Raw genomic sequence first — 59,506 nt, forward strand, 5'->3', positions numbered from 1 at the left:
GCACTCTAGTCCCACCCCCTCAGTCCTGAAAGCAGAGTGAAATATTGTGTCATTTTAAAGGGACATACCCAAGTTTGTAAACACTAAAGCATATTTTTTATAACTGCTATCTCATGGTCCATTCCTTGACATGGTGAGGTAAAGTAAAGTTTGGTTTATTTAACGACACCACAAGAGCACATTGATTTTTTATCTTATCATCAGCTATTGGACGTCAAACATATGGTCATTCTGACACTGTTATTTAGAGGAACACTGCTGTCGCCACATAAGCTACTCTTTTACGACAGGCAGCAAGGGATCTTTTATTTGCGATTCCCACAGGCAGGATAGCACAAACCATGGCCTTTGTTGAACCAGTTAATGGATCACTGGTCGGTGCAAGTGGTTTACACCTACCCACTGAGCCTTGCAGATCACTCGCTCAGGGTTTGGAGTCGGTATCTGGATTAAAAATCCCATGCCTCGACTGGGATCCGAACCCAGTACCTACCAGCCTGTAGACTGATGGCCTAACCACGCCGCCACCGAGGCCGGTGACGTGGTGAGGTAGCTTGCATGTCTCAATGACTTGGAGAGCTATGCCAGCTGGAGCATCAGCTCCTAGTAGGGTCACCCAAGCTGGACTGGTCAAAGGGTAAAGACTAAACTAATATGGACCGGACAGACAGAGGATGCGAGTCATGAAAGACAACTGTCTAGGAGAAGCAAACTCCAAAATCAAAATTGGGCTGGAGAGACTCAGAATCCTAGTCAGGAAACTCAAAACTCAAACCAAGTCCACTGAAGTCAAAGTACATAAAGCTATGCATAAGCGTTAAGTGTGGAAACCAAAGGAACTGTCTGTACATGCACCAAGCTCTATGATCATCATGATAACTGATAACATATTTTACTTAGATTTTATTGTTTAAATTATCCATTTTCGTACATCCGAAGTGTTTCTGGTCATCCTGGTTTTTCTATTATCACAAAATGAATTTCTCATATTTTTAAACACACATGGGTTGGACAAGTAACAGTTATGGTTTTAGTCTATTTTTAGAGGGCATTTCACCATTTCAGTCACACTCGTGTTTCACTCAGTTGTAACTTTATCCAAATGTGTTACAGGTTTGTAGATTAACTAAACTTAAGTGTGCATTTTCATGGGCTGAAACTAGGGTCTGTCCCTTTAAGACATAGATCTAGTCGCTTTTGTCATTTGGCTAAAAGAACCTTTGAATATGCATGGCTACAAATTTTACAATTTCATTTAGTTATTTTCATTCTTTTGTCCAATTAGGTTCTAGCATGGTGTTCTGGGCAGACAGTTCAGCTATCTGGACAGTCGGTCCAGGACAGTGTGTTAATGGTTAGAGAAAGAGATGTTTGTGTAGTGGTCTTACACCTACACACTGAAATGCTAAACTCGTTCCGGGTGGGAGCCGGTGTCAGGATGCAAACCTGGTACCTACCAGCCTTCTGTCCGATGGCTTAACCACTACACCATAAAGGTTAGTTTGCTTGGATTAGAAATTTCAAGATTTTTCATTTCCCATCTCAAAATTACATGAATTTCTAGGCCTGGAAAATTACATTTATAAATCCCACGACTTTCTATGACCTGTACAAACCCTGATGATGTTAACAAGGGAAAATGTGACAGCAAAGTAATAAACAAGTAAAAACAATCAAATTAGATTTTAAATTTATTAACAGAACATTACAGTGGCTATACGCAGCATTCTGCAACCATAAATTTATCACAAAAGCTTCAGTATGTTTATTGCACAAATATTGCTCAAGCTTGTTCCCTTTAATCCATAATATACTTGAATACATCCCACATTCCAAATACTATACAGGATAGTTATTGAGCAGTGTTGTATGTTAGATATGTCATTCACACTGTTACAAATATATTTCCATTAACACATAATACACTTGCTAAATACTTTTATATTGTTGCATAGGTTTTCTAGAATTATCTTCATTCCAAATACCATATACATAGAGAATACACGAGTGGCCGCTAGATACCATTTATCTACCAGAGTTGTTTTAAAGTGTAATTAATGAGCGAAAGCATATCCTCAAAAACCAGGTTTTAAGCACATTTTAACATCTTTATGGACTAAATGATATTTACAACCCTTTGCACTTGTAGCTGACTTATGTGTCACAGACACATGATTGCCAAGTTAACTATATGTTACAGTGTAATTGATTTTCGACGTACTGGTCACAGTGTAATTGCTTTCAGCTGTGCTGGGGTTTTTTATTGGACGTATGGGCATTGGTGACCTGGTCATCACCTAGGAGCAGCCAGTCATATGTCTTGAAGTTGTTAACACATGTATGTATGTAAACAACTATGTGTTATCAAAAATAAAGCGTGGTGTTCTCACTAACGGGTGTGTAAGAAATGTATTTCTTGAATAAGGTCATGCTATTCAAACTGTTCTCACATATTCCTGTTTAACATATTATACTTTACTACAGTAACTATAAATTGACTGATTTCGCAAGTCTGGGTGATCCCAGGAAATATGAGACAACAGAATTCAAGTGTTGAAGTATTGACCATATTAAACAAGTGTCGTAAAATTATTTAGCAAGTTTACTTGACTGAACTGAATTGAGCGGAATCCTATCACGTCAGACATCAGTGTGAAGGGGTAAGACCTGAATGTAGAGGGGTCTGTCAAAGCTTCTTCTTTCCCGTAGAAAGCATGGCAACTCAGTGGCTGGAATAAGCAGCACAGTGAAACTCCTCTAAACCGGACACCCCATGAACCAAAGAAAGAAAGAAATGTTTTATTTAAAGACACTCAACACATTTTATTTACGATTAACTGGCGTCAGAGATATGGTTAAGGACCACACAGATATTGAGAGAGGAAACCCGCCGTTGCCACTTCATAGGCTACTCTTTTTCAATAGCAGCAAGAGTTCTTTTATATGCACTATCCCACAGACAGGGTAGTCCCTATGGACCAAGTAAAATGTCCAGTTTTATGAGGTATCCAGTTTAGAGAAGTTAAGTTCTGTACAGATTTTAAAAAAATGTCTGGGTTTTTTTAAAGGGTTTTCTGGTTTACAGAGGGTCTGGTTTACAGAGGTTTGACTGAAATTGTAATCTCACGAACTGTGTTTATGAAACTTTACTCTCGACTAAATCCTTAATGACATTACATACAGGTAATTTATGACATTGTTAAACTCTGTTAAAAGTTTAAAGGTCTACATTTATCAAAAACGTGATTCACCATTGTTTGGTATCTACGTTTACCTTTTACAATATATATGAAGTATCAATAAAATAAATTAAATTTTTTAAAACTATTTTTAATATATTCACAATAAAAAGTCGCTTCCCCCCCCACCCCCACCCCATCGCTTGCCAAAAAGCCTATGCACTCCAAGAGTTAAGTCACGTGACCCCATGATGTGCTAACCAGCATAACATGAAAGCATGATTTGCAGCCTTTCAGACATTTTATATGCAAGTGGAACACGTGTATTTTTATAACGCGAAAATGTTATTCTATTGAATTGAATTGTATGTGTGGAATATTATTTTGAAGATATCTTTCAAATGGGAAACATGGTGAACCATTATTTGGTGTATGGATGTACAAAAGCTGCAGTTAAAGGCAAAAGAAGTTTGCATATTTTTCCAAAAGACAAACTGACATTATCTGCTTGGAAACCGAACATGTATGTATTGGAAAGGACCATCAAGATGGAATACGATTTGCAGTGACCACTTCACACCTGGGGATTACGATAATTATCTAAGATGGTCGATGGGAATGGCACCAAAACTTTTGTTAAAGAACTTGTCTGTTCCAAGTCTGTATCCCCCCGGTTCAGCAAATTTGTAGCTCGGAGCCCGAACACCAAAACAAAGCCCGAATGTTAATGTCGAGGTGTACATTGTTCATATTTGGCACAAAAATACACCTCAACAAGATGCATTTATATATGTTTAAAAAATAAATGTAGGAAAAATATTGTTTAGAAAAAATCCTGAACATCGCCCAAAGACAAAAACAGATACGCCTACCGAATGTTAATGCGATGTTTTCTAAAAAATACGTTTGGCTCGCCGGATCATTATCAGTGTACTCTGGTTCAAACTGATAGGGAAGTACCCCTAACGGATTTTCTCCTTCATCCTCACCAATCGAGATAGCATTAGAATAAACAGACAAATGCGACAAGTCCAAAATGTCCAAACTAACGTCCGATAAGAATGAGCTATTTTCCGAAGAATCATTACATGCTGTCGCCATGCTAACCTACTAATAAATGAGAGGTCAGATGCGGGTCAAATCGACTGTATCAGCGTTTCCCCCCCCCTCCCCCCGAGCGTTTTACAAAAAGTTGCTTTATTAATAATTGGGGTGGTATTTTTGTTTTTTTATGTTTAATAATGTAATCTTTATGTATTTTTTATATATACTGTGTATTAATGTACCATGATTGTGGACCTTTAATAAAAGACTAATGTAATGGTCATACAGAAGTTACATCAGATGTGTCTTTAACTGAATACAGAATGAGATAGTTATTGCTGGTAATATTAAAAAGTAATCATAGAGTAGATCTTAATCATACAGTTCTACCAGGGACCTAATTAACTAAACTCTCGCAACTTTGCGATCTCGCACTGCAATGCAAAAAGACTTGCAAAGAGGATACTTTGTTGTCTAGCAGAGCCTAAGAGACCTTTGTGAATTAGGCCCCAGGTATCTGTGTTTTTCTGAAGAAGTGATTCCTGGCCTAGGTGGTGTTTAACAAAAAACATTTACTGTCTAAACTCAAGACTTATAGAATCTGAGACTTTAACGTCATCTCAAACACATAATAACTGAATGCCTGTCATGAAATAAAAAGTTTAAGTCTCGACTCTAAAGTTTTAGAAACATGGGCTCTGGTAATGTAGAATGTGGTTATATCATCAGATCTCTATCATACAGAAATGTGGCATCTACGTGTTTTTAAAATGTTTTATATAGTAATTATAAAAAGGAGAAATTTAGGATCAGATTTATAGGATATTAAATGAGCTTCCATTTCTCATAATTTTTATGTCCAGAGTGAAATATTTTTCAACTGTCACAAGCTTTAGCGAGTGACAATGAAAATTATTTCATGAGGACATAAACATGATATGAAATGGTAGGGAGTTTAATATCCTATGTATTACCCATAATCAATCTTTATATCACTCAATTCATTTGGTTAACACTCCTGTAAGGTTGTAGTACGCCAATCGATGACACAGAAATGTTACGTCCCACTTGGCGTTCTAGTGGTACGTATCACTTTAATATGTACCAAGATATTTTTAATCATATCGGTAATAAAACTGGTTATTGGACTATGTTGATGCACTCAATAATATATCTTAATTGACTATAATCTAGGAGATAAAATAAAAGTATATACATGTAATAATCATGTAAAAGATGCAGATTATTGTCATAAAATGTCTTTCGTGGAAAAATGTATACAACTATAATAAAGAATGCCATGTTGCAATACTCGCCGATATGAACAAAAATACTATTTTACAAAATACGCAAATTAGATATTCCAATAAGCTATTATCGATAATTCTATGCCATGTAAACATGATAATGGCTACAACTAAGATGTTTTCTAATGTTCACTGAATTTAAATTTAAATTGATTGAAATTACCATCTTCTATACCACTAAATGACTCCAAAAAAGAAAAAGAAAAAAAGATCAGAAAAAAGAAAGAAAAGGTATATACATGTTCATATACAATGCCAATATAATTTTTAGGATACGTCAATACATTATAATACATACAAAATGTGTTGCAGAAAACAACATGCGAAATTGTCCCCCAACAATTCGGTCCTTATGTATTCATTCAGGGAACGTTTTCTTCAGCATCATGTTACAACTCGTTATGCAAGTTTTACAGATTGCTATTCAATTCTACCACATTAAATTGTAGTTCTTAATAAATTTTCAAATTGATTACAATGGTTATTAATCAATACAGAATATTTTGTTTTTGTCTATTATCAACTCATTAATTCATAAATAGTCAACAATATTCTAATTTTGAAAAGTTCTGCATGTAATATTTAATGTATTCCTTGAATATGGAAGTTTGGAAAAGGAATTTCAAAGCAATATTTGTTTAAACAACATCCCAGACTATTTTAAATTACTACTGTTTGCAATATCATTAGACACTGTACTATGTACAAACAACTTTTTATAAATGATGTAATTACATAGTTCATACACTTCATTTATCTAATTCCATGTTTGTCCTAACCTTTTTGAAAAGTTAAACTTTGTTTAACATCATCACTAAGCCACATTGATTTAATAATAATCAACTATTTGATGTTAAACATTTGGTCGTTCTGGCACATAAACAAAACACCTAAACTCTTCCATTAGCATCAAGGGATCTTTTAAAAGCATGCTACCAGACTGAATAGCACATACCAGCCTTTAATACGCCAGTTGTGAGACAGGAGAAAACCCAATCAGAGCTCAGCACAGGTCCACCAATTTCTTGTAGTGAAACTTTAGGTCTATATTCTATATCCAAGAATAATTGTTTATTTTATTTCGGTGCAGGAATGTCATTATTCAGATAATTGCAGGTCAAAAGCAATAAATACATTGTTCAAAGCATTCTACGTGGCATCCGTGTTAATGACCGTCGGTAAATATTTTCTCAATAAACATCAAATACATTTTTACTTTAACAGGACAATATTATTATTAATTTTTCCATAAACAGCAAAATGCTGTGAACAGAATGTGTTCATAAAGTCATTCCAATAAAACAAGAACTTTTTTTTTTACATGAAATATCCATGGCTGGATCCAGGCCAGGAGATGAGGGTGACCTGTACCCTGTAAAAAAACTAATTAAAGTGCTCCTTTTCATGAACAATTTGGTTACAATTTTTATTGAAATGTACTTTTCAGGGTCCATGTGTCCTTTTGTCTTTGGTCCCCTCCCTAAAATACATCTTGTCAGCTCATTTGGAATTTCTATACTGTTACCTGAACCAGTTGGTTATACGACTTACAAATTCAAGCTTAAATAAGTGTCGCCAACATTAAATATTGCTATGGTTAACACATTTTAAGCCTGTACACATGAGCAGTAAAGCTCAATGCATATAAAAACCCTGAACATACTGATTTTATTAAATACTGATATGTCAAACTGATAGAAATGAATAATTACTACATTGTGGTATGAGCTAGCACTAACGTTTCTTTTTCAGGACTCACACTGAATTCTTTTTGTTTGAGCCAATGTTCAGATATGTAGCTTATTTTCTTGAAAATCAGACACTTTCATAAGACTAACGCTAAATGTTGAGGCCAATTATTTAACGTAGAAATTAACAACTGGCTAATTTGGCTATAGGCAGTGCGAGCCCTGTGTTAACACAATTTACTGGTTGATTTGTAAAAACAGTTTTTGAATAAATTGCTGATCTAGTTAACTGGTTAACTGTAGACTTTTCATCAACCAGTTTCTGCATAGATTGTTGATCTAGTTAACTGTAGACTTTTCATCAACCAGTTTCTGCATAAATTGCTGATCTAGTTAACTGTAGACTTTTCATCAACCAGTTTCTACATAAATTGCTGATCTAGTTAACTGGTTGACTGTAGACTTTTCATCAACTGTTGATACAGTTTACAGGTCAATCTCTGAAACTACCAAGTGCTGCATATTCATCCGTGCTGTGAAAGACACACAAAGAGGCAAAATATAAGAATTAAATTATAAAAGTACCAGACTTTAAAAGACTGCAGAGAACATTTTGTTCAGTATTGCGACATGTAAGTTTTAGAGGTTGCTATACATTTGTTATAAAACGTTAAAAAGTAGTTGCTTATTAATTTTTAAACTGATTTTAACTTGTTTTTCTTTTCGTGCTTACATCAAAATTTGGAAGTATTTAGGAAGTGTCTCTAATCGAAATTTAAAACACAAAGTGTTACCTCGACTTACCTGAAACCAAAATCAGCGTTTGTACCTTTTAGGTTAAGTAATAACTGACAAAAATTATTGTTTGGTTAATACAAGTATGAATCAAAAACAGAAAAAAAAAAAAAAAACAAAAAAACAAAACAAAAAAGTGCACATTGTATCATTTCACCAAATTTACTTTGGATTCAATTTGATTAAACAAGTATATAAAGTTCGCATGAAGCTGTTCCAAACATACGTGTGTAGAGGTTCTGTGGTTTATACCGTGATACACGTTGAAACATCTCACGTTCAAGTTTCAGAATTCCATGTGTATGTCATCATTGATTCAACATAACAAATCAATTTGTTTTTAAGCACTGCCAAAAAGTAGAGCAAAATGAAGCTCTTGTAGTTATGAATGTCAGTTTCATAAATCAAATATCGTTTGGACCAATCCAAGCATCTATATCAAAAAGTGTTTTTACATATTGGAATTACAGTATATTGCTGTGTATTAGCCGAATTTTGAAGTCTAGAAATACTTTCCAAAAGAAGAGAGTCGGCTTATACACGGAGGCAACAAATTAGTTCATAAAATTGCGATCGAAAACACCCCTGACTGCGACTTACAAATTTGATCAGACCCTTACAGCCTTTCACAGCTTATGTAACAATAATTTGTGCACAGTATAAATAAAACACCCCATCATGCAATATTATGTAGTGTTTGTTCTTGAATGCATTATAACATTGATAAATAATAATAAAAATTACTTGCTTTATTATCATTTCAATGGTAAAAACATGCTCTTTCCAACCGTCCACCATCTTTGTTTGACACCTCTGTCTATATAATTTTGTAAGCTCTTATTTAATTGGATCACACGATTTTGCAACCTGCACCAGTGTAAACAACAGCCTAGGACCACAGAATTGTTTTTCTGTGTGCAGGGCTAAAAATTCGCGCAAGCATAAAACATACTTTTGAATCTGTGCATGTTCGAAACAGTGCTTTATCGAGACTTAGTGAGTTTATTATTTGCAGTGAATAATTTAATTACTTATGTGCAGTGATATGTTGTTACAGCTTCAATTGTTTATTGTTATGATTTATCTGTGCTAAATTATTTTTGCACGGCATGAAGACTTTAGCATTGTGATAATGATTACCGTGTTTGTAATAATTAAAGGTGAAAAAATATAATGAAAAAGAAAAGCACAAGTCTATTTGTTGACAGTATTATTGAAATCAATACAATGTACAACTGGACAAAAGATGACTTTGGCTTATACACGAGGCCGATAAGTTTGTACTTGATATTTAGGGTCAAACTAAGAGGTCTGCTAATACACGGCAATATGCGGCATATAATGATAATCAAGTGATACCTTCAAAGTAACTGGTGTCTGTATCATCGTCGGGCTGGGGCACAAATGGGGCTTCCATCTTCAGAAGATTATCCCAGTCGGTGTCACAAAACAACGACAGACCTTTCACAACTGTAATACAAAATGTCAGGTTTTTTGTATTTGGTATAGTAGACCAAATTTTAGTCACTATTAGTGTCATAATATATACTGAACAAAAAAAGAAACTTCCGATTTGTACATATAGTATTTGTTGTGTTAAAGCATTCATTGTGTAATGAAATTATATAGGTAGTATTAAGCTTGAGCTGTATTATCAGGATTCATGAATTTTATCGATTATTTTTGCACAGTTAATCATGAAATTCAATTTGCACGTGCATGCATGGTTCGACATGTCCGTGTAGTATTCGGTCAATTTGTTTTACTTGTCTTACTGACATTGTTGTCAAGTGAACGAAAACGCTTCAAATTTGTAAAAAAATTAAAGTTTTTTTTTTTTACATTGTAGCATTTTTAGTGGGTGTTTTTATTTTTAACCCCTACCACACTTGGTCAAAATTTCTCCCAGTTTCTCTTAACCTATGGCCATAATTTTTGCACCAAACGATGCATCATGGAACACTCTTTAAACGCATATATACTGAACAAAAAAAGAAACTTCCGATTTGTACATATAGTATTTGTTGTGTTAAAGAATTCATTGTGTAATGAAATTATATAGGTAGTATTAGCCGTGAGCTGTATTATCAGGATTCATGAATTTTATCGATTATTTTTGCACTGTTAATCGTCGACAACGTGAAATTCAATTTGTACGTGCATGCATGGTTCGACATGTCCCATGTAGTATTCGGTCAATTTGTTTTACTTGTCTTACTGACATTGTTGTCAAGTGAACGAAAACGATTCAAAATTTGTAAAAAAATTAATTGTTTTTTACATTGTAGCATTTTTAGTATGCCAAGAATACCCAATAATTTACGCGAACAGGCGATTGGCATGCTTGATGCTGGCATGTCGACAGAAGACATTGCAAGGCATGTTGGGAGTTCTAGTTGAGCGATACGAAATCTTCGCGTAAGATTTCGAACGACAGGAAGCACCGACTTGCCACGTCGTGGACGTCCGCGTGTTACAACGCGTGGTCAAGACCGCTATATCATGAACACGCATTTGCGCAATCGATTCCAAACTGTCACTGCTACTGCTGCTAACACACCTGGGCTTCATAATAACCGAATCAGTGGGCAAACTGTTCGTAATCGTCTGCGGGAGAACGGTTTACACGCACGACGTCCTTACGTCGGATGTGTTTTAACGCAACGTCATCGTCTAAATCGTCTTAATTGGGCACGTGTACACATTCGTTGGATACGGCGACACTGGAATACCGTTCTTTTTTCGGATGAATCCAGATTTTTTTTACGTTGTGATGGCAGGGTGTGAGTCTAACGTAGGAGAAATGAACGCTATGCTGACTGTTGTGTTCTTGAATGAGATCGTTTTGGGGGTGGGGGTTCTGTCATGGTCTGGGCAGCCATTGCCCATGGTTATCGTTCACCATTAGTCGCCATTGATGGCAATTTAAATGCTCAACGTTACCGCGATGACATTCTCCTCATCACGTCATTCCTCTGTTCCACAACAATGCCAACATCTCGATTTTTCAGCATGATAATGCCACCTCTCATACAGCTAGAGACACTATAAATTTTCTTAGGACAAATAACACTGATTTCATTGATGACTGGCCCATTAAAAGTCCTGATCTCAACCCCATCGAGCATGTCTGGGATAGTCTGGACAGACGATTGAGGCGTCGTCCCAACCCACCCGCTAACGTCAACGAACTTCGTCAAGCGCTCATTCAGGAATGGAACAATATTCGACAGGCAGAAATCAACACTTTAGTCAATTCTATGCGCTTGCGATGCACTGCAGTGGTCAATTCAAGAGGTGGTCATACCCGTTATTAAGTGGGTGGTTTTTTTTTTAACCCCTACCACACTTGGTCACAATTTCTCCCAGTTTCTGTTAACCTATGGTCATGATTTTTGCACAAAACGATGCATCATGGAACACTCTTTAAAAGCATATATAACAATTATTCCCCTGGTTTGTTTTCATCAAGTTATGTTCAAGCAAAGTTAGCGGAAGTTTCTTATTTTGTTCAGTATATGTATAAAGTACATAGCTGTAATGTGTTTGTTTTGTTTAACGACACCACTGGAGCACATTGATTACTTAATCATTGGATACTGCATGTCAAACATTTGGTAATTCTGACATGTAGTCATCAGAGGAAACCCGGTATATTTTTCCTAATGCAGTAAGGAATGTTTTATATGCACTTTCCCACAGACAGCAAATCATATACCACGGCCTTTGACCAGTTGTGGTGCACTGGTTGGAAAGAGAAAACCCCCAATCAGCTGAATGGATCCACCGAGGTGATTCGATCCTGTGACGCAAGCACCTCAAGCAAGCACTCAACCGACTGAGCTGTATGCCTCTCCTTAGATGTAATGTGAGATTGAATGTCAGTAATGTGAGATTGAATGTCAGTAATATGAGATTGAATGTCAGTAATATGAGACTGAATGTCAGTAATATGAGATTGAACGTCAGTAATGTAAGATTGAATGTCAGTAATATGAGATTAAATGTCACAAATGAGAGACTGAATGTAAGTAATGTGAGATTGAATGTCAGTAATATGAGATTAAATGTCACAAATGTGAGATTGAATGTCACAAATGAGAGACTGAATGTAAGTAATGTGAGATTGAATGTAGGTAATGTGAGACTGAATGTCGGCAACATGGTTAACACCAGACACCATGGTTGAGGTTTTGGTTGCAGTGCCTCTTTCCTATGGAGTGTTCGTGTGATCCTGCATGTACTTATTTAACCAAGTATAAAACCCCACAATTGTTGTTGGCAACAACACAGCCTACCTATGCATATGCACCCCCCCCCCCACCCCCATGCCAAATCGGAATATTTGTTCTGTTTCTACATATGACATCTACATATCAGAGCTTTTGTACTATTTTAATGTGTGTTTTGTTTCACATGATCCATTAAGCTGATGTAAAAGATTGTTAGCCATATCATATGATACATATAATTATGAATGACTGGTAAAATATGTAATGATTTACCTTCAGCATTTGGCCTGTCGCGAGGATCCATTGTCAGCAGAACATCTATAGCATGACGCGCTGGATCACTTAATACCTCGTCATTCTCAGGCCATGGAATATCTGAAATATGTCATATTAGCATAAGAAAGATACAAGTTCCATATTTCCGCTACAATTAAAGCCCAACGTTCCAGCAGTAGACAAGCTGCCTTCCTCATTAGAATGTGATTCTTGTATAATTTGTGTCATATTCATCTTTCTAATCATGAATAGCCATTTAATATACAACACATTAATTTTAATACTTTTCTTAAAATGCTGCCATAATGATTTACAGAAAGAAATCACATCAAAAACATTTTTATTGAACTTTCTAGAAATGCAATTTAATCTAACTTACTTTTCTTAACTGATTAATGTCAAGATTTGTTTTAAATGTTAGCCTTCACCCAATTAATGACCGAAATCAATGTTTGCAAATGACTTCATTCACTAAAGTCTCACAACTTTGCAATCTTGCAGTGCAATACAAAATGACTTGTAAAGTTGATGCAATGTTGAGTAAGAAAGCTTTGTGAAGTAGGACCCTTGAACACCAAGATGATGCAATGTTGAGTAAGAAAGCTTTGTGAAGAAGGCCCCTTGAATACCAAGATGATGCAATATTGAGTAAGAAAGCTTTGTGAAGAAGGCTCCTTGAATACCAAGATGATGCAATGTTGAGTAAGAAAGCTTTGTGAAGAAGGCCCCTTGAATACCAAGTTGATGCAATGTTGAGTAAGAAAGCTTTGTGAAGAAGGCCCCTTGAATACCAAGATGATGCAATATTGAGTAAGAAAGCTTTGTGAAATAGGCACCTTGAACACCAAGATGCTGCAATGTTGAGTAAGAAAGCTTTGTGAAGAAGGCCCCTTGAACACCAAGATGATGCAATGTTGAGTAAGAAAGCTTTGTGAAGTAGGCACCTTGAACACCAAGATGCTGCAATGTTGAGTAAGAAAGCTTTGTGAAGAAGGCCCCTTGAACACCAAGATGATGCAATATTGAGTAAGAAAGCTTTGTGAAGAAGGCCCCTTGAATACCAAGATGATGCAATGTTGAGTAAGAAAGCTTTGTGAAGAAGGCCCCTTGAACACCAAGTTGATGCAATGTTGAGTAAGAAAGCTTTGTGAAGAAGGCCCCTTGAACACCAAGTTGATGCAATGTTGAGTAAGAAAGCTTTGTGAAGAAGGACCCTTGAACACCAAGATGCTGCAATGTTGAGTAAGAAAGCTTTGTGAAGTAGGACCCTTGAACACCAAGATGCTGCAATGTTGAGTAAGAAAGCTTTGTGAAGTAGGACCCTTGAATACCAAGATGCTGCAATGTTGAGTAAGAAAGCTTTGTGAAATAGGCACCTTGAACACCAAGATGATGCAATGTTGAGTAAGAAAGCTTTGTGAAATAGGCACCTTGAACACCAAGATGATGCAATGTTGAGTAAGAAAGCTTTGTGAAATAGGCACCTTGAACACCAAGATGATGCAATGTTGAGTAAGAAAGCTTTGTGAAATAGGCACCTTGAATACCAAGATGCTGCAATGTTGAGTAAGAAAGCTTTGTGAAGTAGGACCCTTGAACACCAAGTTGATGCAATGTTGAGTAAGAAAGCTTTGTGAAGAAGGCCCCTTGAACACCAAGATGATGCAATGTTGAGTAAGAAAGCTTTGTGAAGAAGGCCCCTTGAATACCAAGTTGATGCAATGTTGAGTAAGAAAGCTTTGTGAAGAAGGCCCCTTGAATACCAAGATGATGCAATGTTGAGTAAGAAAGCTTTGTGAAATAGGCACCTTGAACACCAAGATGATGCAATGTTGAGTAAGAAAGCTTTGTGAAGAAGGCCCCTTGAATACCAAGATGCTGCAATGTTGAGTAAGAAAGCTTTGTGAAGTAGGACCCTTGAACACCAAGATGATGCAATGTTGAGTAAGAAAGCTTTGTGAAGAAGGCCCCTTGAATACCAAGATGATGCAATGTTGAGTAAGAAAGCTTTGTGAAGAAGGCCCCTTGAATACCAAGATGATGCAATGTTGAGTAAGAAAGCTTTGTGAAGAAGGCCCCTTGAATACGAAGTTGATGCAATGTTGAGTAAGAAAGCTTTGTGAAGAAGGCCCCTTGAACACCAAGATGATGCAATGTTGAGTAAGAAAGCTTTGTGAAGAAGGCCCCTTGAATACCAAGATGATGCAATGTTGAGTAAGAAAGCTTTGTGAAGTAGGACCCTTGAACACCAGGATGATGCAATGTTGAGTAAGAAAGCTTTGTGAAGTAGGACCCTTGAATACCAAGATGATGCAATGTTGAGTAAGAAAGCTTTTGAGTAGGCCCCTTGAACACCACTCCGAAAGCACTGAATACAGATGAGGCACAAATTCAAAATTTAGATTTAGCACGAGTACAAAAACATCATATTTAATGCTTGCAAATGGATTTATATGGTAAAAAAACATATAAAAGACAATAAATTTTAAACTTGACACAGAAGACAATATATACTCTTCAAAAAAAGAAACGCAAAAGGGTACAAATGGGTTATAACTCCGATTTTATGTTTCCTACCGGTTCATGCTTTGTGAATATAAGATCATTGCATGTCCCAAACACATTCCCAAGGTTACATTCGATAAAACGCAGCTACTGTACAATAAAGTTCCAAAATGTGAATATTTGCAAAAACGCAGCCACGTGCAAACCATGTCACCACTGCACGTGCGTTGTCTGCACGTGCAAAATGAACACCGACAGTATAAAAGTGCAGGGTGTTCGCTTGCCTGGCCTCTGTATCTGGCCGACAGTTGACAATCCAGGACATGCCACGTCTCAGTGAACCGCAGAGAAACAATGCCATTGGCCGACTAGACGCAGGCGAATCCAGAACGGCCGTTGCCAGGGCATTCCATGTGTCCCCAAGCACCATCTCCAGACTGTGGGACCGTTACCAGCAACATGGATCAACACGTGACCTCCCTAGATCCGGTCGACCACGGGTCACTACCCCCGGGCAGGACCGCTACATCCGGGTACGCCACCTTCGGGAACGATTGACTACTGCCACCTCCACAGCCGCAGCAATACCAGGTTTGCGCAGGATATCCGACCAGACCGTACGGAACCGCCTACGTGAGGTAGGAATTCGTGCCAGACATCCAGTTCGAGGTGTCATCTTAACACCACAACACCGTCGACTGCAGTGGTGCCAGATTCATCGACAATGGCCTCAACTGCGATGGAGACAGGTGTGGTTCAGTGACGAGTCCCGATTTCTGCTCCGACGTCATGATGGAAGATGTCGCGTGTATAGGCGTCGTGGTGAACGTTATGCGGCAAACTGCGTGCAGGAAGTGGACAGATTCGGCGGGGGTAGTGTCATGGTGTGGGCAGCCATCTCACACACTGGCAGAACTGACCTGGTCCATGTGCAGGGCAACCTGAATGCACAGGGCTACATTGACCAGATCCTCCGGCCACACATCATTCCAGTTACGGCCAACGCCAACGCAGTGTTCCAACATGACAACGCCAGGCCTCACACAGCACGTCTCACAACGGCTTTCCTACAGAACAACAACATTAATGTCCTTCCTTGGCCATCGATATCACCGGATTTGAACCCAATTGAGCATCTATGGGACGAGTTGGACTGACGCCTCCGACAGCGACAACCACAGCCCCAGACCCTGCCCGAGCTGGCAGCAGCCTTGCAGGCCGAGTGGGCCACCATCCCTCGGGACGTCATCCGTACTCTGGTTGCTTCAATGGGCAGGCGGTGCCAGGCAGTTGTCAACACACGCGGAGGCCACACCCGGTATTGACTCCAGATGACCTTGACCTTGGTGGTGTGTCCTATCACTTACTCACAATGGACTAGAGTGAATTGTGAACAATCCTGCAACATTTGGTAATTATCGGACTCACCATTCAATAATTAAATCAATTCTCCAAATGTTACGACAATGTGGTTTTGCGTTTCTTCTTTTGAAGAGTATAGTAGAAAAACAAGCGTCTCTTTACTTACTGTATTTGACCGGGAATAAGCCCATGTTCAGGAATAAGCCCATCTACATTTTTCATACATTTAAAGAATTCCATGAAAAAGTCCAGCATAAAAAGAATGAACTGGCTTACCCCACCCCTCGGGCTTATTCCCAATCTAACATGGTACCTACCTTTATTGAGAATATTCTGAAAAACAAGTTCTGCCGTTTCATCGTTAAATGGCGGCAAGCCTGTCAGAAACTCAAAGAGACAAACACCAAGAGCCCACCAATCAACAGCAGCATCTACAAGTGAAAAACTGTCAATCAGAGAGATCTTATGCATGATTAAATCAATCAGAGAGATCTTATACATGATTAAATCAATCAGAGAGATCTTATGCATGATTAAACTGAATTATTTACTGACATCTGTAAATGAAAGTCCAAACTGTGAATCATAGATATCTTATGCATGATTAAACTGAATTATTTACTGACATCTGTAAATGAAAGCCCAAACTGTGAATCATAGATATCTTATGCATGATTAAACTGAATTACATGTGTATTTACTGACATCTGTAAATGAAAGTCCAAACTGTGAATCATAGATATCTTATGCATGATTAAACTGAATTATTTACTGACATCTGTAAATGAAAGCCCAAACTGTGAATCATAGATATCTTATGCATGATTAATATTATTATTTTCTATTATAAAACTCTGAATGCATTATATGTAAATAATAATTTCCAGAAATGACAAAAAATTATTCCCTTTCACAAACAAAAAACCCAAAACAAAACAAAAGACTAAAATTCTGTTATGAAAAATGGTAACACCAAGAACCAAATTGTTGTAATACAGGGCTCGAACGTAAGAATTTGTCTTCCACATCAAGTTTTAAATGAATTGCAATAGGGGTTACAGCCAACTGATGGCAATTTTGAGCCTGCCTATGGCATTTTTTTTTTTTAAGTGACTTTTGCAGCAAATACAAATGACTGAAAGGTTATTTTGCTGTATGTAGACATATTTCAAATGTACAAATGTTAAATATTGGCAGATAATGAAACCAAGTGAATACATTTTCTATTGTTGAGGAGCTTTACCGACTGCACTTTTGTGCCATCGGTGATGCTCACTACCTACAGCAATTCATATTTCAATGTCAGTGCCATCGTTAAGTTTGAACCTGTAATGTTCCATTCAACTAGTTTGGTTATCCTGTATAATATACATGGCAGGGTGCGGAATTTAGCTGAGTCGGCAGAGTGCTCTCTTTAGATGCTTGTCGCAGGATCGAAACACCTCAGTGGATCCATTCAACTGAATGTTTTTTTCTCATTCCAACCAGTGCACTACAACAGGTCAAAGGTTGTGGCATGTGCTTTTCTGTCTGTGGGAAAGTGCATATAAAAGATCCCTTTCTGCATTAATTTTTGTTTAGCAGGTTTTCTCTGATGACTACACGTCAGAATTACTGAATGTTTGACATCCAATAGCCGATGACTAATTAATCAATGTGCTCTAGTGATGTCGTTAAATAAAACAAACTTACTTTTAATATATATGGCAAATATTAAATTAATGTACAATTTTTCTCGTTAACTTGCTGACAGGGCAAGACCTACCGTGCGGTTTATGAAGAAGGATTTCTGGTGCCAGATAGTCCGGAGTCCCTAGAATCCTCTTTTCATCCTGCAGTTGCTGCTGGCCACGTCTGACACTTTTAGGGGTTCTCAGCGGAGTCTTACCAGGTGTGTGGTATGGTGTGTACAAACCTTTACCCTTGCTTATACTAGAAGAATGGTGGTAAGACATAACCTGAAAACAGATTGGCCCAGTTAGAAGTTTCAAATAGTTAATTTAATATAAATTTTAAATACAATCAAGTAAGAAACATACATCTGCTATTAGGTTACCCAGTGTTAAACAAAAATAAATATACAGGGCATCTAGAATTTTTATAAAATCCACTAGCCATGGGATCAATGATTTTAAAAATTTACTATCCATGATTAAAAATTCACTAGCCCTACTTTACTTTAAGTTAATACAATTTTATTAAATAATAGTAATAATCAGATATGTCACCTAAAGAGGGAGATAGAACTTAAAAACAGTAATATTATGGGTTAGGGTGGGGTCAGGATATTCATATTTACAAAATAGACTTAACTGCAACATTTAACAATAATGTTTTTCACTAGTCGTCGGGCATATCAATAGTAGTTATTTACTAGCCTAACATTGCATATCACTAGCCACTTGAGAAAGGCTACCATAATCTAGAAGCCCTTATATAGGACCGAGTGGATATAAAAATTCAACAACTCCATTGTTAAGAAAATCTACAATTGCATGGTATACATGTATCTAAAGAAATGCTTCACTTCAATCTAACAGTGATGTTTCAATGATTAATTATAAAAACTCATAATCGACTGTCACTGTAAAAATGCAGGGTTTGGATTTGTTTCAGTAAGGGATCTTTTATATGCACCACCCCACAGACAGGGTTGTACATACCACAGCCTTTGATATACCAGTCATGTTGCACTGGATGGAATGAGAAATAGCCCAATGGGCCCACCGACGGGTATCGATCCCAGACTGACTGCACATCAAGCAAGTGCTTTACCACTGGGCTACGTCCCGTCCCCTGTTGCAAATTTTGAAAGCAGTTGGCAAATTTTATTTTAGTTTGACGAAATAATTTCATGTAATACTTGACATTTTTAAAGAAACTAACTGACAATTTGTGCAATATTTGAAGTTTAATTTAGACAATCTGGCGGATTATTTTACTCACCCAGAGTTAGCTCTGTTATTAGTCTGAGGTGTCTGTCACAGTGAACAGAACAGTTGGTGCAGTCCACATAATTTAAATACTTCTTTTGGACCATTGAGGGGAAATGATACTATTCAGTCAAAATTTAAATGTCATTACACCTTGAAATTTTCACATGTCATAGATATATCCTTATATTACTGGAATGTCCCCCCAAAAATCATACAATGTAGATCACCTGACAAAATATTTATCCACATACCATAAAGTGAATAGGTGTATGAATCACTATGACGTTTCCTTTTTTTCGTGTGTAGTCTAATTAATCATGTTTTATATCCATTAACCATAGTTAATTTTAAACATTTTTGAATGCAACAAAGAAAGCAGTAGTTGTGCTGCTTAACCCTTATCCTACCGCATTCTTTTTGCTAAATTTAAAGAATTTTCACCTGTTCTACATTTCTAGTAATTTTATTAAAATCCATGGACATTTTAACATGAAATTACACCCATATGTACCATTATGATCCACCTACGTAATGATAGCATTTTGTAGATGGTTATTTTATTTATATTACCATGGCAACAGCTGCAAATTTCAATATACCATTTTTTATTAGAATAATAGGCTGCAATGCACATACTGTCATCAACGCTTTTTTGTAAATTATGAAGATAATGTCCAACATTAACTATTATACATTTTTAGTAATATTATTAAAATCAATTGACATTTCAGCATGAAATTACACATATATATACTAAGAATATCCACCTACATAAGCTAACATTTTATAGTCAGTCATATTATTTATGTTACCATAGCAACAGCTGCAAATTTCAATATACCATATTTTCATTAATAATTATGAAAACTTTAATTAAAAACTAATATTTTTCTTTTAATTTAAGTCTATGCTGTGATTTATTAACCATACTGCTTCATGTAAACAAAAAATTAAGTCGACAACCACGGTTTTTCTGAAAAATAGGGTCAGATGCGCATTCGGCTATCAATGCATTTTTGTAAATTATGAACAGAATTTCCAACATTAACTATTATACATTTCTGGTAATATTATTAAAATCAGTTGACATTTCAGCATGAAATTACACACATATATACTAAGAATATCCACCTACGTAACGCTAACATTTTATAGTCAGTTATATCATTTATGTTACCATGGCAACACCTGCAAATTTCAATATACCATATTTTCATTAATAATTACGAAAACTTTAATTAAAAACTAATATATATTTTTTAATTTAAGTTTATGCTGTGATTTATTAACCATACTGCTTGATGTAAAGAAAAAATTAAGTCGACAATCGTGTTTTTTCTGAAAAATAGGGTCAGATGCGCATTCGGCTATCAATGCATTTTTTGTAAATTATAAACATAATTTCCAACATTAACTATTATACATTTCTGGTAATATTATTAAAATCAGTTGACATTTCAGCATGAAATTACACACATATGTACTAAGAATATCCACCTACATAACACTAACATTTTATAGTCAGTTATATTATTTATGTTACCATGGCAACAGCTGCAACTTTCAATATACCATTTTTTATTAATAATTATGAAAACTTTAATTTAAAACTAATATTTTGCTTTTAATTTAAGTCTATGGTGTGATCTATTAACCATACTACTCAATTTAGAACAATAATTAAGTAGACAGCCAATTTTGTTTTTGAATAATAGGGACAAATGCACATACTACCATCAACGCATTTTTGTAACTTGTGGACATTGTGTCCAACATTACCTAGACAATAAAAATATGTATACTATCTCTATATCTTTATATATCTTTGTCAAATGACACAAGATTTTAAAAAAGGTATATGCCCTTTCACTTCCTGTCATTTTCAAATGAACATTATTAATTCTGTTACCATGGTAACCAATGCAAAAAGAGGAACCGTTTCCCATATGAAATGTTTTAAATGAATTTATTTGAATACAAATCACTGTATAATGATGTAATAATAAGCTCCCAGCTGTTTACAAGCGAAGGGTGAAAATTGTGGATTCTGTTACCAATGCAAAACAGAAAATAAATTTCCAAAAAATATCATTTTCAAGGACTGAGAAAAAACAACAATGTATAGTGACATAATTGTACTATGCCTGTAGAAAAGATATATGAAGCTTATTAATTCTGTTACCATGGTAACCAGTTCAAAACTATGTTACCATGGTACCCAGATCGAAACTGTTACCATGGTAACCAATGCAAACTATTGGTTACCATGGTAAGGTATGTAAAACTTAAAACTATTTTCTGTGCGCATGCAACTTTTGGGTCATAAGGTCAAAAGTAAAGGACACCAGTAATCAATAATTTGAGGGTACTTGAAAACTCCAGATCATAACTGCCGCTACTAGGTGGTTATGGGGTTTAGAATCTTTTTAAATTGGACACTTCATTTCATGTACAAACTTTAAGCAGCAGTTATCTTACTATAATCGTTCTAAAAATTATTAAAACGTATCCATTAATTCCCAAGATTTTAGGGTACATAATTTTACCCTTCATACCCTCTGGCAGAAACCCTGGACACTGATATTAGAATAATAGAAATAGTAAAAAGGATTTTATGCATTTCAGTAATTTATTGTGACACAAGATACTTGCAATAGTGCTTCACACGGTCACAATTGTAAAAAAAAAAAAAAATGTCCATTCATCTAAAGAATGTTTTAAACCCAAAGAAACAATCATCAACATGTGAGCCCTAATTAAAATTTAATATGTACCGTATACATGTGTATTCAGTGTTAAACATGATACAAAATTGATCTAAACGGTCACCTGAGTAAATTGCTGACCACAACTACCAAACACATGGAGTGCAGAGCACCCATTTTCCTAGGGGGATTGAAATGACCAAATTCATGGTTTTGGGTTTTCCATAGGTGAGAGCAACTACCAAATAAATTTGGTTGGAAATGGTCTAGTATTCCTGAAAACATAAGAGTTTAAATGCATTTGTGTATATGATAGATGGTTTAATGAATTTGTCTCCTACCTGAGGGGGCAGGGGACACGACATTAACGAAATTTGCAAAACTGATATTTGTATGGTATTCCTGGACACGACAATTGGCTTAATTTTCCCCTATTTGTGCCCCACCCTTAGGAGAGGGGTAGAATGTCCAAATTCACAAGGAGATGAACTCCATCCCCACCTAGGGGACATTCACAAGTTATATACACTGGTCATCTATTTGCCTTTATATATTATTTGAATACTATCCAGGCATAGCATTTCTGGCAAATGAGCTGGCCTAAAACCTTTCCACCATGTATTTCCATCATTTTACTCTGACACAACACACACACAAAATCCTTGGATCCGCGACTGGTACAGTATAGTACATGCTTTAATCTATTTCAATAATAAAAACAAAAAACCGGTGGCGCCACATAATTATGTGTGACACGCAACGAGAATGTTTTGTGATTGGTTATTGAAAATAATGTAGGTCAAGGTATTCTTCAGACTACTTCAGCAAATATTCGTAACCTATCGTTTGTAATTCATTTTTTAAAAATGAGAACAAATATATATCCACTCAGTAGTGATTAATACCAATGTGAATGTTGAAAAGGAAAAAACTGGCAGAAAAACAACACACAACAAAACAACGACGAACACCGACAGGGATCGATCCACCTACTGATGCAAAGGCCTAACTAATCAGCATTGTCGATGTTTAACATGTTTCTGTTACTAAAATAAATTAATGTATAAGCTTATTATCATTCAGTACATGTTTTTATTAATTTTTAATAACTTATTTTCATTGTGTTTTTTTTTCTATTTACCCTATGTCGCAGAGGACGGTCAAGCATTGCTAGGTAAATCGTTTTGACACTGCGGTTATTCGGGGATGCCCGTCACGTGACTCAAAAATAATACGTCACACCTCTGCTGTCCACATAGCTGTTACTTTTCTATGAATGATGGACCGTCGACATAGTTCAATTATTTTTATAAACCATCATTAAGTGAGATATGGTGCTTATGTAGATGGTCCAATACAGTACTTTTAAGTACAAATCAAATGTATATATTTTCAGATAATACTTTGTTGGGTCATTAATTAGGTCAACCATCTGTGATCAAGTGCCTTTAAAATATTATGTAACGCTATTTTTGTCAAAATTTTAGACCCCACCCGTAACACCCCCCCCCCCCCCAAATTATTATTTAAAGCTTGGAAAAAAGTTTTAGTAACAAAAATGTTGTTACATAACCCTGTTAAATACATTTGGATCTACACCCACCCACCCCCTCAAGCCTAATATTTGAATGTCCCCTTAAGTTCATAAACTGGTTGAGTAATAGAAAATTGATCGGTTGATAACGGGTGAAATTACAATTAATTCCCAACTCTGTTATCTACTGACCTCCTCTGAGCCGTGCTCCGAGGTGAACTGCACATCTTTCTTGTGTGTTCCAGTCACTGCGGCCGACCAAGCCGTAGACCCCAGCGATGTAGCTCTCTCTGCGCTATTTGGTGTCCACACAGAACCGGTCCTTGGCCTCAGCGGTGTTTGTGACTGGTCGTTCAACGAGACATCCTCGCTGGACGTATTGTTGTCCTCCTTGCACCGCAGCCGCTCTTCACTAAACCCAAGACTGACCCACTCCGCGGATGTGCTTGACAACAACCTGCCATCATTTGGGGAAGTTATATTTAATGGTGTCTCTCGATCGTTCAGGGAAACCATCTTTAATGGCGTCTCTCGATCGTTCAGGGAAGTCATCTTTAATGGCGTCTCTCGATCGTTCAGGGAAGTCATCTTTAATGGCGTCTCTCGATCGTACAGGGAAGCCATCCTTAATGGCGTTTCTCGATTGATCACAGAAGCCATCTTTAATGGCGTCTCTCGATTGTCCGTCTTCTTGAGTCTGTGTTCATCGCCATACACCTTGACCTGACCATCGGCCATGCCACAACTCTGTGACGATGAAGCCTCTGACGAATGCTCAAGATGATCATCCACCAAATCGAAGCTTCTTTTCTTTGATCTGAAGTTCGTGTGACACCCTGGCACGATGCTAATATTATCAATACCTTGCGTCAGGCCCGTCCGAGCATTAAGAGGCTTTCTCTTTGACTTCAATGTCCGTTTTTTGGTGCCGACAGCCCTTGAAGTATTTGATTCTTCGCTAACGCTTGAACTGAAAGACTCTGCAGGAGCACTATGCCATCTTGGCAAAATACTGTGAAATTCATTGTCTGCAATCTCAGTAGAAGACTTGCTGTAGGTCTGTGGTGTATCATTACTGGACAGGCAGATATCCCTGACTTGAGGCGAGAGACCGGTACTTTGAATCAGCGAGACATCATCTGGAAGAATACGAGATCGCGATCTCTTGCGTGCCACTCTCCGACACTTCATGGACACATCGGGTGCGAATGGGAAGTCGGAATTACAGCTAGCAATTTCATTATCCTCCGAATCTGACGAAACCAAATTCTTGTTCTCTTCTTGAATTGTTCTCAGAAGAGGCAACTCGCCACTTCCTGGTTGCGAAAGCATGCTGTCGTTTACACGCGAGAAAGACCTGCGAGGACCAGGACAAAAGTCAGCGTCGTTTTCATCTTCAGAATGGTAGCTGTACCGACTACTCTGAACCGAAATATTTGAAACCAGATTTCCAGACACATTCACGGACGTCGGAGAACAAAACTCTTTTGTGCTGAAGTAACTCTGTTCTGAATCGGACATGGCATTTAAAATGAGCATGTGTTCATCGTCGCTTTCTTCAGAATACGATCCTTCCCTCATGCTCCGCAGATTCTTGGCTGCGTACGAATTCCACACTGACTCGTTCGTCCTGTGTAGCTGAGGGGTGTCATCTGAAAAGCTCTCCTGCCGTGAAGGAACTTTGCAGTGACTCTGGCACTTCCCAGAGCAATCTGTCGCCAACTCTGTCCGGTTTTCTTTTTCAGTGTCAGCATTTTCCACATCTCCCGGGAGACGGTCTTCAGCACCGAAGAACACACAGTTGTCGCTGGCCATGGAAATGTTGTGGCTGCTTCTACTGCAGTCGGAGATGCTTGATGACCGCCTACGGCGAGAAAAACTCCTGTCGTTCAAGGTCGAGTCCCAGTTGAGAGAATCCTGTAGCGTCGGTGTCAGACTCTGTACGGGTGGAGTCAGGCGGGCAATCGACGAACTGCTCAGCTTGCGGTTCAACATGGAGTTGAAGGAAAACCGTGACAGTGAGATGCTCAACCTTCTCTCACGAAGTGGCGTTCGGAATTTCTTTCTGGATCGGAAAACAGCCGGGGTGCCTGGACTCTCGAGAACTGATCTTGCTGGTTTCCTAGTTGAAGGCAAGTGCTGAAATGACCCAAGAATATAAATTACATACTTATTAACTGTTTACTTTTCAAAATATTTTTAAAATAAGTCTATTCTGCCCATATCGCCTTTATCAAATGTTCATAATTCCATAAATGTAGGAGCCAAAGGATTTTGTTCTGTCATTAATAATAACAGATTATCTGAGATATATTGTTAGCCTTTGTCTTTGTAAAATTTGGATTACTAATTAATTATTAAGACTACAAACAAACATGTTGTACATCTTTCAGAATATCCATAGTCTTTGTATTGTTTGCATTTTATACTGTATTATATTATACTGTATCATTTTATACTGTATTACTTTATATTGTATTATATTATACTGTATTATTTTATATTATATTGTATTATTTTATATTGTATTATTTTACTGTATATTATACTGTATTATTTTATACTGTATTATTTTATACTGTATTATTTACTTCAATTAGAAAAATACACTATGTCTGTGTTTATTACTAAAAATGACCTATGCATGAATTCCTACTGGTGACTTTGGCTGGATTATCCTACAGACGGTCACAGACAATTATTTCGTTGCTTGGTCTGGAGAGTCGGAGAAGAAACTCACTGATGTACACATAGGCTACTACATTCAAATAGCAGCAAGAGATCTTTTACAATACATCTCCAAATACATACCACAGCCGTATATCAGTGATATGCCACCGGCATTTGTCTGTTTGCCAAACTGTGATGACAACATATTTATTATCAACAAGTACTTTGGTTTATATGTGCCAAATGGTCCAATAATATTGTTTGTACGTTACACCAATGCATGACAATTTCTCAGTTATAATCTTTATTTTCCCAGTGACGAATGCCTGCTGAGGTAACAGATACAAGTACTTTTGTTTACAAATCGGTTTACAATTCAGAAACTGGTTACTGAGTAACATTGCTTTCAGCATTTACTATCAATCGAATTCCAGCCAGTGCACCACGACCAGTATGTCAAAGGCCATGGTATGTGCTATCCTGTCTGTGGGATGGTGTCTATAAAAGATCCAGGAGTGGTGTTGTTAAACAAAACACACTTTAACTTTTACTGTCAAACGAATAATTTATTTTTCCCATCTTATCTTATTCACTAATAACAGTTACTCACAAAGCGTAATCTCAAAGACAAAATCTGTCCAGGGGTGCGGAACTGATCATGAGGACTTTTGTTCAAATACTCCGAATGAGCTGAAAATAATGAAAGACAAAAAACATTCATGTTTAGAGTACGGTACACCAACCTAGTACTGGTTAGTACAGAACACGCTGCTTGGAATGAAACTAAAGTTATCATCCATTAAAGACTTTTGTAGGATATATCGATGACACTATAATTTGCGATATCTCCTGCGATGTTCTCCTAGGAGATGTCGCTTCTTATAATCTTGATTGGTCAAATTTGAATCACAAGACAATATTTTATTACGTCACTTTGTATGTTACAGCACTAAACCTATCATTAGTGATGTCACTAGTCATTCTGCTAGTTAATGAGTATACTGCTGCAAAATATAGTGACATTCAACCCACATTACTAACATTGTTTACATGTCGCAAATGTAAAGAATAATAATGGATGATGAAAAGAATACCCCCTTCATGTCTTGTGATATCATAATTTATCAGCACGAGTTGATAAAAGTATAAAAATCCTCAGCAAGCTTCGAATTTCATACTTTTATCAACTCGTGCTGCTCGGGGAGTATCCTCTGTGAATCACAAGACACTCGGGGAGTATCATCTATGAATCACAAGACACTCGGGGAGTATCCTCTATGAATCACAAGACACTCGGGGAGTATCCTCTATGATATGACAAGACACTCGGGGAGTATCCTCTATGATATGACAAGACACTCGGGGAGTATCCTCTATGATATGACAAGACACTCGGGGAGTATCCTCTATGATATGACAAGACACTCGGGGAGTATCCTCTATGATATGACAAGACACTCGGGGAGTATCCTCTATGATATGACAAGACACTCGGGGAGTATCCTCTATGATATGACAAGACACTCAGGGAGTATCCTCTATGAATCACAAGACACTCTGGGAGTATCCTCTATGAATCACAAGACACTCGGGGAGTATCCTCTATGATATGACAAGACACTCGGGGAGTATCCTCTATGAATCACAAGACACTCAGGGAGTATCCTCTATGAATCACAAGACACTCAGGGAGTATCCTCTATGATATGACAAGACACTCGGGGAGTATCCTCTATGATATGACAAGACACTCGGGGAGTATCCTCTATGATATGACAAGACACTCGGGGAGTATCCTCTATGATATGACAAGACACTCGGGGAGTATCCTCTATGATATGACAAGACACTCGGGGAGTATCCTCTATGATATGACAAGACACTCAGGGAGTATCCTCTATGATATGACAAGACACTCGGGGAGTATCCTCTATGATATGACAAGACACTCGGGGAGTATCCTCTATGATATGACAAGACACTCAGGGAGTATCCTCTATGATATGACAAGACACTCGGGGAGTATCCTCTATGAATCACAAGACACTCGGGGAGTATCCTCTATGATATGACAAGACACTCGGGGAGTATCCTCTATGATATGACAAGACACTCGGGGAGTATCCTCTATGATATGACAAGACACTCGGGGAGTATCCTCTATGATATGACAAGACACTCGGGGAGTATCCTCTATGATATGACAAGACACTCGGGGAGTATCCTCTATGATATGACAAGACACTCGGGGAGTATCCTCTATGATATGACAAGACACTCGGGGAGTATCCTCTATGATATGACAAGACACTCGGGGAGTATCCTCTATGATATGACAAGACACTCGGGGAGTATCCTCTATGATATGACAATACACTCGGGGAGTATCCTCTATGATATGACAATACACTCGGGGAGTATCCTCTATGAATCACACAAAAATTAATGTATGAATTACATCAAAGACCTCTGTGAAAAATTGTAATTTTGATATGAAGAAACATGTCTAATCAGAGGAATCCGAGTCGCATGCAACAAAACATTTATTGAAGGCAGTGAACATGACAGAATTATGAAGAGTTTTTATTGCATACCAAAAAATTGCACATTGTCGCAAAGGTCTGCAGTAGGCTTAAGAAATATTACAATAAAGATAAAACTGTCCAGTAATACAGATGAAATATTACAATAAAGATAAAACTGTCCAATAATACAGATGAAATACTACAATAAAGATAAAACTGTCCAGTAATACAGATGAAATACTACAATAAAGATAAAACTGTCCAGTAATACAGATGAAATGTTACAATAAAGATAAAACTGTCCAGTAATACAGATGAAATGTTACAATAAAGATAAAACTGTCCAGTAATACAGATGAAATGTTACAATAAAGATAAAACTGTCCAGTAATACAGATGAAATGTTACAATAAAGATAAAACTGTCCAGTAATACAGATGAAATACTACAATAAAGATAAAACTGTCCAGTAATACAGATGAAATGTTACAATAAAGATAAAACTGTCCAGTAATACAGATGAAATGTTACAATAAAGATAAAACTGTCCAGTAATACAGATGAAATGTTACAATAAAGATAAAACTGTCCAGTAATACAGATGAAATGTTACAATAAAGATAAAACTGTCCAGTAATACAGATGAAATGTTACAATAAAGATAAAACTGTCCAGTAATACAGATGAAATGTTACAATAAAGATAAAACTGTCCAGTAATACAGAAGAAATGTTACACATATTACAATTAACACTTGTCATTTAACCTGTAAGTAAAATAATAGCTTTTCTCATATATTAACACCACCCCATGCAAAATCTGCACTGAATTTAAATAAGTATGTAATCAAATTCACTCCAGCTTGAAACTACTGACAGTGACTGTTCCAAACAGTTTAATTGTACTAAGTTTATGTACAGGTGCAATAATATATTTAATGTTCACTGACCAATATCCACAGATATCTTTGATAAACCGAAGTCAGTCAATTTGATATGGCCCTGGTCTGTAATAAGCATGTTGTCTGGCTTTAAGTCTCTGAAACAAACACCAAAGACATGCACAGACACAGAAAACTGACAGATAGCAGTTAAATTAAACATTGTAATCAATGAAAATAAATATTTTGAAAACCATTTTCTCATGTTTGTAAAATGCAAACTGTTAGCAGATTCTGTCATGAAAAATTAAACAAAATATATATGTAATCTGTTAGTTAGTCAATGTTTTTGCCAGAAAGAAATTTTGGGGTATGGCACTATGGAATTGAATGCAACCACAGTCAACCGAGTATACGAGGGACCTCCCCCAGAAAGAAAATTGGTTAAGTTTAGGGTTAGGGTTAAGAAAATCATACAGTAATGATAAGAGTAATTAATTTTGGGTATGGCGCCATACCCGTTTTACCCTCTGGCAGAAACCCTGTTAATAGCAATAAATAATTATGTAACTCCGGTGGCTTGGGGTCAGAATCTCGCACCTCTATATATTAGGTTTATGTTCTGTGGTGTGCATGAGAAAGGTTGCGTGTTTGAGAGTGAACGTTTTTGTGTAAATGCCATTTTATGGAATGTATGTACATGTATTTATAATCCGTTTGTGTTTGACATACTTGTGTTGGAATGATCAACTGTACTGTGATGTACGCAGAATGATGTATACCGTCATATGTAAGCTATGTATTTTATTATATTCTGTGTGCATACTTAAGTATGAATAGATCATTTACAGTTTGTTCAATGAACTGCTGGGGACTTGCGGGAGTTAAAAAGAGAAAAGATGTCTTTAATTATTTACGGTCAAAACGGTTCTCAGTTTACTTTCTTCAAGACACCCATTTTACAAAAGAAAAATGACTGTTTATTCGTGTAGAGTGGGCGTTTGAATGCATTTGTAATTGTAATAATAGCCAATCTCGCGGAGTTGCAATATTGCTAAATAATAATTTTGATTATAAAATACATTCAATATTTAGAGATGACAATGGAAATTTACTCATTGTAGATATAACAATTTGTAATCTACGTTTAACTTTGGTAAACCTATATGGTCCAAATACAAATAGTCAGGATTTTTACAAGCATATTTTACAACAAGTGAAATTGCTTAATAATACATATTATCTACTCGGGGGTGACTGGAATCTGGTTTTAAACCCACACATAGACACACTCAACTACGTAAATATTAATAACCCAAATGCACACGAAGCAGTATTAGAGATGATTAGTGCATGAGCTAGATCTTGTTGATATCTGGAGAGACCATAACCCCGAACTTCGTAAATATACATGGAGGAGGAACACACCATTGAAACAGGCCCGATTAGATTTTTTCTTAATATCAAATTCACTATATTCTTCTGTAATAAACTCTAGTATACATTATGGATATAGAAGCGATCCTTCTATGCTAAGTCTTAAGTTCGAATTAACTGAAAATATAAAACATAATACCTATTGGAAATTTAATAACTCACTTTTAAAAAATAAATCTTACTTAACAATAATAAAAAACATAATTGCTAGTGTTAAGAGACAGTATGCTGTATTAGTCTACAATCTGGAAGCAATCGATAATATTCCCCTAACGGAAATTGATTTTCAAATTAATGACCAATTATTTTTAGAAGTTTTACTTATGGAGATACGAAGCAAGACGATTTCCTACTCATCTTATTTGAAAAAAGAAAATAGTAAACGGGAAGAAAAATTAATTGAAGAAACAGAATACTTTCATCATTTAGACTTTGAAAACATTAATTCAAAACGAAACGATTTAGAAAATTTGCGTCAAAAAACAATGGAATACATCAGATTGAGAGCTAGATGGATAGAAGAGGGTGAACGCATTACTAATTACTTTTGTAACTTAGAAAATAGAAATTTTATTAGTAAATCCATAACAGTTATTGAAAAAAACGATGGTTCTATTATTACAGATAAAAAAGAAATTATGAACGAAACAAAAGAATTTTATCAAAAGCTTTATTCTCCTAAACAAAGTATAAGTGACGCCAATCTAAATTATTTACTTTCATATCAAGATTTAAAACAATTAAGTAAAGAACAGGCTGATTCTGTAGAAGGTTTATTAACCTATGAGGAATTATCAAATGCATTGAAGCCCACAAAAAATAACAAAAGTCCAGGATCAGACAGTTTTTCTGCAGAATTCTTCAAATGTTTTTGGAAAGACATACCGGTAGGCTATTTTGTTCTCAGATCCCTTAATTATGCTTTTATCAGTGGTGAATTATCTGTTACTCAGAAACTGGGAATAATAACTTGTATACATAAAGGTGATAAACCGAAATGTTTTCTTAGCAACTGGCGACCGATATCACTTCTAAATGTTGTCTATAAATTAGCATCTGCGTGTATATCCGAACGAATTAAAGAAGTACTTCATTTTCTTATTAACGAAGACCAAACTGGTTTCATGACGGGGCGTTATATTGGTGACAATATAAGGATATTGTATGATATTTTGTATTATACTGAATCACATAATATTCCAGGAATATTTCTATGAGTAGATTGCGAAAAAGCATTCGACTCCATTTCATGGTCATATATACACACATATTGACTTTTTCGGATTTGGAACAGATATTAAACGCTGGATTTCTGTTTTTTACCAAAATATAAAATCAAGTGTTATACCGGTAGTTAATGGAAATGTGTCTTCATCATTTAATATATATATAGAGGCTGTAGGCAAGGTGATCCATTATCTCCTTATATATTTCTTCTCTGTGTAGAAATTCTTGCAGGACTTATACGTAAAAATAAGAAAATTAAAGGCATCTCAATAAACAATAAATACCTAATTTCACAGTGTGCCGACGATACTGATTTTATACTTGATGGTAGTAGAACGTCCTTTGAAGAAGTAATAAATACCTTGAATATTTTTTCCGAATTATCGGGACTCAATATTAATTATGATAAATCAGAGGTAATCTGTATTGGCTCTCTTAGGAATAGTCTAATACGATATTTACAAAATCTTAATCTAAAATGGAATCCTCCTTCATTTAAAGCACTTGGAATTATTTTTAGTACCGACTTGAATGAAATGTCCAAACTTAATTATAATTCTAAACTATTTGAAATTAAACAAATTATAAATACATGGAAGAGAAGGTTGTTAACACCACTTGGAAGAATAGCTATAATAAAATCTCTGTTAATATCTAAGCTTAGTTATCTACTTCTAACATTACCAAATCCATCGGAAACATTTCAGAAAGAATTGCACACAATGTTATTTAAATTTGTATGGAATCAAAAGCCAGACAGGATAAAAAGAATAACTTTGTGTAAACCTGTTAATGAGGGAGGTCTCGGAATGATAGACATATTTAACTATGCTAAAGCTTTGAAAATTACATGGCTACGAAAACTGGAAACCAAAGATCCAAAATGGAAACCTATTCTGTTTGCATGTTTTCCACAACTCCGTAACATATCTCTATTTGGTAATGATTTACCCCAGTTGTGCTTAAAACATGTACAAAAATCTATTTTGGAAAGACTGTATCATTGCATTCCGTGACTTCTCGTTATTAATTAATGTTTCATCTTTTGAAGCCTTTTTATCAGAGCCAATTTTTTATAATTCCAATATAAAAATTAACAGTAAATCTTTTTTAAAAAAGAAATGGCTTGGGAAAGGTGTATCTCAAATCTGTGATCTTGTTGATGAATACGGCAACTTTTTAACTTTAAACACATTTAATAAGTTATACAAATTAAATGCATCTTTTTTAGAGTATCAAGGAGTTATTAACTCACTTAAGGCTTACCTTAGGAAGATGAAACTGAATATAATAGAAACAAATATTCCTTTAGATGATTCTCCTGTTCAAAGAAAACTTTGTTCTATCAGAAATGGCTCGAAACTATATTATTACACACTTGTAACTTCTGAAAAGCCAAATTCTGCAATATCAAAATGGCAAAATTATTTTATTTTAGACCTTAATTGGCACACTATTTATTTAAAACCATTTGTAACCACGCAAGAAATAAAACTTAGATGGTTCCAATATAGAATACTTCATAGAATATTAACTACTAATAGTTTCGCATATAAATTAAAATTAATTGACAGTGAATGTGTACGTTTTGTCATGAAGGAAAAGAATCTATAGTGCATTTATTTTGGGAATATAAAATTGTTCAGAACTTTTGGAATGATTATTTAAATTGGTTATCAAACTCATGTAAGCATGTAATTTAAAGCTTTCTTTTGAGCTAGTGATATTTGGATAATGTTTTTGACCTGCTATTATTAGCTAAATATTTTATATATAAATGTAAAGTGCAAAGGGTCCAATTAAATATTATACACTTCCTAAACGAAGCTAAACAAAGATATGAAGTAGAAAAATGTATTTATCTTAGTAAGAACAATCTTAATAAATTCTTCACCAAGTGGTCAGTGTATTATTCTCTCTTTGAACACACCTAATTTTTGTAACTTTCCTTGTGCATCGTCTTGTTCCCAGCGGTCCACGCATTAATAATGAAGATACATACATATGTATATTATGTGTGTGTATGTGTGTATATATATATATATATATATATATATATATATATATATATATATATCATGTGCGTATTTTAAATATCCTAAAGTATTATATTATGTTGTTTTATTATTTTTATGTACACAACCCATGTTTTACCCTTGGCTTGTGTTGTTCTAATTGTAAACAAGGGGCTGGCAATAAAAGTAACCCCTGATTGGTCAGTGTCATGTGAAGTAGGTTTCTGTTTGAGATACAATGACACCATTCTGTGGTCTTGTGAACCAATAAATCATATTACACTCATCCAGTCTAAAACAGAGAATCACTTAGCCACTGATTTTATCGAGGGCGGGACGTAGCCTAGTGGTAAATCGCTCGCCTTATGCACGGTCGGTCTAGGATCGATCCCCGTCGGTGGGCCCATAGGGCTATTACTTGTTCCAGCCAGTGCCCCACAACTGGTATTTCAAAGGCTATGGTATGTGCTATCCTGTTTGTGGGATGGTGCATATAAAAAGATCCCTTGCTGCTAATAAAAAAAGAGTAGCTCATGAAGTGGCGACAGTGGGTTTCCTCTCTCAATATCTGTGTGGTCCTTAACCATATGTCTAACACCATATAACCGTAAATAAAATGTGTTGAGTGCATCATTAAATAAGACATTTCCTTCCTTCCTGGTTTGATCGACAGCATTTGAAAATTGTAGCATCTTACAGATAATCATATGTTGTTCCATGTATGACATCACACTGCAAAACTCTAGTTGTACCTAGTTTACATAGTGCTCAATTGCTTGAATATTGTTCCATGTATGACATCACACTGCAAAACTCTAGTTGTACCTAGTTTACATAGTGCTCAATTGCTTGAATATTGTTCCATGTATGACATCACACTGCAAAACTCTAGTTGTACCTAGTTTACATAGTGCTCAATTGCTTGAATATAATTTGTGTAACTATTTTCTACTAAATTCATTGATCAAATAACACAATTATGGCACTGTGATGAATAATGGAATGCAAAAATATAAACATTGACATTGGCTTCCAATCCAAATATCAAACAGTAAATATTGTAAGATTACACATAGGTGACATCACGTTTATATGGGATGACTGGAATGGACAGACTTAACAAAAATAATGTATTGTGCCTGTATGGTGGTAGGAAGATTACTACAACTAGGTAGTGATAATTACTATCACAACTGATTAACAGGTAAAATGCAATGTCAGCATCCCTTGTATAATTCCATTTTAAACAATCTACATTGTAAATATTTAAATATTGACACCAACCTATGAACAATGCCATGACGATGGAGATACTCCAATGCCAAGGTCACTTCAGCGGTGTACATAACGGCCATCTCTTCGTCAAAGTAACCACAGATTGCCAACAGACTCTTAACATCACCGCCAATTAGATATTCCATCACCTGACGGAGACAGCAACACAAAACTTTACAAACTTAGATATAAGGTGAACCAATAATTAGAAGCCTTGGAAATGCAACTTTTTAAGTGGCACATCAATCCATGAAAAAAAGAAAAGAAAATAGTTCATATGGGTGTTTTTACTTTATGTTTTGATATATGGATTTATTATTCAGTGGTGAAATGAGTAGTAAATTATCCTGAATACAGGGCTTCAAGAATTGTTATAAAAATCCACTAGCCATGGGATCAATGATTTGAAACATTTACCAGCCATATTAAAATATTCACTAGAAATAATTGGATATGTCATCTAAAGAAGGAAACAGAGCTTAAGAACCGTTAGATTGGGGGGGGGGGGGGGGGAAGGGAGAGGAAGACAGGATATTCATATTTACAAAATAGACATAAACACAGAATTTGACAATTTTTTTCACTAGTAGTTATTTACTAGCCCAACTATGAATATCACTAGCCATGGGAGTGGGGCTATGGTACCATAATCTAGAAGGGTCGTGATGTCATGTAATATGTAACACAGCACGCATTCCTTCTAGTGATGTAATATATATCAGCTGTGAGCAGGGTCGTCATGTCATGTAATATGTAACACTGCATGCATTCCTTCTAGTGATGTAATATATACTACTCAAAAGAATTTAAGGGTCAGACGATATTTTCGACATTATTTTCTGAATGTCAATTATATTAGCTAGACCATAATGTCACACATGGTATTGTTCCATTTTGACTAAAGTGGGTCTAAGCAACCCATAAATGAATTAAAATCCACTGTCATTGACACTGTCGACTAGTTCTAATGGCGAAAACATGCTTACATTTGCACGTAAATTAGGGCGAAAGCGAAAGATCTGCTAAGTGCCCATAACTTGCTTTTTCACAAAGCGCTTCATTTGCACGCTTTGTAATATGTAACACAACATGCATTCCTTCTAGTGATGTAATATATATCAGCTGTGAGCAGGGTCGTGATGTCATGTAATATGTAACACTGCATGCATTCCTTCTAGTGATGTAATATATATCAGCTGTGAGCAGGGTCGTGATGTCATGTAATATGTAACAGCACGCATTCCTTCTAGTGACGTAATATATATCAGCTGTGAGCAGGGTCGTGATGTCATGTAATATGTAACACAGCATGCATTCCTTCTAGTGACGTAATATATATCAGCTGTGAGCAGGGTCTTGACATCATGTAATATGTAACACAGCATGCATTCCTTCTAGTGATGTAATATATATCAGCTGTGAGCAGGGTCGTGATGTCATGTAATATGTAACACAGCATGCATTCCTTCTAGTGATGCAATATATATCAGCTGTGAGCAGGGTCGTGATGTCATGTAATATGTAACACAGCATGCATTCCTTCTAGTGATGTAATATATATCAGCTGTGAGCAGGGTCGTGATGTCATGTAATATGTAACACAGCATGCATTCCTTCTAGTGATGTAATATATATCAGCTGTGAGCAGGGTCGTGATGTCATGTAATATGTAACAGCACGCATTCCTTCTAGTGACGTAATATATATCAGCTGTGAGCAGGGTCGTGATGTCATGTAATATGTAACACAGCATGCATTCCTTCTAGTGATGTAATATATATCAGCAGTGAGCAGGATCGTGATGTCATGTAATATGTAACACTGCATGCATTCCTTCTAGTGATGTAATATATATCAGCTGTGAGCAGGGTCGTGACATCACGTAATATATATCAGCTGTGAGCAGGGTCTTGACATCATGTAATATGTAACACAGCATGCATTCCTTCTAGTGATGTAATATATATCAGCTGTGAGCAGGGTCGTGATGTCATGTAATATGTAACACAGCATGCATTCCTTCTAGTGATGTAATATATATTAGCTGTGAGCAGGGTCTTGACATCATGTAATATGTAACACAGCATGCATTCCTTCTAGTGATGCAATATATATCAGCTGTGAGCAGGGTCGTGATGTCATGTAATATGTAACACAGCATGCATTCCTTCTAGTGATGTAATATATATCAGCTGTGAGCAGGGTCGTGATGTCATGTAATATGTAACACAGCATGCATTCCTTCTAGTGATGTAATATATATCAGCTGTGAGCAGGGTCTTGACATCATGTAATATGTAACACAGCATGCATTCCTTCTAGTGATGTAATATATATCAGCTGTGAGCAGGGTCGTGATGTCATGTAATATGTAACACAGCATGCATTCCTTCTAGTGACATAATATATATCAGCTGTGAGCAGGGCTGTGATGTCATGTAATATGTAACAGAACAGAGTCGTGATGTCATGTAATATGTAACACAGCATGCATTCCTTCTAGTGATGTAATATATATCAGCTGTGAGCAGGGTCTTGACATCATGTAATATGTAACACAGCATGCATTCCTTCTAGTGATGTAATATATATCAGCTGTGAGCAGGGTCGTGATGTCATGTAATATGTAACACAGCATGCATTCCTTCTAGTGACATAATATATATCAGCTGTGAGCAGGGCTGTGATGTCATGTAATATGTAACAGAACAGAGTCGTGATGTCATGTAATATGTAACACTGCATGCATTCCTTCTAGTGACATAATATATATCAGCTGTGAGCAGGGTCGTGATGTCATGTAATATATGTAACAGAACAGTCGTGATGTCATGTAATATGTAGCACTGCATGTATTCCTTCTAGTGACGTAATATATATCAGCTGTGAGCAGGGCCGTGATGTCATGTAATATGTAACACAGAACGCATTCCTTCTAGTGATGTAATATACATCAGCTGTGAGCAGGGTTGTGACGTCATGTAATATGTAACACAGCACGCATTCCTTCTAGTGATGTAATATATATCAGCTGTGAGCAGGGCCGTGATGTCATGTAATATGTAACACAGAACGCATTCCTTCTAGTGATGTAATATACATCAGCTGTGAGCAGGACCGTGATGTCATGTAATATTTAACACAGCATGCATTCCTTCTAGTGACATAATATATATCAGCTGTGAGCAGGGCTGTGATGTCATGTAATATGTAACAGAACAGAGTCGTGATGTCATGTAATATGTAACACTGCATGCATTCCTTCTAGTGACATAATATATATCAGCTGTGAGCAGGGTCGTGATGTCATGTAATATGTAACAGAACAGAGTCGTGATGTCATGTAATATGTAGCACTGCATGCATTCCTTCTAGTGACGTAATATATATCAGCTGTGAGCAAGGCCGTGATGTCATGTAATATGTAACACAGAACGCATTCCTTCTAGTGATGTAATATACATCAGCTGTGAGCAGGACCGTGATGTCATGTAATATGTAACACAGCATGCATTCCTTCTAGTGAAGTAATATATATCAGCTGTGAGCAGGGCCGTGATGTCATGTAATATGTAACAGCATGCATTCCTTCTAGTGATGTAATATATATCAGCTGTGAGCAGGGCTGTGATGTCATGTAATATGTAACACAGCATGCATTCCTTCTAGTGAAGTAATATATATCAGCTGTGAGCAGGATCGTGATGTCATGTAATATGTAACAGCATGCATTCCTTCTAGTGACGTAATATATATCAGCTGTGAGCAGGGTCGTGACATCACAGTACAAAAATAAAATACAGTGAATTTTATAATAATTATAATAAAATTATAAGTATGATTGAACTAGAAAATATTTCTGGCACTCGTCCTTTTCTAGATGGTTTTCCTAAAGCTTGCTCCAATGACTGATTTTCTTGAGACTTGTGTCAGAAAAAAACATTTACAAGAGCTAGAAACTATAATTCTTAAAGTAGTTCCATGTAACTAAATTTAATTTAAAATAAGAACAATACTTTTTTTTTTTAACTACACTTTGACTTAGACTCCATTTAAAGAAAATATAACCCTGCATTGCCTAAAGAAATCTAAAATGTTATAAAATATAGTGGAATTTTATCTTTTACAGATAAACTGAAGAATAGACAACAGAATTTACACAATCCCTCCAATCCCCAAGTAAAGTCCATAAACGACACACACTTACAAGGAATATATTCTGTTGTGACTCCAGTGAGTTGTAGAGGTGAACAATAAACGACACAGACAAACTTACAAGGAATATATTCTGTTGTGACTCCAGTGAGTAGTAGAGGTAAACAATAAACGACACACACTTACAAGGAATATATTCTGTTGTGACTCCAGTGAGTAGTAGAGATGAACAATAAATGGACTCCGTGACACTGCCATGGCATCTCGTTCAGCTGTCGCTAAATAAAACAAGCAATATTCGTTAAAAAAATATGGACTAAATACACATTTAATTTCATTTACATGAAGTGATAGACTATGTGAAATAACAAACAAATAGCCCCAATAACATTAAACATTAAATGTTACAACAATCAACTGAGAGTAGAAATCAAATCACAAATTTTTCACCTCACTCAAAAACAGTAAATTCAATGTTTTTGTTTTATTGCCAGAATGTACACGTAGGTTTGTATCTCCATCAACTTAAAAACTGACTATACGAGTAAACTGGTAACTTTATTTGGTATATTCTATTGAAATAACCAACGAGCCAGCTCATAAACAAAAGAAATATTTGTTTAATGAAACACTCTGCTAGACAAAGCATCCTCTTTGCAAGTCTTTTAGCATTGCACTGCAAGATCGCAAAGTTGTGAGAGTTTAGTGAATTAGGCCCCAGCACATTTGATGTTTGACATATGGTTATTTTGACACTTGCTAGGAGGACACGTACTGCTCTCACAGACTACTTCTTCATAAAAGCATCATGGGATCTTCTTTTACATGCATTTTTATATGGACTTAAAACAAGGGTGATGAGCCACAGCATAGGTGATGTTCTATCAATTTAGAGCCACCGAAAATCCGCGACCGCGAAAAACATGGAATCGGCCGTTGAAAACAGAATTCCCATTTTCTGCGGAAAAACATGGAAGACATGGGGTTTTTTGGTCAAAATCGTCCTTTTTTTTTGTAAACAGAGATCTTCTGACTTCTTATTCATTGAAATAACCTCGTACTTTCTTACTTGACTGGTAACTGACAATAACTTAAAATACATTGAACACAATGGCGCATCATAAAGTTCAGTCATTTTCAGTTTCCGATAATAACGGTATTAATGCAATGCAATGTATCATTATTTATTATTTGTTTACATGGAATCAAATATTAGACTGTTATTTAGTATAGTTTGTGTCCGCACTTGAATATATGTCACAGAAATGGCTGTTTTGACGATGGTTTGTATGCAAATGATGGGTTCATTGCGGAATTACCAGTTTCTTACCACACGGAAAATCTCGGAAATTGCTATTATCGCACGGAAAATCACGGAAATTGCCATTTTTCACAAACACAGAAAATTGTGGAATTTCCAACGCGGAATTTGCCTGTCAAACGCGGATTTTCGGTGGCTCTATCAACTGATTAAAATAAAACATTGTTCGATTTGGCTCTGTGATAATTGATTATAAAAATTTATAAATATATTAAATAGTTATTAAAGGTACAATCAGAAATTTGTACGGTCTATCCCAGGGATTATGACAATAGATGCATGGTCCTAATAATTCAATATATTCTTATGTTTATATAATTCTAACTGATTGTGTGATCTAAAGTTGATTGTTTGGTGCAAACTGATCATTACCGATGATGAACTTCCAACTAATTCCCAACACTACACTCAGGCGACACTACCTAGCAACCCAGGCGACACAACCTTGCAACCCAGGCGACACTACATAGCAACCCAGGCGACACTACCTAGCAACCCAGGTGACACTACCTAACAACCCAGGTGACACTACCTAACAACCCAGGTGAGCATGGTAATGGTGGGTTATTATATAATACGGGTTAAGGACTTTCGGTGCCGTGATTTTGCCGACACACCACTGACTTTGTACCAGGAAAGATTGATTCCATGAATCTGGAGGCCTGACAAAAACCTATTTGGAGGATGTTGTAATTATTTTGTCCACTTCATTGATAAATCTGCTTAAGTACGAGTAGATGTGAAACAGGATATAAACTTAACCATGCTTTAGGGGCAGGATTTAGCTCAGTCGGCCGTGTGCTCGCTTGACGTGCTTGTGTCGCAGGATCGAACCACCTCGGTGGATCCATTCAGTTTTTCCTGTTCCAACCAGTGCATCTCAACTGGCCAAAGGCCGTGGTATGTGCTATCCTGTCTGTGAGAAAGTGCATATAAGAGATCCCTTGCTCCTAATGGAAAAATTTAGGTTTCCTCTGAGGGGCGGGACGTAGCCCAGTGGTATAGCGCTCGATCGGTCTGTGATCGATCCCTGTCAGTGGGCCCATTGGGCTATTTCTCGTTCCAGCCAGTGCACCACGACTAGTATATTAAAGGCTGTGGTATGTACTAACCTGTCTGTGGGATGGTGCATATAAAAGATCCCTTGCTGCTAATCGAAAAGAGTAGCCCATGAAGTGGTGACAGCGTGTTTCCTCTCTCATTATCTGTGTGGTCCTTAATCATATGTCCGATGTCAAATAACCGTAAATAAAATGTGTTGAGTGCGTCGTTAAATAAATTCTTTCTATCTTTTTTTGCTTCTTCTGATGACGAGTCATATTAACCAATGTTTGACATGCAATAGCCAATGATTAATTAATCAATGTGCTCCAGTGGTGTCGTTAAACAAAAAAAACTTTAACCTTGCTTCTTCAGGTTCTTGATAACAAGCTCCGCTTTCTTCATAACCTTAATAGCATACAGTTTGCTGGGCACGTTCTTCTTATGACCAAGAAAAACCTTCCTGAAATAACAAATGTCCAAATGGTTACTACTTACAAATTTAATCAACATTTTTTTTTTCTTTTTTTTTTAGAAAGGCAGTTTAACCTTTATTGGGCCTAAGAGGTGGGTCATAGCCCGAGGTAGTCCACAGGTAAAGCGTTAGCTTGATGCACTGTCGGTCTAGCAGGGCTCGACCTCAGAGGTAGCCCAGAGGTAAAGCGTAAGCTTGATGCACTGTCGGTCTAGCAGGGCTCGACCTCAGAGGTAGCCCAGAGGTAAAGCGTTAGCTTGATGCAGTGTCGGTCTAGCAGGGCTCAACCTCAGAGGTAGCCCAGAGGTAAAGCGTAAAACTTGATGCACTGTCGGTCTAGCAGGGCTCAACCTCAGAGGTAGCCCAGAGGTAAAGCGTAAAACTTGATGCAGTGTCGGTCTAGCAGGGCTAGACCTCAGAGGTAGCCCAGAGGAAAAGCGTAAGCTTGATGCACTGTCGGTCTAGCAGGGCTCGACCTCAGAGGTAGCCCAGAGGTAAAGCGTTAGCTTGATGCACTGTCGGTCTAGCAGGGCTCGACCTCAGAGGTAGCCCAGAGGTAAAGCGTTAGCTTGATGCAGTGTCGGTCTAGCAGGGCTCGACCTCAGAGGTAGCCCAGAGGTAAAGCATAAGCTTGATGCAGTGTCGGTCTAGCAGGGCTCGACCTCAGAGGTAGCCCAGAGATAAAGCGTAAGCTTGATGCACTGTCGGTCTAGCAGGGCTCGACCTCAGAGTTAGCCCAGAGGTAAAGCGTAAGCTTGATGCACTGTCGGTCTAGCAGGGCTCGACCTGAGAGTTAGCCCAGAGGTAAAGCGTTAGCTTGATGCACTGTCGGTCTAGCAGGGCTCGATCTTAGCGGTAGCCCAGGATGTTTTGTCTACCAAATGTTTGCTCGGGCTACCAGATGTCTAAACCTGGTGGTCCACCGGGCTAGTACATATTTGTTTTACACGTCTAGTTACCCTGAATTTTTTTGAAATATTAAAATTATGGGGCTACCCATTTTTACTGGGGACTACCAGATGTTATAACCTGGTAGTCCGGTTGGCTACCGCTGAAAACAGTTAAGGTCAAGGCCTGTCTAGGTTTGATCCCTGTTGGTGGACCCATTGGGCTATTTCTCGTTCCAGCCAGTGCTCCACAACTGGTGTAACAAAGGCTGTGGTATGTACTATCCTGTCTTTAGGATGGTGCATATAAAAGATCCCTTGCTGCTAATCGAAAAGAGTAGTCCATGAAGTGGCTACAGCTAGTTTCCTCTCTCAATATCTGTGTGGTCCTTAACCACGTCAGACGCCGTATAACCATTTACAAGTAAAATGTGTTGAGTGCGTCGTTAAATAAAACATTTCCTTCCTTCCTTCCTTTATTGGGCCTCCGTCAATACATCTATATCAGGGCTAGCTCGACCATTGTCCAAAATCAAATTTTAAAATAATTGGTAAATTTTATATTTATCTGGTGAAATAATTCCATGCAATAATTAATATTTTGTTAGAAAATAACTGAGTTTCTTCAAATTTGTTGACGTTTAGTCGAAAATTTAGCAAAATGTTCGGCTCCCCCTTGTAAATGTCACTTTTTTTTTTTAACTGGACCAAAACCTTTTTCTTGATGAACTAATGGCGAAGTTCCCAACATGCTGTTCTTACCCAAAAGCTCCTTTGCTAATTGGCTTGATGAAAACAAAATCTTCGATTTGTGGCAGCTGCAAAGAAAAAAAGAAAAGAATTTTCATAGGCATCACTAAAAAAAACTATTTTCAGGCCCGGCCTCCCATCTCTCTCTCTGTCTCTCTCTCTCTCTATCGCACTACCTGTTTATTTGGCCCAATGGAAATAATTATATTATAATGACCACAAGCCTAGCCGCATGACCGTGTGGTTTCCGAAGTACAACTTACATGTATATTAAATAACCACAATGGCACTAGATTATTTACCCACTGTTCAGTTTAGACGGTTAAATTTTTGTTTTAAAAATTTGTTGTGCCATTCAGAACATATTGGATCATTGGGCGTGCTCGGGTCTTTTAACAGACATAGGAAACACCATTTCCAGGAAAATGCGAAGACATTCTAGCAACAGTTCCATAAACACGTGCATGTTGCATGATATGGTGAAAAACCTATTTTAAATATGCAGTCCTTGGCTTTTGAAAAACGAAGGTGAGTGAAAAATCACACTCATCAAAATGCTAAGACGAGTGAAAACCAAGCATTATTAATTTATGAAGTAAATGGTACATGTAAATGCAGAGATATGTTGCAAAATGAACCAATAAACCAATAATGTTTTCTTCTAATTTTATGTTGTCTGGTTCATTAGTGTAGTCTGACTTCTTTTCCCTTTCAGAAATGGAGTTATAATTTATTAAAAAGTTTCAGGAGTAGTACTATAGAAATATAATCATGACATGTATATACTGATGCAGACAATTTGATTTTTTAAAATTACAATACGTACTATTCAGGCAATTTGATGCACACAATTATATATATATATATATATATATATATATATATATATATATATATATACTCTTCAAAAAAAGAAACGCAAAAGGGTACAAATGGGTTATAACTCCGATTTTATGTTTCCTACCGGTTCATGCTTTGTGAATATAAGGTCATTGCACGTCCCAAACACATTCCCACGGTTACATTCGATAAAACGCAGCTACTGTACAATAAAGTTCCAAAATGTGAATATTCGCAAAAACGCAGCCACGTGCAAACCATGTCACCACTGCACGTGCGTTGTCTGCACGTGCAACATGAACACCGACAGTATAAAAGTGCAGGGTGTTCGCTTGCCTGGCCTCTGTATCTGGCCGACAGTTGACAATCCAGGACATGCCACGTCTCAGTGAACCGCAGAGAAACAATGCCATCGGCCGACTAGACACAGGCGAATCCAGAACGGCCGTTGCCAGGGCATTCCATGTGTCCCCAAGCACCATCTCCAGACTGTGGGACCGTTACCAGCAACATGGATCAACACGTGACATCCCTAGATCCGGTCGACCACGGGACACTACCCCTGGGCAGGACCGCTACATCCGGGTACGCCACCTTCGGGAACGATTGACTACTGCCACCTCCACAGCCGCAGCAATACCAGGTTTGCGCAGGATATCCGACCAGACCGTACGGAACCGCCTACGTGAGGTAGGAATTCGTGCCAGACGTCCAGTTCGAGGTGTCATCTTAACACCACAACACCGTCGACTCCGACTGCAGTGGTGCCAGATCATCGACAATGGCCTCAACTGCGATGGAGACAGGTGTGGTTCAGTGACGAGCCCCGATTTCTGCTCCGACGTCATGATGGAAGATGTCGCGTGTATAGGCGTCGTGGTGAACGTTATGCGGCAAACTGCGTGCAGGAAGTGGACAGATTCGGCGGGGGTAGTGTCATGGTGTGGGCAGCCATCTCACACACTGGCAGAACTGACCTGGTTCACGTGCAGGGCAACCTGAATGCACAGGGCTACATTGACCGGATCCTCCGGCCACACATCGTTCCAGTTATGGCCAACGCCAACGCAGTGTTCCAACATGACAACGCCAGGCCTCACACAGCACGTCTCACAACGGCTTTCCTACAGAACAACAACATTAATGTCCTTCCTTGGCCATCGATATCACCGGATTTGAACCCAATTGAGCATCTATGGGACGAGTTGGACCGACGCCTCCGACAGCGACAACCACAGCCCCAGACCCTGCCCAAGCTGGCAGCAGCCTTGCAGGCCGAGTGGGCCACCATCCCCCGGGACGTCATCCGTACTCTGGTTGCTTCAATGGGCAGGCGGTGCCAGGCAGTTGTCAACACACGCGGAGGCCACACCCGGTATTGACTCCAGATGACCTTGACCTTGTTGGTGTGTCCTATCACTTACTCACAATGGACTAGAGTGAATTGTGAACAATCCTGCAACATTTGGTAATTATCGGACTCACCATTCAATAATTAAATCAATTCTCCAAATGTTACGACAATGTGGTTTTGCGTTTCTTCTTTTGAAGAGTATATATACCTTTTCTGTGTTAGATGGTTTGATAAACGTACAGCTTAACATATATAGGAATCAACTTATTATTATGTACAATGAACATGATTAGGATAGTTGGGATGGGAAAACCCACTGGTTCCAAGGAGGTGGTTCGTGAACTACGACCCAAGCATCCCAGGTGTGCACTACCGACTCATACTATTAAAACATTTTTTTTTAAATAACTCATGAAACGTAGGCCTACAATTACTTCAATTGATAGTGTTGGTTGGGACATTGACATTCACGTGGCGTTTTTAATTCAACAATTACGCAACCAATCTCCCTCCCTCAACGGGGCGAGACGTAGCCCAGTGGTAAAGTGCTTGTTTGATGCGCGGTCGGTCCAGGATCGATCCCCGTCAGTGGACCCATTGGGCTAATTCTCGTTCCAGCCAGTGCTCCACAACTGGTGTAACAAAGGCCGTGGTATGTACTATCCTGTCTGTGGGATGGTGCATGTAAAGGATCCCTTGCTGCTAATCAAAAAGAGTAGCCCATGAAGTGGCGATAGCGGATTTCCTCTCTCAATATATGTGTGAAAAAATCTATCATTACAAAGGATTTTATTCCAAATGAGGGATGCCATAATAAAGATAATAAAAAAAGCCCCATAATTTTACACACATCTATGCATAATAAGTTAAGTAGACCAGCGTGTGTGTGCAGAATTCCAAGAGTAAAAATATTCTGACCCCGATAGCTCTGATTGGTCAATATGCCACAGAGTACTACGCATCAAATCATGTTCCAGTCACATGGTATGTGACTTTCTAGCAAACGATCATTGATTACTGTGACTATAGTGTGTACATAAAATACATATATAAATAAGATATGCACATTCATTAACCTCTGACTGAAATACAAATATTTAAATGAAGTTTTATTTGATTTTTTTTTAAAGATAAAAAACAAAAATAATAGATGTAAATAAAAATACCTAGGCTTATTCCTACTTACCTAATATTATCTTTTTCTTCTTTTTATTATTCCGTCTAAATGTTGTGTGTTTTTGGGGTTTTTTTATAAGTATAAAATTACACGATTGTCACTTTCGGGACCTCACGTAAGCTTTGTATGCTAACATATGAACTAATCGAGACAATTTTACCGACTTCGCTTATTTCCGTAACGAGTTCATTTGTGTAGACTACAGAAGCCACTATTTAATTCAATCCCTTTTCTCTTTTTGTCATAACTATATGAACAGTATAAATTAGTTATCCTTATCAGGCGTTGTAATCAATTACCTTACAAAAGTTGACTGTTTCTAATTAATAATAATTAAATAGGCAAAGAAGTTTTGATTGGATTGGTACGTCTTCGAACATAGCAAAGATAAGTACCAGTCATATATTAAAATATTTCAGGGAGGCTACCGTTCTCGTAACATTTTTTTTTTCTGGTATTAAACGGATCTTTCTATCAACTACATAAGGTAAATAGTGGTTATCAATATACAAAATTATTTCACATGCGCTGTTTGTTAAATGTAACGTGCGTTATTTTTCACACTCGCCAGATTAAAATTACATGCGCTGTACGAGCGCGCACCATAAAAGGCAAGGTCTGAATATGTGTTTGAAAACGTACTGCATCGAACTGCTTCAACAATAGTGCAAGGTGCACATTAAGTGAGTAACTTTCTACATTTGTTTCGGACTTCTTCAAAATAGAAATACTTCATTTTGTGTCAGACAAAATAACCACTTATATGAAGTTTGTGATTGTCAAAGTTTGAGAAATGACAAATTTAAACCAGACAACGTCCATGACCGGCCACTTATTTCCAGGCTGGGACTATGTGAAAGATGTGTTACAAGTCAGAGAACTTGAAAATGATGTAAAGGTATTTAATGCCAAACACAGGATTGTTGTTGTATGAGATTTAGAGCATGAATCTTTGACTACTGTTTGCTAGGCAGCGATTGTGCAGAATTTATATAAATTAGTCTCCGCCGATTAGAGAGCGTTGATAACCGTCCAAATGTCCGTCTAGCTCTCTTACTGTCAAAAGTACTCAGGCTACTAGATCTCCTACCTAATGACATTGTCATGTGTTAAATATTGTTCCTAGTGTATAAATTATAATTGTGCTAGGATATTGTAACCATTGTAACATGTCTTGTTTTTCTTTTCTTGAGGTTGTTATTATTCTTATTGTTCATGAATATAAGTATAATTCATATACATGATTGACTGATTGTATCATTGTGCTGACGATATTTCTAGTTGTGAAATGCAACCAGATTGTATTATTTTAATTTATTTAGGTAGGACTTTCCTTTGGCACTGTCACGTATAATGAACATTATAAATACTTATCCTAAATAGTTAGTTAGTGACAGTGCCAAAGGAAAGTCCTTCCTTTATTTATGTCTCTGTCCTGTTTACCTCAATATTATTAATCATATCATTTATAAAATACAATTTGACAAAATTGCTTGCTCTACTGAGTCTACACTACAAATGTCATTCATTGTTGGGCACACCAATTATTTATTTTATATACCCGCTCGTCAAAAGCGAGTAAAAATTCCGACAGACGAGTTAAAAAATGCAATTACCAGTTCGACGTCTTTTTGATTGTTTGCCACGTGATGCTGATCACTTACCAGGTGTTCTTAATAATGTTTTGTCAATATATATATATATATATATATATACCATTTGAAGAGAAAACACTATATATTAGAATAAATAATATATTATTCTATAGACTGGCGGACTAAGGTCGACGACAGTCACTTTTCGCACCCTTGTTTTGGCTTCGTAGTAAATAAAACATATCAAACGGTAATTTTTTGATATGATATACAGTCAAACGTCGGTATCTCGATCTCGGTAACCTCGAGTACCCAACATATCTCGAGGTCCATTGCCGGTCCCAGCATTTTCCCTATGTAATGTTACCAAATCGAGCACACTAACATTTTGGTACACTCTGTTGGTTTTTCCTCGAAGTATAACAAAAATTACCAGCTTTGACTATCGCTTTTATTTGCCATTTTTGTTCTTCTCTAAATTCCTCCCAAGTAATAAAGAGCACTGTATACATTGCATTAAAGGGCCATTCCATGGTATTTGGTCCATGGGTGTGGAAATTTCAAAATGATCTGTTAAACTAAGTTTTTATTATAGCTTAAAGTTAACACCCGTAAGCACATATAAATATACTTTTATTGCCAATTTACTTTTGTTTTATGGGTTTTAATGACAGTTTTATTTGAAGCAAAAAAAAATTGTAAGCCAGGACGTGACATTTGTTTTTTGGTAATATTTCATTACTATTATGTCAAATTTAAAAATTAGGTATCAGGACATTATACCTAAAATATACTGCATATAAAAATACTACTTTGCCTTCTTTCATATCATAATTAGTAGATTAAATTATTTTTCAAAATATATAATGTCACGTCCTGGCTGATTTGACATATAAAAGTTAGTTTTATTTAAAAACTATTTTTCAGAAATAAAAATCATTTTTAATTCTCCTTCTTCTCAATGTTCCAAGTATAAATAAAAGGTATAATTATGATTTGTTGTATTAAATGAGTAAAATAACCACCTCAAACTTTGAGCCAGGATGTGACATTGAGCCAGGACGTGACATTCAAGATGGCATATTAAAATGAGTAAAGATTAAAAATGTATTAAATCTCTATATATAGAGAAATTGGCAAAACTGACTAAATAATGCACATGTACCTAAAAGAAACTACTTTCATTTTCAGTATTTTTGCTCTCATCATTAAGAATCGGAAACGGAGAAACTGGACGTTCTGGGGAGCATGTTTGAATATTTAACATGGATTTATGTAGATACAAAAATACTATTATCAATTAATTCTATGCTTCTATTTTTTGACCAAACAATGAATTACTGATAATCCACCAATTTAAAGAATATTGTATTTATACCAAATGTTCCATTTTGTGAATCCAAACTGGTGTATACATACAATAAATATTGTGTCGAAGAACTGTTCAAATACAATGTGCTGCTAAAATCTTAAGTTTATTCCTTGGCAGATACAGGTATCCAAACATGAATTGGAATATATATATATATATAAGCAAACATTTCTCCAGTGAAGGATGTAATTGACAGATACATGTAGAAGATAAACTTGGGTTGGGGGAATTCAAACCAATTGTCGTTGAGATTTTTGCTATTGTCAACCATCAACAGTTTATATTAATATACATTGTTGATAGTTTGGCCTATCAGATAAAACTGATAATGATAAACAGAAAGAAGAAACTTGTCCAAAAATTATAACTTCTGTACTGACTGGGGTTCATATTTTGAATTCCAATTAAATCAGATGATCATAAAAATATTAACAAAAGGCAAAATATAATAATATATTAATTCTAAAATATACCGGTATGGTAAATTGCAAACAAGAATTCTACAGAATTAAATGTCTGGCCTACCATAAACTTATTCAGTGTCATTGATAGTGCATATGTAGATATCTATCTCAATACATGTTTAAAATGTTTTTAAAACATTTAAAAAAAAATAACTTCAAAAAATTAAATTAAAATTTTATAATAATAAAGTTGAAAAACAAATTTTGATGTGCACTGAGGTGAACATTCATAGACAGAACTATAAATGAAGCTTTACTGATGCAGGACATGTGATTTATGAGAAATGTAGCTACATTTGTACAATCAATGTTGAGCTAAATGCAAAAGTTGATGCCGCAGCTAACAAAAAAGTTATACCTATACTTTATCTTTTTAGTTTTGCGCTGTTAAATAAAACATTTCTTTCATCTTTTTAGTTTGTACATGTATTGTAAAGGTAAGACAAAAATCACTTAGCAACATCAGGATAAACAATGTTGTTGACAGTATGGTCACTGGTTATAAAAGTATATTTATATGAATATTGTCCGAGAACATTTTTTTTACACAATGATGGTTCAATTAGTTAGGATTTTATGCACTTATTTTTATGATAAAAACACTTAAAACAAGTAAATATCATTGATTTCATAAACTAACAGTGTTTCATTAGTAGTATTTGATATACATATCATTTATTAGTTGTATAAGTGAACTGGACAAAAAGTCACGTCCTGGCTCGTCACGTCCTGGCTCGTACTGAAATTTTTAAAAGTAAATGTTAAATCATAAAGAATATTTTTTTAGTAAATTGCTATACTGCATTTAGAAATAAACTGGATATTGTATTAAACAGTGTATTTCATTAAGTAAACATTCTATCAGGAGAGCAGAGTTTGGGAATTTACTGCAGTGTTGAAAAAGTGATGTCCATTTTCGTCACGTTTTATTTTTCACATTAAAAGTATTTTTTTTTTACAAAAACAAAATTAGGCCTGACATGCTTATACTACTATATATAATGAGTCTATAAATGATAAAACTGCAATTTTTATTGAGAAAGTATTTTTCGTGAAGGAGATCATAAGAGTCAGAATGTCTAAATAATTACCATGGAATGGCCCTAAACTGGAGCGGGTCCAGGCGTTTATGAAAAGGAGATGCCAGTTTGAAGGCGAACTCCTCATAATTTGTATCATCGACTATTATGTTTATCTCGAGCCACGGATATCTCGAGCTTGGTGGTTCGGTCCCTTCACCATCGAGATACCAAAGTTTGACTGTATTTGACAAAAGGTACTTTTTATTTCTTTCATCTTTTGAAACTTAAAGGTAGACTAAACTCCAACAAGAGCCTTATGTGTTGGAAAGATGCATACCCGGACCAACCAACACATACTGACACTTTAACAAATGAAAAACGCATAATTTTAGAATTAATAAAAAACCGTGATTATTCCTGCTAAATGGGGGCAGCCATTTTGTTTCGTTTTTGTGACGACCGGTGGTATAGCTTGGGGCGAAGTGACGTCAGCTCAGGTCCAACTTCTCTATTACGCACAGTGTAAACAAATGCTCTAATTTACGACAAGGCACTTTGCTTTCATCAACCTGACTTGTAAAACAACATAAATGACTTGATAGTATAATAAACTATTTAACTAAATATATTTCAATTTGCATCAATATAACGAAATGGAGTTATAGTATTTTTTTCTTTTAAAAAATCCAAAGAAAAAATGCATATTATTAGGCCTATTGGTAGGATACGTTCGAGCAAAAACGACCATTCACGATACCCAAGTGATAAAATTTTGTCTTTTCTCTGGGACTACGTAATCGGTCAGTTTTGTGATTTTAGATGGGAAAGTCTACTTAATCAAGGGTTTTACAGAATTACTTACAGTAATAAAGCTGGTAAAGTCCATTACGATTTGAGGTTATCACACAATACCCTGTGATGTTAATAAAAGAGGCACGTCTTTTTAGTGTCTCTAGACACAGTGTCTAGGGACTTTCTAAATATACACCTGCCAATCAAGAGCCACAGGTACAGGCCACGGAAAGAAAAGACCAATTAAACAAGAAAACACTCCGACTATTATTTCAGTATGTGGGTTAATTTATATACAAAATATAATATAGTTTTTCAACACTTTGACAATGGTGGTTTATTTTGTATTGAAAAATAAACCACATATATACACACGTTGCTGTGTTTACTGGGATATATATTATTACAGAACACTGTGATGCATCCGCAAAAATCAGGTATGTTTTGTTTCTTCAGTTCGAAGACTAATTCCTGACTTGACACGTTAGGTATTACGTAACCACCAACTCGCCAGAGGGCGTATTCACTGGGATGGTACAAAATGGCTGTGCCTGTTATATATAATAGCCGTCACATTTAACCGTTTTATTAATTAACTATGCGATTATACTTGTTGATATTAAGCAATAATGTGCATTATGTATCGTTGAATATGCACACCAGTCCAAAAGCCTTGCTTTAGCATTCCTTTAAAATTAATATTTTGTCCAGAATTATGAAAAATAACAAAATACCAACCTGTAAACAACGTTGTCCACTTCTTATAGAAATTTGACAGGGGTCAAGGTTAATAGACCAGTTTTTATTTTAATGTGGCAAAGCATTGTACTAATATTTGATATAAGATATGCTATAATAAAGTTGGTTCTGGTCCGGCGAGCTAGTGAAATATGTTCCATTTCTGCACCCCTGTATCAACCAGTTTCAATTAATAAAGTACCATAGAATGTGTTTTGGTTTATTTAAAATTTAAGTTACAATGTAGGCCAACTGAAACCGCAAACGACGGCACCTTGGGAATGAGACGGTCAGAGACCCGTTCTGATTTATAAATTAAAATTAAAAAAATCATGACACCATCAATCATGATCAAGTTTACCCTCGCTTCTGAATCAACATCGTGAGGCCCTGCAGTACAACTGTTTTCATTATTATACACATTTTCCCTGCTTGTTGCATTTTCTTCCATGACACATCTATGACAGTATGTTTGCCATCACATCACGTATAATTTCTCCATTTTATAAAACCCGCCATATTTGTTCTGCTTTAGTGTGCCCTCCACTGACTTAAAGCACCTTCTTAGTTGAAGGACGTCAGTCCTTGTTGAACGGGGAGGGGGGGGGGGGGGGCTGAATCAGAAATATTATTGGTAGTAAATCTTAAGGCAGAGATGAATTTTACTTGTAGAATGCAGAAAATTGCGTCTAAGGTAATCTAGTTTTCAAAATTTTACGGGGAAGCATACCCACGAATCCTCCAAGAAACTTTGCTTTGCGCTTTAGATTTGTCAGACCCCCGCCATTGTGTATTTGCTCCCGCAGTGCCCGTGTGTGTGTGTGTGTGCGTGTGTTGCCTTTTGCCCTCTTTTTAATGACCACTCCAACATATCTATAATTAGTGGTTTGCAAGCAATCTACCACTAATTGACTTTGTATCCTTATGACACAAAAATGCCTTTTTTTCTTTCTTTCATATTCTCTTTCCCTGCTCCAAAACAAAACACTTTATTTTAAAAAACAAAACACTATAAACTATTCTTCAAAGGCATTTCTGTTTTAAAACCCTGAAAAATAGATATAGGCTACTATAATGTTTAAAAATAAAATAAAATAAATCCAAAACAATATTATTTTATTAATTTGTATTTATTAATAATATATATCGCCACCCATCCCGAGTGCGGAATCTTGTTCAATGTCATCCATTCCATCATCCATGATCAAACGAAAACGAATCAGGCCTAGGCCTAGATTCCAATGTCAGTATGTTGAAGCACTATTTAAATATTTTCCGTGATGTAGCCCAGTGGTAAAGCGCTCACCTGTTTCGCAGCCTGTCTATGATTGATCCACATTGGTAGTCCATTGGGCTATTTCACGTTCTAGCTAGTGCACCACCGTGCCATCACGACTGGTAGGCTATATCAAAAGTCGAGGTATGCGGGATAGTGCATATAAAATATCACTTGCTACTAATGGGACAGATTTAGCAGATTTCCTAAGACTATTTGGCAGAATTAACATATGATCTACAATCCAATAGCTCCAGTCAAAGAAAGAAATGTTTTATTTAACGACACACTTAACACATTTTGTTTACGGTTATATGGCGTCAGACACATGGTTAAGGACCACACAGATTTTGAGAGGAAACCCGCTGTCGCTACTACATGGATTACTCTTTCCGATTAGCAGCAAGAGATCTTTTATTTGCGCTTCCCACAGGCAGGATAGCACAAACCATGGCCTTTGTTGAACCAGTTATGGATCACTGGTCGGTGCAAGTGGTTTACACCTACCCATTGAGCCTTGCGGAGCACTCACTCAGGGTTTGGAGTCGGTATCTGGATTAAAAATCCCATGCCTCGACTGGGATCCGAACCCAGTACCTACCAGCCTGTAGACCGATGGCCTAACCACGACGCCACCGAGGCCGGTCAATAGCTCCAGTACGTGGTATAGTAAATAAAACAAGCTTTAACTTTTCGTCTTTAAAATATTCAATTTGGTACCAAGAATAAGCTGAAGGGGCCAAGTAACACAAACGCACTTGCTCTGGCGCAGTTGGAACCATATTATATCGTAGTCAAGGCCAGCTCCCCCCTCCTTAGACAAAACACCAGGCGGTATCATTACTGTATACCTTTCCAACTCTAACCATCTAGACATCAGAAACGGGCGGGAAAGAGACAAGGGGTATTGCCCCTCTCAACTGTGAAGATTATGCAGTTTACAGGCGAATTAATATATTATTCAGTGGCAGAACCACAAAGGGGGAGGGGTCGACAAAATTCGAAAAAAAAAAAGAGAAGACGACGAGCAAATTGAGTTTGAGCGGAACTCTCAAATAAATGAAGTGATATCCGCATGGGTTATGCTCCCTTGTAATATTTCCGAAAGAAAAATGGTCAAAAATGCGTTTTGGGGGAAATCTAGTGTTGTATATTGTGGACGATGAATTAGGCCTACTCCCCACCCCCCCCCCCCCTCCCAATTTTTTATATATATTTTTTATTTTTTAGAAAGGGCACTAATTCATTCGGGATCCCTGTGACCTCTCTGGATCTGGCAATGATTATTGGCCCCTCCAGTTGTTGGCATTTTCCGATTCCTAGATTTTTATACCGTTTTGGTGTATTATCAGCATGATCAGTAGCCTGAGTAGGCCTACCCAATCTTCAACATAACCACTGTAAAATCGTAACTTGGGGTAAAGCTGTCAAAGGTTTGGACAAGGTCGTGAATGGTCAATGAAAGGGACTATAATTCGTAGTTTGCTGCCATTGTAACGTTTACGACACACGGAGCTTTTTTTATAACCAATAGCGGCCTATATTGTGTTGTTTAGAATATCGGTGTCTGTATTTATAAACAAGGTGCTGGTTGTCGTCCTAATGTTTGTACTATAGACTTTCCCACAGAGAATGCCTTTTTCACACTGGAATATATTGCAAGTTATTTATTTTTGAGCCGATTGATTTTTAAATTGCACACACAAATAAATAAAAAAATTTTTTTTTCAAAACACCTTTACTTCTCTTCTTACGTCAGACCAAACTGAAATTATTACTTTTTTTTTTTTTAAAAAGAGAAAAAAAAAGAAGTAGGATGGGGCGGACCATCTAGGTCGACGAAAGTCACTCTTCGAACCCTTGTTTTGGCTTCGTATATAACAAATACATAATTTATACCGTTATTTCACTTGAAATCTATATTTCGTAAAACGTACAATTTTGTAATCAAAAGATTTTCACAAGAACTAGAATTTATTATTATTATTATTATATTATATTTTTTATTTATTTATTTTTATTTTTTATTATTATATTTTTTTTTTTTTTTGGGGGGGGGGGTCTACATGCAACTATTTGATAATAATAATAATAATTTACCTATAAAAATGTGATATTTGCGTTATATACATTATCTTGTTATTTATTATATATTTTTAAGTTTGTACCTTTTTGTCAGTAATGTTGCAGGCGTGTGTACATAGAGTGTGAGGTAGGGTGGCGGGTTCTAAACAACCCTCTTCAAAGCAAATTGCTAGACCTCTCCCCTGCATAGCTTACTGAACATGTGCCTGCTTTGTCAATTTTGCTCATTTTCAAAAATTAATTTGGTCTAACATGAAAAATCAGACCCTAGCCTCTATGATATCTTAGTCCCAACAAACCATACCATCGATAAAAAAATATGTTAAATGGTTTTCATTAATGTTTATCAATTAATAGAAATACCAATGACTAAGAGTGGGTTTTAGCAGCTCATTGGGCTACTACACCGACTAAAACAAAACAGTTACCCCTGAACAATTATCATACTGACAATAATATGCACCCACAATTTACAAAGATCCTTTTAAATAGACTAACTACTCATGACACTTTTACACCTGACAGTTTTGGCCGCAAAAGACATTCAGGCTCCCTTTTTGCTGGTTTTTATTGACCGAATAAAACGAAAATGTCAGAATCTGGAATACAACGTATATTTATATTCGCATTACTACCAAGACGCTAAATAGGATTCCAAACAAACCAGTCTGCATTTTTACATGGATTGCAACTAATATTGTGAGTAAAATTATGGAAATGCATGGTGAAGATTTTAGGCCAGCTCATTTTGTCTCAAATTGCTGAGTATAATAAACGGACATCTAATTTGCCGGACTAGTATTTCTGTCACTGCTGTGGAAGGAATGTAAGTCCGGTAGGAATACAAGTCCTAGGATAAAAACAACTTAAAAATAAACCAGGAATGAAAGTCCGGGTAGGACTATGGTTCCTAAGCTATGGAGGTCCGATAGGACTACTGTTCCATAGGACCTGCGTTCCTTTTACACCGGCTGTACCTGGAAACAAAAGTCTGGAGAGCTGTTGCCGACAGTGTATGCCCCAGGAGGGACAATGAGCATAGTACAGATTAAATATAGGAATTGATACCCAACAAGGCTACTGAGGCTTGGGTTGTTCCAAGATAGATAATCTATGACCATTATGTATTATAGACACATTCTGGCCCATATCTGGTCTTTGTATTCATATCTTATCGAACTAAGCATGTTCTAGACAAGTAACGGAGCTACCCAGAACTGAAGGTGTCACACCACCATTAATTGCACCATGCAGTTCAATAGAGTTTCTGTCAGAAATTATTGTGAAAAATCCAACATTATTGAGTCATGCGACTACTAATTTTAGGGAGTGCTCTCAACTGACAAGTGCCGTGTAAAAAAGTCAACATACAGATCGACCACTATTTTTTTTTTCTCAGTCAGCCACCCTCCTGTCACAAGTACCAGGTCAGGTCAGGTCATAGGGTTTTACGTGCACATTCAGAACAAGCTGTTGTAGCGCACGCCTGTCGTGGGCACAGGAGCCGGCCTTGGCCGGCTCCTCCGTCCATGACAGGGAAGGGGGGGGGGGGGGGGGACCGCCTGCACTGGCAGGTGCAAGGGAGCACCAGCAGCCCGATTGAATCGGTGGCAGGCGGGTGGGGGTGGTGGTGGTGCTATGGAATTTTGAATGGAGCCGTTAATGCCAAAGAGAAAAGGTGTGCAGTTTTGTTGAGTAATTTTGGCGCAATTTTGAACGGTCAGTCGAAAGTTAAATGATCGAGCTAGTATAGGTTTTGAATCGAGAGTACCGTCCTGTGTTGCTGTTATGTAAGTGGCACTAGACTACTTGCAGAGTTGTTAGTACTATATTATAATAAGTAACTTCAAACCAATGGGTTATTTAAATACAACAGAGATCAACCTACTTGTAATCATCAAAGCAGTGGCTTAGCGTGGGCGGGGCCACCAGGGTGCAAAATTCTGGACTGGTGGAAGGGACTCTGAGAGTGCCAGCGGTCCACTGGTTAGGGGGCGCAATACCTGCCTTTCCCAGGATACTGGCAACCCAACCTACGCCACTGCATCAAAGAAATGTTTCAAAAGGTATATCAGAATTTTGTAAAACATTTTTTTGTGAGGAACTATTTCCTAAACCGGACCATATTAAGCTGCTACAGCAAGTATTGACATGACAAATGGTGGCGTGTTGCCGCAGTTCACCCGAGGGAGGCAACTTGAAGCTGCTACATAACTATTCATTAGCAGCAAGGTATGATCTAAAGATACTTTCCAAAAGATATGCTAGCACAAAAAGACGTACCAGTCTAAGGACTTTAACCTGTTCTGGAACATTACATTATGGAGTTGCTATTCTGTCACTCATTCAAACACGGGGAGGGTGGGACACAACACAGAGGTAAAGTGCTCCCTTGATGCACAATCAATCCCCACTGTGCCATTCCTCATTCCAGCTGATCAATCCCCATTCCTCATTCCAGCTGATCAATCCCCACTGTGCCATTCCTCATTCCAGCTGATCAATCCCCGTTTCTCATTCCAGCTGATCAATCCCCATTCCTCATTCCAGCTGATCAATCCCCACTGTGC

The 59,506-nt window shown here is 36.9% G+C and overlaps 1 protein-coding gene across 1 annotated transcript; it reads right to left on the reverse strand.

Annotated features, from left to right (window-relative positions):
• Window positions 1–2,983: 2,983 nt before the first annotated feature.
• Window positions 2,984–54,073, reverse strand: LOC121382066 (serine/threonine-protein kinase greatwall-like). The gene is made up of 13 exons (XM_041511547.1): window positions 53,937–54,073; window positions 44,234–44,289; window positions 42,472–42,572; window positions 39,934–40,025; window positions 35,602–35,741; window positions 29,708–29,796; window positions 26,844–26,923; window positions 23,756–25,702; window positions 18,154–18,346; window positions 16,706–16,819; window positions 12,519–12,620; window positions 9,373–9,483; window positions 2,984–7,751 (listed from the first exon to the last, which is right to left on the reverse strand). Exons 1-13 carry the CDS (start codon window positions 54,024–54,026, stop codon window positions 7,705–7,707), a joined length of 3,162 nt encoding a protein of 1,053 aa, XP_041367481.1. The 5' UTR covers window positions 54,027–54,073; the 3' UTR covers window positions 2,984–7,704.
• Window positions 54,074–59,506: the final 5,433 nt, after the last annotated feature.

Source organism: Gigantopelta aegis, chromosome 9 (assembly GCF_016097555.1).
Source record: "Gigantopelta aegis isolate Gae_Host chromosome 9, Gae_host_genome, whole genome shotgun sequence".
In the NCBI taxonomy this organism is placed as follows: domain Eukaryota; kingdom Metazoa; phylum Mollusca; class Gastropoda; order Neomphalida; family Peltospiridae; genus Gigantopelta; species Gigantopelta aegis.

What these genes read in the sequence shown, in the direction of transcription:
- LOC121382066 (XM_041511547.1), bottom strand. Translation starts at nt 54,026, where the DNA reads ATGGAAGAAAATGCAACAAGCAGGGAAAATGTGTATAATAATGAAAAC. An exon ending in CGTCATGGCATTGTTCATAG is followed by an intron (nt 29,797 to 35,601) that starts GTTGGTGTCAAT and finishes TGTTTGTTTCAG; the next exon opens with AGACTTAAAGCCAGACAACA. An exon ending in CGACAGGCCAAATGCTGAAG is followed by an intron (nt 9,484 to 12,518) that starts GTAAATCATTAC and finishes TTTGTATTACAG; the next exon opens with TTGTGAAAGGTCTGTCGTTG.